The 72,089-nt window shown below is 44.4% G+C and overlaps 1 protein-coding gene across 2 annotated transcripts; it reads right to left on the bottom strand.

Moving 5' to 3' along the window:
• Nucleotides 1–32,196: 32,196 nt before the first annotated feature.
• Nucleotides 32,197–50,627, bottom strand: SERPINB7 (serpin family B member 7). Of its 2 annotated transcripts, XM_068993988.1 has the most exons (7): nucleotides 50,460–50,627; nucleotides 45,213–45,263; nucleotides 44,518–44,634; nucleotides 39,692–39,809; nucleotides 36,682–36,824; nucleotides 33,733–33,879; nucleotides 32,197–32,595 (listed from the first exon to the last, which is right to left on the bottom strand). In XM_068993988.1, the coding sequence occupies exons 1-7, from the start codon at nucleotides 50,625–50,627 to the stop codon at nucleotides 32,197–32,199; spliced, it is 1,143 nt and encodes a 380-aa protein (XP_068850089.1). The 2 variants fall into 2 exon arrangements, with proteins under 2 accessions (XP_068850089.1, XP_068850090.1); XM_068993989.1 differs by lacking the exon at nucleotides 45,213–45,263.
• Nucleotides 50,628–72,089: the final 21,462 nt, after the last annotated feature.

Raw genomic sequence — 72,089 nt, 5'->3', positions numbered from 1 at the left:
ACTTATATGCAGAGTACATCATGAGAAACGCCGGGCTGGATGAAGCACAAGCTGGAATCAAGATTGCCAGGAGAAATATCAATAACCTCAAATATGCAGATGACACCACTCTTATGGCAAAAAGTGAAGAAGAACTAAACAGCCTCTTGATGAAAGTGAAAGAGGAGAGTGAAAAAGTTGGCTTAAAACTCAACATTCAGAAAACTAAGATCATGGCATCTGGTCCCATCACTTCATGGCAAATACATGGGGAAACAATGGAAACAATAACAGACTTTATTTGTTTGGGCTCCAAAATCACTGCAGATAGTGACTGCAGCCATGAAATTAAAAGACACTTACTCCTTGGAAGAAACGTTGGGACCAACCTTGATAGCATATTAAAAAGCAGAGACATTACTTTGCCAACAAAGGTCCATCTAGTTAAAGCTATGGTTTTTGCAGTAATCATGTATGGATATGAGAGTTGAACTGTGAAGAAAGCTGAGCACCGAATAATCGATGCTTTTGAACTGGGGTGTTGGAGAAGACTCTTGAGAGTCCCTTGGACTGCAAGGAGATCCAACCAGTCCATCCTAAAGGAGATCAGTCCTGAGCATTCATTGGAAGGACTGATGCTACAGCTGAAACTCCAATACCTTGGCCACCTGATGTGAAGAACTGACTCATTGGAAAAGACCTTGATGCTGGGAAAGATTGAGGACAGGAGGAGAAAGGGACGACAGAGGATGAGATGGTTGGATGGCATCACCGACTCAATGGACATGAGTTCGATTAAACTGTGGGAGTTGGTGATGGGCAGGGAGCCCTGCGTGCTGCAGTCCATGGGGTCGCAAAGAGTCTCACATGACTGAGTGACTGAACTGAATGACTGACATCGTGTCAACAGATGGCCATGCCCCCTTTCTGCTACTTCATAATAGGCATTTGGAAAGTACGATTAAACACGGGACAACACTGGGCCTACCTGGCAGTCCAGTGGGGGAAACCCCGCACTCCCAGTGCAGAGGTGCAGGGGGTGTGGGTTCGATCCCTGGTCAGGGAGCTGAGATCCCGCATTGCAAAAAAAAATAAGAATAAAAGTGGTTTATTTTTCAAAGCAGGGAGCAGAGTCCAATAGCTTGATGAAAGCTTTAACCTTTCAAATCCAATGTGAAAGTGAAACCCTCTCAGTCCTGTCGAACTCTTTGCGATCCCACAGACTCTACAGCCCATGGAATTCCTCAGGCCAGAACACTGGAGTGGGTAGTCTTTCCTCCTCCAGGGGATCTTCCCAACCCAGGGACCAAACCCAGGCCTCCCTGAATCCCACATTGCAAGCAGATTTTTGCCAGCTGAGCCACAAGGGAAGCCCTTCAATCCAATCAAGTGGAGGTGACCTTATTTTGTTGGAGAACTTGAACTTGAACTGGTCGGCCAGGAACACGGCCCAGCTGTCCACAGCTGTGATGGCTCTCTGTTTGGAAACAATCTCTAAGTGAACTTATTTTGTTGGAGAATGTGAGCTGGTCGGCGAACACGGCTCAGCCGTCCACAGCGGTGATGGCTGTCTGATTTGGAAACAATCTCTAAACAGAAAACTTGCTTCCAAACTGTAATTTAGAAAAATATTTAAATTTTATACCTCAGAGAACAAATAGCAATTTCCATATGGAGTATCTGATTTTCTGCTCTGAAATTTTAATTACTCCATAAAATTAATTATAGGGTTTACTCCTGATCCTTTAGCATCTAAGTGGCTCAGTCCAAGGTAGTGCCAGGTGAAGCTTATTCCAAGCGTTCTAGTTAAGGAGTTATTTGTTGTTTCGGAAGGTGTTCTTTCCTTTCCTTGTATTCAATTTTTCAATGTCAAGATCAAGGAGATTAATTCGTAAGATATTTTGTTTCTAATTTTGTCTTTCATCTTAAGCCAAATTTTTCCTGAAACAGAGACACCACGATTCAGCGCACGTCTGCTGAACAGCGCTCCACACAGAGCAGCCCTCTGGCCTCCTGCCTCGAGTGACGGCTGAGCGAGGGAGCTGAATTTCCCTGTTCTGTGGATTGCCTTGGGTCTCTGCTGTAGGTGGGGAAACTTTTAGAAGGCACCATGTTCCCGACCGATGTTCAAGCCCCAGGTGGTGGCTGACTGACGTACTGACTAACCTTATTAACAATACTCCCATAAACTCATGTACAGACCCAAGATAACCATACATCAAGGAGAGAGGAAGCTATTACAAGGCGAGTCATGCAGAGTCGCAAATTTTTATGAAGAGAAATGAAATGTCTTACCAAGTGTGAAATAAGGAATCTCTTCGGACCTGATGCTCACCCTGTCGTACGACCCTGCTGTCAATTTGGCCTGCACGTGTTCCACACGCTTTTCAGACTTTTCAAATACATCTTCTCTATCTGAAGAAAGGACATCTTTCTTTATTCACACTACCAGAAACCATTGTCAGTTTTAAAAAATCATCTTCAGAAATCAGTGTTTATTAAAAGTAATTCTAAATCATATTTAGGTTTCCAAATTTTCTTTGTTTTTCAGTGGTTGATTTTCACTGCATTCTTTTCCTTTTTAGACAGATCCATTTACTCATCGTCTCTCTTTCTTTCTCTCTCAACGGATGGATATTTTTCTTATTTTTCATTTGACTTGTCCTCATTAGGCAGGTGAAATTCACAAAACTCCATGCACAATTTCATTCTTTGAATGTTAAGAAATCTAATATATTCATGGGTGTTGGTTGGTTTATGTGACTCTTGGCATGTCCTGTGTGTAACACTCTTACCTATCCACACCAGTTTTCAGGAAATAGAAATTGCTACCTAATTTCAACTGCATTGCATTTTCTTCTATCAAATGAATCTTATGCTCTTTAAAACAAAATGTATTAATCAAAGACATCAAACTATTTGTATATTCAGCAATGATTTTATGATTAAATTTAAGCTCTGACACATTACAATGGAAAGAAAATTGTCTTAGTCTCACATAACGTTTGACATTATCTAGTCTTATGCCACAGTTTGACAATGTGAGTCTGTAAAAGAATTAGAACTGTTCTAGCAGACCCAGAAGATGTTCTCTCTACTCTGAGACGAAGACAAACATAAAGCAGCTAAAAGAAGGAAAACGGAAGAGCAGACAGTGACAGAAAGGTGTGAAGTGAAGAGATGACGGCGCGTGACCATAAGACGTGCAGTGATGCCTCTGGAGGGAGAAGGCAGCAGAATCTGAGAAATAAATTGAGTGTATGGAAAGATGACGTCACAGCCCCACACTCGTCAATCAACATTGAAACGCAAGTCTAGGAAGAAGAAAGTCAAAGTGGCTGAATTTTAGAAAAGAAAAGAAAAAAATACTAGTGGTGCAAGGCGCCTAGCCAGGCAACTGAAGCATCAGTAGAGTTCAGAGCTCTGTGTAGGGTTCAGGCGGTATAATCAGTGGGTTCAGTCAGCGACAAATACATGAATTTAGTCAGTTTACTGGTGAAAGAAATGCCAGATTATTTAATATCTCTGCTTTTTATCAATAACGTTCTTTTCATGCCTGGAGTGAAAGTGTTAGTTGCTCAGTCGTGTCTGACTCTTTGTGGCCCCGTGGACTGTAGCCCGTTAGGCTCCTCTGTCGGTGTGGTTTTCCGGCAGGGATACTGGAGTGGGTAGTCATTTCCTTCTCTAACACAGAGAATGAGCCCAGGTCTCCTGCATTGCTGGCAGATTCTTTACCATCTGAGCCAGCAGGGAAGTCCACTGGAGACAAAGACGCTATGTAAAAAGCCAAGGCCAATCAAGCATCATGATTCTACTTGTCTGAAAGAGTAGGGCGAGCATTCCAGAACCAATCAGCAGAGCTGGCTACGCCACCCTCTGAAAACACACCCTGGCAAGGAAATGCCCTGGGGAGGGACGCTCGCTCATTTTGCCTCCAGCAGGGGCACCCACTCCAGCGTTCTTGCCTGGAGAGTCCCAGGGACGGCGGAGCCTGGTAGGCCTCAGTCCATGGGGTCACTGAGAGTTGGACATGACTCAGTGACTTCACTTTCACTTTTCACTTTCATACACTGGAGAAGGAAATGGCAGCCCACTCCAGTGTTCTTGCCTGGAGAATCCCAGGGACGGGGGAGCCTGGTGGGCTGCCATCTCTGGGGTCGCACAGAGTCGGACATGACTGAATGACTTCACTTTCACTTTTCACTTTCATGCATTGGGGAAGGAAATGGCAACCCACTCCAGTGTTCCTCCCTGGAGAGTCCCAGGGACAGGGAAGCCTGGTGGGTTGCAGTCCATGGGGTCGCACAGAGTCGGACACGACTGAAGCGACTTAGCAGCAGGGGCATCGCTCATTTTGCCTACAGTAGGGGCTACCCACTCCAGTGTTCTTGCCTGGAGAATCCCAGGGACGGGGGAGCCTGGTGGGCTGCAGTCCGTGGGGTCGCTAAGAGTAGGACACGACTGAACAACTTCCTTTTCACTTTTCACTTTCATGCATTGGGGAAGGAAATGGCAGCCCACTCCAGTGTTCCTGCCTGGAGAATCCCAGGGACGGGGGGGCCTGGTGGGCTGCCGTCTATGGGGTCACACAGAGTCGGACACGACTGACGCGACTGGGCAGCAGGGGCACAATGGTTTAGCACTCAGCCTCTGTGCGTTCTGTTTGAACTCAGTACTTTATTTTTACAGGAAATAGTTCACAAAACCATGAGTCTCTCTTCTCCCAATTATATTTTCTGTTTCTTTTTTCTTTTTTTTCTGTATAACTGATCAGGGGAATAGATATAAAAAATTAAAAAGAAGAAAATGACCAACATTAAAATGAAAAAGCCAGATAGTTGAAATGTTTCAACGTAGTGTACACTTTGTCCTTCCCCACCTGCTCCTTAGCTTTCCTTCCTTGGCTTGGCCAGCTTGAATTGTCTTCTTGAACGTCTTCGGCCGCTCCTGGCAGAACTACATTTGGAAAATACGGTGACTCCGACATCAGCTTAGACAATGGAGATTGTCAGCAATAAACCCTGGGTTGTGTACTTAGGATGTCACCCATGGAGCACAAGTGGCACAAAGCTACACAACACAAAGCACTGCGGGCACCTGCACATGTTTGCCAGTGCGGTGTCTCCACTGCTCCCTCCTTTTGTGATGCATTAGTAAGTTCAGCTGCAGGTGATGTGGACAAATAACCTGGTAACCTGATCACATGGAATAACATCATTTCTTTAGATAAAAGCATTCAGAGTTTCAGCATCCTATAAATGAGGTTCTGAGTGAATTGAAGGCTACCTAAGAAAGAACCGGTATGGATAACAAACCAGAAACAGATTCACAGGTACAAACAGCAGACTAGTGGTCACCAGTGGGTGATGGGGGCTGAGGACACAACAGGGAAAGAGGGTTAAGAGGTGATACTGCCAGGCATAAGAAAGTGCAGATACACCTCGTTCAGCACAGGGAATACAGTCAGTAGTTTAGGACGCTTCTACATGGAGTGCGACCTATAAAAATACTGAATTACTGTATTGCACTCCTGAAGCCAATATAATGTTGTAAGTCAGCCATGCTTCAGATAAAATAAGTAAATAGGTATAGATGAATGGGGGATTTTACAGTGTGTGCCTTATATCTCAACAAAGCTGCTATTTTTTTTTTTAAGGAAAAAAAGAAATGGTATGGAGTATAATTTGTTAATGTGTAATTAGCAGTGTGCTATAACTTGTTTAGTCAAAGTCAACCAAACCAAGAAGGGATGGATGTTCTACATGAGACAGTTGAAGGCAAAACATTGCTTAAAAGCATGGTGTATCTCTTTCAGTTGTACCTATACTGAGAGTTTTCTGCAAGCTAATTTCAAGAATCAGAAAGCTGACTATAAACCCCATCCCTTCCTTAAGGGTTGGAGACTCTGCCATAGAAAAGAATCACCTTAGTTTCCTTGTGTAAGATAAAGAAGAGAAAAGGATGATCCACCTTGAATATTTCAGGATTTTCCACTTTGATTGTTTGGTTGGTTAGGGTGAACTCTGAACCACTCTCATTAACCTCCAGCATAACCTTGTGTATTACCTTGGAGACCCCGAGGCCTCCTCCTGCAACTATGCCAGACAAGTTAGCCTTCGAGCGGTCAAAGATATCCTCCATCCCCAGAGCCGCCAGGACGGCCACCAGGTCTTCAGGGAACCCCTGGAGCCTGAGCCGTGGCAGGTGCAAGACCACGGCTGTGTCTCTCAAGTTGCCTGAGCTTATCCAGTTATTGAGTTTCTCATGAGTGATCTCCTTGGTAACCTATGGGAAGGAAAGAAAGACGAAAAATATGAACTTTTTCTTTAGAAAATAAAATTACACCAAAATGTGAAATTTCCTAAGGACTAGATGTGAGGCTGTAAGTAGGTGAAGCTACTTCTCATTGTTTGGAAAGCAGAATCTGTAAGAGTAAGTGGGGAAAGCGCAACCATGTTCAATAACTGAATATGAGGCATGCAGCCCTGGGATCTATGCCTTGGCACACCACCCGAGAGTTACTTGGAAAAGCAATAATTTATCACAGGGAACGTTTACTTTTGTTTCTGTCATGATCCCTCTCTAAGCTGCACTTTGTGTATTATAACAATAAAATTTATATATGTGTCTGTCTTTCCTTTTGGCCACATTAGAAGGCGTCTTTGGAACCTGAGATCTTCAGATTCTGACGTCACGTAAGTTGGGATTCTAGGCTGTTGTTTTTGTTGTTGTTAGTTGCTCAGTCATGTCTGACCTTTTGTGACCCCTTGGACTGTAGCCCTCCAGGCTCCTCTATCCATGGGATTTCCCAGGCAAGAATACTAGAATTGGTTGCCATTTCCCCCTCCAGGGGATCTTTCTGAACCAGTGATGGAACCTGCAATCTCCTGCTTTGGTAGGTGGATTCTTTACCACTGAGCCATCTGGAATGCCCAATTCTAGGCTGCCCAGTGTGAATTTCTACCTCAACTCGAACCAGAATTCTCATTAGTCAGACATCCGTAGAGACTGAATTTGTATCAAACTAACATTTCTGGATCATTAGAATCACTAATCTCAAATGTGGAAAAGATCATAGAGGAGGCCCTTTAAGGAGCATCTGAGACACCCACCAGCATCTGCTTGAGAAGACCTGACATCGACCACCCACTTCTTTATAAACAGCCTGGTTTGGTGGCTGCACAGCTCACCTTGTGAGAAAGACCTCTCCCATTTTGACCATAAATCTGCTTCCCTGTAATTGGTGCCTATCAGTTTTAATTCTCACTCTGGTAACTACAAACAATTAGTCCATTTCTTCTTTCATGTGACAACTAAAATTTTAATACAATCAACATACTCCCTGAACTACCATCCCTTTTCTCATTCATCCCTCAATTCCTTTGGTCCAAAAGAGGTGCTGATGCATAACATATAAAAACTACATGTAAAATAACAACTGATGAAGACTGGAAGAGGATGCATGTGATTGTGCTTTCAAAACTTAAAACTAAAACCATTAGAAGTAACATGCCCTAGTGTGTGGGTGCTTTATTTGGGGATTATTTTGCTTTTTAAGTGCACATCGTCACTTCTTAGCCTTTTGGCTAAGATCAAGCATAGTATGGGGGTTTCCAGGGCAGCACAGGGGTCGAGAACCCACCTGCCAATGCAGGAGACGCAAGAGATGCATATTCCATCCCCTGGAGGAGGGCATGGCAGCCCACTCCAGTATTCTAGCCTGGAGAATCCCATGGACAGAGGAGCCTGGCGGGCTAGAGTCCATGGGATCACAGAGAGTAGAACATGGCTGAGCAACAAAGCGTGCAGCGCTGCATTAAGCATAAGCAGTTATTTGGAGCCTCCAGCTTCCTGCATGTGTAATTTCCAAGCCAGACGCTTTTCTGGTGTCTGTGGCTGCAAAGACTGAGTGGTTTACCTGTCCCAGACTGACATCCTTGCTGGGTAGGATGATGACCATACTCAGGCGATCCTCCACATCGGGCAGCTCCAGAACCTGCCCTGGAGGCTCCATGATGGAGCCTAGTTTCAAGTGCCCTTGCAGACGCATCATCTGGACAGATTTGCTCTGAGACTATAAAAGTAACATCAGTGAGACAACAAAGCCAGCTCCTTTCTGTGTTTCCATTTAAAGCATGAGGGATTTACATCTTATCCTCCAAAGTTTCCCACAAGGAGTGACCAAACCAAAATCTATCCACCTTGCCTCAGAAATATCCATGATTGATCACTGTTGTACTGATTGAAAGGGGGGAGGGCAGCCTACATTAAGTAGCTGCTGAAGTGCAAAGTGTTTATGCCTTTCAATATATTATTTTTAGTCAACTGTATATTTTTGATGCCCAGAAGCAGTTAATTTACTTCAAAGAGTTGAGAAATAAGCATCATAAGATCTTATCAGGATAACCATTTTTTAAAGTCAGACAGGTCCTTTGAAGAACATAATTTAGTGTCTTTCCAGCTCAAGTAATGACTAATCTGGACCAATTCACAGCATTGGGTTGCAAATTACAAAATAGCTACAAAATATTAATAGCAAAGCACGTAACAATGTGCTAAGTGAATTCCACATACTGAGGTCAGGTAAGGAAATTTAGTTATGACCATAACCTTATTTTATGTTTTTCTCTTTGAAAGGCTACTCATAACATAAAGATAGCTGCATCATGTAAACCAAATGGACCAGGTTTTCCTATGAAAATAAAGATTTTGACGTTAACTTGTCAGATTCTGACTTGTTTCCTCTAGAAAGCTGGCTTGCTTTGGGGTATGTTTGCCCCTTTAAGTAGCTCTCTATGAACCCTATGAAAATCTCCATTCCATTCTCCTCATACTCTGGTCCCCAAACTTGGCTAATCTTTGGAAGGACCTACATGGGTTACTGAAAAACACAACTACTCAAGCACTTCTTGCAAATCAGAATCTCCAGGAATGTGGCCCTGGTATTTGCATTAAAAGAAAAAACAAAAAACAGCTTGTAATAGCAATATAATTTCACTATATGTCCAATGACCTCAATATCTGATAACAATATTCTTTGGAAAGATAATACTGGATAATTCCAGCTGTGACTAATATGTTTGGCTAGGGAATTATGTTTTCCTTAAAGTCATTCATTATTTCTTTTACATGAGAAAGTATTCATGTAATCAGTATTCTAATATACTTATCCAGAAATATAAACCCTCTCTAATTTTACAGTTGGCTATAACAAGTGTTTAATTGACCAATAATGGCAAGCTTTTTTGGAAATATATTTGATAGAGTATATACGATTGATAGTTTAGGAACTTGTTCATAATATATAGACCCATTCTTTCTTGTTAAATAACAAGCATTATTTTGGTTGCAGCCTGACACTTAGGATATGCTGAGGACACAAAGAAGAGCAGTTGGTTGGACTTTCCTGGTGGTTCAGTGGTTAGGACTCAACACTTCCAATGCAAGGGGCAAGTGTTCAGTCCCTGAACAGGGAACTAAGACCCCACGTGCTGCACAGCATGGCCAAAAAATAAAAACTTAAAAATTTGGTACATATATTAAGAAGGAAAGAAGTTGGGGAGATTGCGGATAGCAGGACGGCCTACCCAGAAACTTTTTATTTATCTACTTATTTTTAAAATATTTGTTTACTTGTTTGGCTATGCCAGGTTTTGCTTGCAGCACACAGAATCCTTACTTGTGCCGTGTGGGATCTAGTTCCCTGACCAGGGATGGAACTTGGGCCCCCTACATTGAGAACATGCAGTCTTAGCCACTGGACCACCAGGAAATCCCAGGAACCAGTTATTCTGATTATGAATATCGTTCTCCAGTTTTGCTTAGCCTCTCAAGTTCACACTCACTTTACAATTGACCTACATTGTAAGCATCTATTGCCGTTACTGTCTACTACCTGATTTCATTTCCAGTTTGTAGTAAATGAATTGTTTAGTAATGGTTTAAGCTTAGCCCAAAGCCCGGACTTGCCTGAAACCTGTCCAAGGTCTATGTTTTATACCAGTTTTTCAATTATGCAACTGTCATGCTAAACAGAGCAAAATAAAATAAAACTTTCATTAATCTATTAATAAATCTGGACTTTATCTGGTAGGTACTTGGGATAGTCACTTGGAAATTAACCTAAGGCCAAAAATTATTTAACATTTTTTAAAGCAAAATTTGTGGGGACCAACTTTAAGAGAAAAAGCAAATTAAGTCGAGAGTCTACCTCATCCCGTCTGAAAGCCATGGCCACAGTCTGGTCTTTCTGAAATGCGTACTTCCAGGCCCCTCTGAAGGAGACGGCGTTAACCAGCACCAGCTGGTCGGAGGCTGTGAGGCTACTGGGGAACAAGAGCTCCTTAACTTCACCTTTGGGAGGAGAAACAGTGAGATTGTACGTGACTGACCATACAGTGGAAATTGGTTTCATTGGTTTTGCTTTGCATTTTGTCCCATCTTTGAATTTATATTTGTATTAGTAATCGCCGCTCAATACCTTCAGGTGAGCCAAGAAGACTTTTGAGCAAGTATCTAAACAGTCACAATTCTGTGGCACTCAAGTGAAGCCATTATTTAAGGCACTAGACTTCAGCCTGACTTGTCACCCCCTAGAATGAGCCCAGGGGCCTGGGGCCACTCCCTGGGAGATGTCATGGACTTAAACGGCTATCTGATCTTACTGTCTTGTCATGTGTCATGGACCCGTTTGAAAAATGTAATGCATTTGTGCTTTAAGGGAAATGTGGTTTTGCAAAAATTAAATTAATTACCTTATGTAGAACGCGAAAGAAAGTAAAGTGAGTGCACAGCTTACCTGCCTGCTTTATGGATGTGAGATGAGCGGTCGTGGCTAATGCATATACTTTATGGATGTGAGATGGGCGATCGTGGCTAATTTATATACTTTATGGATGTGAGATGAGCGGTCGTGGCTAATTTATATACTTTATGGATGTGAGATGAGCGGTCGTGGCTAATGCATATGGCACCAAGTTGCCCAGTGAAGAGATGGTTTATGAATACCAATACATTAACCGTTTACATGTGACTTTGCTGTGACATTCCTCCTGATACCATCCTATGTTGAAAGCAATGACTATCTGAGTCAGTGATTTTACAGATCACTTCTTTTATACAAAGATTTTCTACTATAATCAAGCAAAAGAAATAACTGGGAAAGTTGCAGAAGAAAGCCTTGACCTTTTACGCCTCCTCACTTCTCAAGCGGAGAAGGCAATGGCACCCCACTCCAGTACTCTTGCCTGGAATACCCCATGGACAGAGGAGCCTGGAAGGCTGCAGTCCATGGGGTCGCCGAGGGTCGGACATAACTGAGCGACTTCACTTTCATGCATTGGAGAAGGAAATGGCAACCCACTCCAGTGTTCTTGCCTGGAGAATCCCAGGGACGGGGGAGCCTGGCAGGCTGCCGTCTATGGGGTCACACAGAGTCGGACACGACTGAAGTGACTTAGCAGCAGCAGCACTTCTCAAGAGTAAAATTGATAAGATGTTAGGAACTTTCATTTTATGACATGGAAAATGTCATGAGATATTTAACACCTGGTACTAGAATAACCAGTTACCCACATGGAAGGAGGAAGAACCGTTCCCCTTCTTTCTCATCCTACATTAAAACCAGCTTGAGGTGGATCATAACCCTAAATGTAAGCACTGAAGCAATAAATCCACTAAAAGAAAACAGAGAATATCTTCGTGACCTTAGGTAAGCAAAAATTTCTCAGAAAATACACAGAAAGCACAAACCATTGATTAACTGGACTTCATTTAAAATTAAAACTTCTGCTCATCAAAAATACAGTGAACAAAATAAACACAGAGGCTAACAGAAAATATTAGCAGCACAGGTGTCTAACAAAATATTTGTATCCAGAATATGTAAAGAATTCCTGCAACTCGATAATAAAAAGTAAATAATCCAATCAAAAATGAACAAATAAATTGAACAGAGCTTCATAAACTAAGATATATTAAAGACCAACAGTCACTGAAAAAGATGCTCAGTATTTATAGTCACCAGAGAAATGCAAATAAAGACCACAATGAAAGAGTTGAATGAAAAGTAGTTAAATCTACTGAAAGAGTTAGATGAAAAATACCTGCAACACCAAAAATCAGAGAGGATTTGGAGTAACTGGAATTTTCATTCAGTCCTGGTGAGAATGTAAACGGTTCAGCCACTTGAGAAATCTATTTGGCAGTTGCTTAAGAAGTTAAACATCCATCCCTATGGTCTACGACTTAGAATTTATGCCAAGTATTTACTCAAGAGAAATGAAAAAAAAATTTAATCCAAAAGCTTTTTACAAAAGTGTTCATAGTAACATTATTTATAATAGCCCCAAACTAGATATGACCCAGATATCCAAAAAGAAGAAAAAGGATAAACAAACTGGTATATTCATACTGATATATCCAAATACATGAATGAAAACACACAAAACAGTACATCCTGCAATACTTCACTTATTTGAAGCTTTAGGATAGGTAAAGTTAACCTGTGATGTGGAGTAAAATCACTGGTTGCTCGGGAACAGGTGTGGAAGAAATTTTCAGGGTAAGGAAATGCTCTGTGTCATGATACACATTCGTCAAGACTGCCTGAATGAATGTTTTAAGATCTGAGCAAGTCACTGAATGCAATTACACCTAAAAGAAAAAAAGAGGATGGAGAGAAAGAAGATGGCATAGATCTCCTACCTTTCGTCTCATTTTCAATCTGTGCATTAATCTGTATTCTGGCTTCTTCTAAGTGATTTTTGAAATCCAGATTTTCAGGTCTTAGTTTATATAATTGTTTAATGCAGTCTAAGTATTTCTATAAAATGAGCATAGAAAAAGAAAAGACATAGCATATAAATTGAGATTTTAAAACATTTAGACCATACATGGTAGGAATTATATAAACGGGGAAAATATATTAAATATTGTAATGCAGGTCTGGGTCCAACCTAGTAAAAATAAATACAATTTTTATGCTTTCAGAAGATGTTTAAATGAAATGAACAAATTGCTGCAGCATGCTATTTCATTATAAGAGCAATTTTCTTCTTTTAAGCCTCTGAGATTGTACTTTATACTTAAAACTGCATAATTAGTGAGAGGGTAACAGGCAGGAAGGCCAGGGGTCTCCAAATGGAGGAAACAGCCTGCAAGTGTCAGACATTTTATCTCTCTTAAGTGGCAGGAAGAAACAAACTAGCGATATTTTTTCCTTCTCTATAGGAATTTAAAAGGAGGTTTCTCTTAACGTTCTGTGGTGCCATAATGACACCTGGTTTCACTTGAAGTTAACCATTGCCTTTTTTTATGGAAATGTTTGTCTTAGGCTATGCTAATGTACTATGCATTTACCCCAAACTCTGTCTTCAAGTTGGTTCCGCCTTTTGGGCTCAAACCTACTTGATAAACCAGTATGTTATACTCTAATCTATGTAAATGACACTATTTGTATAGCGTTCTGCCCTTCTTCAAGATTCAAGTTAATCCTTTTATGGCCCCAGATAAACCATTTGGAGCCAAGATTATCCCAAAATACATCCTATGGGTGAGGGGCCTGGTGCCATTCTGAGTTTTGAGACATTCCTTTCTTTCATTAACAGGCTGCTGGTGACTATTAACATCCAGCTAAACACTAGCAGGGGGGGTACTCTTTCTGCCCCCTTCTGATGCCTATGTCAGAAGCTTTCTCTATCTCCTTTATACTTTAATAAAACTTTGTTACACAAAAGCTCTGAGCGATCAAGCTGGCCCTGGATTAAATTCTTCTCCTCCGGGGGCCAAGAATCCCAGCGTCGTAATTCAACAACAACCTTTCATTAGGATAATCAAACTCAGCATAATTAGAGTCCTCAACTTGAAGTTCAAAATATTAATTCCTCTTTTATTATTGATAACAAAAATTTTGTCAGTGTTGTTTTTAATCCTAAATTCTATAAAATTGTGTTCTTTATGCTTCGCCTGGGTCCATATGAAACACAGTTGAACATGCGGCAAACTTGCATCTGAATATTAAGGCTCTCTTCCATTGTTTCTGTATGGAATGAAATGCACATATAAAATACATTGCAAGCTCTCTGTCTAAACATAAGAAAAGATGTAATACACATGTGTGCAAGCTCAGCTGCTTGGACTCTTGTGTCCAACTCTTTGCGACCCCACGGACTGTAAACTGCCAGGCTCATCTGTCCATGGGATTTTCCAGGCAAGAACATTGGAGTGAGTTAACAGTGAAGTTCCTTCTTCATAATATATATAATATATATAATTGCTTTTATTAATAATAAATATATATCTTGTATGATTATATACATATAATATCTTTTCTACTTTCTCACCATTGTGATAGCACAAATAATACCAGAGTGAATTAAATGAAGACAGAAAGGAAAGACTCCTACCCTAACCTATGGAAAAATGCCTTATTTTAACTCACCGGGAGGAATGGATGGGCTTTTTCTGCAAACAGTCCACTTGCCATGTGGACTCGACTGTGGCTGGACTTGCTGATTTCAGAGAGGAGTGCTTGAATGAGTGGATGGACTGCTGTATCTTCACACTAAAGGGAAGTTTAAAAACACTTGAAAATAGGGATCCTGTTCTCACACACGTGAGTGTCAACTGAGGCTACACAAGAGGCTCTTGGGTTTGCATTAGGGCATGCTGTGAAAGTGAAAAAGTGAAGTCGCTCAGTCGTGTCCAAATCTTTGCAACCCCGTGGACTGTAGCCTACCACACTCCTCTGTCCATGGGATTTTCCAGCAAGAGTACTGGAGTGGGGTGCCATTTCCTTCCCCAGAGGATCTTCCCGACCCAGGGATTGGATCTGGGTCTCTCACACTGTAAGCAGATGCTTTAGCATCTGAGCCACCAGGGACGCCCAGAACATGTAGCGGAATAAAAACAGATTCGAAGAGTAATTCTGCCATGAGAGTGTATGGAAATGTTTGCCTTTCACCGAGCAGAGTGGCCTGACGATCTGATAACAGTGCATCACGATCGTCTTACCAGTGTGAGGGCCCTGCTAGGCCTCTGCCCTGGTCAGAGCTTGCCCTGTCTCCTCCAGAAGACGGCCCAGAGCACACAGGTCGGTGCTGATGTATTTAATATAGTTCGTGTCAGGAAAAATGTTTTTCTGTATCTTGCAATAAAGGAGAATTCTGAGCAATAAAGTTTGGTCTTAGTAGCCCCACCATAGGTACTAGTGAGAAAGTCACATCTAAAATGCTACAGAAGGTATACGTTACAAATTTCCCCTAAAAATTAGCAATATGGAAAAACATTGAACACTAAAACTCATAAAGATAAGCTATGGAGAAGGAAATGGCAACCCGCTCCAGTATTCTTGCCTGGAGAATCCCATGGACACAGGAGCCTGGTGGGCTATAGTCCATGGGGTCGCAAGAGTCAGACACGACTTAGCAACTAAACTGCCACCATCATCTTTAGCTAAAGTGAAAGTGTTAGTTGCTCAGTCGTGTCTGACTCTTTACGACCCCATGGACTGTGGCCCGCCAGGCTCCTCTGTCCATGGGATTCTCCAGGCAAGAATACTGGAGTGGATTGCCATTCCCTTCTCCAGGGGATCTTCCTGACCCAGGGACTGAGCCCAGGTTTCCTGCTTGGCAGGCAGATTCTTTACCGTCTGAGCCACCATTTCCCCCAAATGATACATTTATACCTAGTGAGCACTGACCCTGGGCCAGGCACTGTTTGAAGCACTTCTATTGCCTGAGTAGCCTTGGGGGTTCCATCCTGAAAACTCTTTGAGAATAATCTCTCTTCTGCTGCCTTTCTTTAAAGGCTAGGGCTCTACCTCAAATTTTTGACAGTTCTCATTTTCTCACCTCTTATTTCAAAATTTCATCATGATTATTTTAAAACAGCAAACCCAGAAGGTTGACTGTGTCAATATGAAAGTGAAAGGCTCAAAGCATGTCTGGAATAAATACTCTGTTTTATTGCCTTAAGCCTTTAGTCCTCATGGACTGAAGAGAGACTACTCTAAGAGAAGCAAAAAGGAAAGTACGATTATATCTACCCTTGTGTGCGAAGAATTTGCAGCTCTTGTTAAGTCATTCAAGTGCAGCACCTGCAATGGGAAACAAAGAATCTGTGTCAAAGCACAAGCCAGTGCCTCTGCATCAGACCAGGGGTGTGCGCGTGTCTGTGTGCGTGTCTGTGTGTGTGTGATTGTGTGTGTGTGACTGTGTGTGCGTGTACGTGTCTGTGTGTCTGTGTGTACGTGTCTGTGTGTGCATGTCTGTGTGTGCGTGTCTATGTGTGCGTGTCTGTGTGTGTGTGACTGTGTGTGTGTGACTGTGTGTGCGTGTCTGGGTGCATGTCTGTGTGCGTGTCTGTGTGTGTGTGACTGTGTGCGTGTCTGTGTGTGCATGTGTGTGTGTGACTGTGTGTGCGTGTCTGTGACTGTGTGTGCTCTGTTTCCTGCAATGGGAAACAAAGAATCTGTGTCAAAGCACAAGCAAGTGCCTCTGCATCAGACCAAGGGTGTGTGCGTGTCTGTGTGTGTGTCTGTGTGTGCGTGTCTGTGTGTGTGTGACTGTGTGCAAATGCCTCTCCATAAGACCAGGGGTGTGTGCATTTGTGTCTGCACGTGTCTGTGTGTGCGTGTCTGTGTGTGTCTGTGTGTGTGTCTGTGTGTGCGTGTCTGTGTGTGTCTCTGTGCGTGACTATGTGTGTGTGTGTCTGTGTGTGTGTCTGTGTGTGACTGTGTGTGTGTGTCTGTGTGTGCGTGTGTGTCTGTGTGTGTGTGCGTGTCTGTGTGTGCGTGTCTGTGTGTCCGTGTGTACGTGTGTGTGTGTCTGTGTGTGTGTGTCTCTGTGTGTGATTGTGTGTGTGTGTCTGTGTGTGCGTGTCTCTGTGTGTGTGTCTCTGGGCGTGACTGTGTGTGTGTGTCTGTGTGTGCGTGTGTGTGACTGTGTGTGTGTGCGTGTCTGTGTGTGCGTGTCTGTGTGTCCGTGTGTACGTGTGTGTGTGTCTGTGTGTGTGTCTCTGTGCGTGATTGTGTGTGTGTGTCTGTGTGTGCGTGTCTCTGTGTGTGTGTCTCTGGGTGTGACTGTGTGTGTGTGTCTGTGTGTGCGTGTCTCTGTGTGTGTGTCTGTGTGTGTGTCTGTGTGTGTCTGTGCATGTCTGTGTGTGTCTGTGCGTGTGTGTGTGTGTCTGTGTGTGTGCGTGTGTGTCTGTGTGTGTGTGTCTGTGTGTGTCTGTGTATGTGTGTCTGTGTGTGTCTGTGTGTGTCTGTGTGTGTCTGTGTGTGCATGTGTGTGCATGTCTCTGTGTGTGATTGTGTGTGCATGTCTCTGTGTGTCTGTGTGTGTGTCTGTGTGTGCGTGTCTCTGTGAGTACTGTGTGTGCGTGTCTGTGTGTGTGTGCGTGTGTGTGTCACTGTGTGTGCGTGTCTGTGTGTGTGTCTGTGTGTGCATGTGTGTGTCTGTATGTGCGTGTCTCTGCGTGACTGTGTGTGTGTGTCTTGTGTGTCTGTGTGTGCGTGTCTCTGTGCATGACTGTGTGTGTGTCTGTGTGTGTGTGTCTGTGTGTGTCTGTGTGTGCATGTCTGTGTGTGTGACTGTGTGTGTCTCTGTGCGTGACTGTGTGTGTGTCTGTGTGTGTCTGTGTGTGCATGTCTGTGTGTGTGTCTGTGTGTGTGTGCATGTCTGTGTGTGTGTGTCTCTGTGCGTGACTGTGTGTGTGTCTGTGTGTGTGTCTGTGTGTGTGTGCATGTCTGTGTGTGTGTGTCTGTGTGTGCGTGTCTGTGTGTGTGTGCATGTCTGTGTGTGTGTGTCTGTGTGTGCGTGTCTGTGTGCGTGTCTGTGTGTGTGACTGTGTGTGCTTGTGTGTGCGTGTCTGTGTGTGCGTGTCTCTGTGCGTGACTGTGTGTGCGTGTCTTGTGTGTCTGTGTGTGTGTCTGTGTGTGCATGTCTCTGTGCATGACTGTGTGTGTGTCTGTGTGTGTCTCTGTGTGTGTCTGTGTGTGCATGTCTGTGTGTGTGTGTCTGTGTGTGTCTGTGTGTGCATGTCTGTGTGTGTGATTGTGTGTGTCTCTGTGCGTGACTGTGTGTGTGTCTGTGTGTGTGTCTCTGTGCGTGACTGTGTGTGTGACTGTGTGTGTCTCTGTGCGTGACTGTGTGTGTCTGTGTGTGTGTCTGTGTGTGTCTGTGTGTGCATGTCTGTGTGTGTGTCTGTGTGTGTGTGTGTGTCTCTGTGTGCCTGTCTGTGTGTGTGTGCATGTCTGTGTGTGTGTCTCTGTGTGCGTGTCTGTGTGTGCATGTCTGTGTGTGCATGTGTGTGTCTGTATGTGCGTGTCTCTGTGCGTGACTGTGTGTGCGTGACTGTGTGTGCGTGTCTTGTGTGTCTGTGTGTGTGTCTGTGTGTGCGTGTCTCTGTGCATGACTGTGTGTGTGTCTGTGTGTGTCTGTGTGTGCATGTCTGTGTGTGTGACTGTGTGTGTCTCTGTGCGTGACTGTGTGTGTCTCTGTGCGTGACTGTGTGTGTGTCTGTGTGTGTGTCTGTGTGTGTCTGTGTGTGCATGTCTGTGTGTGTGTCTGTGTGTGTGTGCATGTCTGTGTGTGTGTGTCTGTGTGTGCGTGTCTGTGTGTGTGTGCATGTCTGTGTGTGTGTGTCTGTGTGTGCGTGTCTGTGTGCGTGTCTCTGTGTGTGACTGTGTGTGCTTGTGTGTGCATGTCTGTGTGTGCGTGTCTCTGTGCGTGACTGTGTGTGCGTGTCTTGTGTGTCTGTGTGTGTGTCTGTGTGTGCATGTCTCTGTGCATGACTGTGTGTGTGTCTGTGTGTGTGTCTGTGTGTGTCTGTGTGTGCATGTCTGTGTGTGTGTGTCTGTGTGTGTCTGTGTGTGCATGTCTGTGTGTGTGACTGTGTGTGTCTCTGTGCGTGACTGTGTGTGTGTCTGTGTGTGTGTCTCTGTGCGTGACTGTGTGTGTGACTGTGTGTGTCTCTGTGCGTGACTGTGTGTGTGTCTGTGTGTGTGTCTGTGTGTGTCTGTGTGTGCATGTCTGTGTGTGTGTCTGTGTGTGTGTGTGTGTCTCTGTGTGCCTGTCTGTGTGTGTGTGCATGTCTGTGTGTGTGTGTCTCTGTGTGCGTGTCTGTGTGTGCATGTCTGTGTGTGTGTGCATGTCTGTGTGTGTGTGTCTGTGTGTGCGTGTCTGTGTGCGTGTCTGTGTGTGTGACTGTGTGTGCTTGCGTGTGCGTGTCTGTGTGTGCATGTCTGTGTCTATGTGTGTGACTGTGTGTGCTCAGTCGTGTCCAGCTCTCTGCTGCTCAGCCTGTGTCTCTTGCACCTCCTGCACCGGCACTAGCATCACTAGCATCACCACTAGCATCACCTGGGAAGCCCCTCCCCCCATATTCAAATCACCTTCTTGCTATAAATGTTAAGCTCTTACATTTAATGAACTTTCTATGATTCAGACCATCTATCTTCTCATCTGTATATTAGTTTTGCTCCTCATTTTTTTTAAAAAAAATGGAAGTCCCTTAAAAAAAAAAGAAGTCCCTAGATTTTGAAGCAATATGCCTTATGACACAGGAGTTTTGCTTGCAGTCGTGTCCACCTCTTTGCTATGCCATGGACTGTAGCCCACCAAGCTCTTCTGTCCATGGGATTTCCCAGGGAAGAACATCGGAGTGGGTAGCCATTCCCTTCTTCAGGGGATCTTTTCAACCCAGCATTCGCACGTGGCAGATTCTTTACTGTCTGAGCCACCACAGAAGCCTTTTTTTTTAAAAAAGAAAAAAAAAAAGATGTCAAAGAGGACAGATGAGTTTTAAAAAGAAAACTCTTCACATGCTCTTAGGCAGAAGTCTAACCACTGAAGTGTTAGACGTGCAGGCACTGACTAGTGCTCATCTTTGTAGCCAGAAGGCAAACTTTGAGACAGAATGAAACCCAAAGGTGTAGAAGAGTGTTTCAAAATCAGCTCCACTTAATCACTTCTATGGGCCCTTCATTTGCTCACCCTGCCTTCCCAGTTGTGAAACATAGTACTAACCCAAAAAGTATTTGTTAGATGAAGAGCAAATAGTCGTATGGATAAAGAAGTGAATCTTAATTTATTCGTGGACAATTAATAGGATCGGTTACTCACCGAGCAGACAAGATAATGGATGAATTCACATAATAGGAAATTGTTTTTAAATGATTTTTATAAACATTATCTGATTTGACACTCACAGTATCCCCTTGAGATTTCATAGCTTGTATCATTTTCTCCATTAAGAATTAATGTTTGCTATAGTCCTGTTGACTTAAAAGAGGTATAATTATACTTTCCTAAGGAAGGCCTTCATCAGAGAACAACTGAGATAAAACATTGCAATCTCTTCACACATTTAAAGGGTGAGTACATTTAACTTGTTTTGTGTGATTCCCTAGAGCCTGTCAGGCTACAGTCCATGGAGTCACAAAGAGTTGAACAGAGCTGAGCACAATCAAGAGCAAGAGAGCCCTGGAGTAAAAACGGGGTAAGAAGCAGTAGATATCAGCAGATATTATTATTAACTTTCTTAACATACATGGAAGAGGACAAGATTTGTGGGTGTGTGTATCTTGTAAGAACAGAAAAGTGATAAGGGAGCTATGCTTATAGAAAGGCAAATTTTAACTCAAGGCTAGAAAGAACTTTCTAAAATATAGAGTTGTCTGATTCTTTTGTTAAAAAGCTACTTCACATTAAACTCTGCCTCATCAGAGGACTTTGCACAATCTCTTGCCTTCTGGGTCCCTATGTAAACTAAATCATAGAGTGGAGAGTGGGAAATTTATGGTTTCTTCCAATTCTAAGATTGCCTGGTGACCTTCAAATCATAGCGCTTCCCAGGTGGTGCAGTGGTGAAGAGTCTGCTTGCGAATGCAGGAGGCACAAGAGACGTGGGTTCAAACCCTGGGTTGGGAAGATCCCCTAGAGTAGGAATCCTTCCTTGGTGGTTCAGACTGTAAATAATCTGCCTGAACCAAGTTCAGTCCCTGGGTCTGGAAGATCTCCTGGAAAAGGGAATGGCAACTCTCTCCATTATTTTTGCCTGGAGAATTCCATGGACAGGGGAACCTGGGAAGCTACAGTCCAGGGGTTGCACAGAGTCAGACACGGCTGAGTGACCAACATTTCCACCTTCTTTCCTGGAGCAGGAATTGGCCCCCATTCCAGTACTATTACCTGGAGAATCCCATGGATGGAGGAGCCTGGTAGGCTGCAGTCCATGGGGTCGCTGAGGGTCGAACATGACTGAGCAACTTCACTTTCACTTTTCACGTTCATGCATTGGAGAAGGAAATGGCAACCCACTCCAGTGTTCTTGCCTGGAGAATCCCAGGGACGGTGGAGCCTGGAAAGCTACAGTCCGTGAGGCGGCACAGAGTCAGACACGGCTGAGTGACCAACATTTCCACCTTCTTTCCTGGAGCAGGAATTGGCCCCCATTCCAGTATTCTTGCCTGGAAAATTCCATGCACAAAGGAGCCTGATGGGCTACAGTCCATGAGGTCACAAAAAGTCAGACACGACTGACCCCAAGCATGCTCTCCTATATCATGAGGCATTTTGTTCCATAATCTAGGGACTTGGCATGCACAGTGCCTCTGATGTTGCTTCAGCGGTGGTCCTCACCCTAATCAAAAGACAGCATGATGGTTGAACCTAGAATTCTGAGCACTGGATTCCGTCTTTGAGTGTTTTAAAATAATTGTTAACAGGATGAAAATATGAGGAATTTTTCCCCATTTGTATGGAAATCAGCAAGGGAGCTTTTTGAGTTAATTGGTTCCCTTTTAACTCAGAAAAGATAAAGAAGTATTTCTACTCCAGACTCTATCTCTGCCTAACTTGTGCCCTTAACACAATGACCCCACCATCTTCCTGCCTGCAAGACCTCAGGCTTGCACGGGTGTGGACAGAGTCCCCTGCTGGCAAGCTCCCACTGTGAAGGGAGGGAGAGAGGAGGGGTGCGTCTGCACGTACTCCTCCCAGGATGATTTGTAAAGATTCCCAGCTCATCCTCGTTCTCAGCTAGTTCTCCCTCTCCACAAACATGAATTTATTGGGCATACGTTCTGGGCAAGACACTGGAGACCTCTTCACCAATTGCATGGAAATAGAATAAAATTGAACACAAGAGCATTTTCATTTAGTTTTTCTTGAGTTTAAATATATTATTAAATTCTTCATGTATACCCGTGGCGGATTCATGTCAATGTATGGCAAAACCAATACAGTATTGTAAAGTAAAATAAAGTAAAAATAAAAATTAAAAAAAGAGAAAAAAGAAATATATTATTAAATTCAGGATTTGACTCCAGCCTTCCAAATTAATTTCCAATTTAAATCCAGACTGAAGAGAAGCTTTGTTCCACAAGTCAGTCATTTCTCTGTAATAAGCAGAGAGATGATTAAGGTATGTTGAAAGATGTCTACTAAAGAAATAGTTTTTCTAGTCACCCAAAATTATTGGTTGAGTTAAAGCACTGGTGATCTCCTTGGGAAGATAATTGCAGAGTCTGTAAATCCTTGCAAAATGTTCTTTGTGTGTCCCACAGCAGGAAGGCCCTGGGGACCCAAGCATGCAAATTGGGGGGTGGGGTGGAGGAGGGGAGTCCCGACCTCCCCGTGGACCAGGTCGCCCTCGTCCACTTGCCTCTCCTGTTCACCCTCTGCTGCGCCCCCTCACCCCCTGCCCCTAGAACAGAGCTATGGGAAGTCTTCCTGTCTGTCTTTTTGATAGCGCCAATACGGTAGGTCTCCTCACATGAAGGTGAGCAGCCTCTTGTGTTTGCAGAGTCGGGCACCTACGTGTGGGTTAGCCACTCAGTCGTGTCCGACTCTTTGAAACTCCATGGACTGTAGGCCACCAGGCTCCTCTGTCCATGGGATTCTCCAGGCGAGAGTACTGGAGGGGGTAGCCATTCCCTCCTCCAGGGGATCTTCCCGACCCAGGGATCGAACCCGGGTCTCCTGCATTGCAGGCAGATTCTTTACCATCTGAGCCACCCACGAAGCTGCATCTATGAAATCTCCATAACAAGCCAGGGCTTGAAATTGTTCCTTGACTGTCTGCAGACGTAGACGTGGCTGAAAGTGTGTCTGTGACTTACTTTCTCCATCTGGGATGCACTGTTTCCTCTGGCGCCGAAGAGCACCATAGCCAGGGCGGACAGGAGACTCCAGGGAGCGATCAGCACGTTCTCAATCGTGTGGTCGCAGCTCATCTCTTTAAAGACATCAAAGCAGAAGTGGGCATTTGCCACACTGAGGGAGTCCATTCCTTTACCTGGGGTCCAGAATACAAAGGCAGAGGTCGACAACAACAGAAATGGAGGCCAAAACATTGCTATTTCAGTCTATCTCTAATGAGAGTAAGAATTATTTCTAGTTTGTGAACCCTAGATCCTCAAATGGGGTCTTCATGGAAACAAAAAGAACACAGATTTTGGAGTCAAATACATTTCCAACTCTGCCACGTTCTAGCTTTATGTCCCTGGGCAAGCTACTTAAGTTCTCCTAGTTTCTATCATTTCTTCTGCAAAAGTGGTTAAACAACAGTTTCCTTATAGGATTAGTGTGAGAATTAAATCATGTACTGTTTGTAAACCACCCAGGACTGCATATATTACATGAACAAATATGGCGGTGAATATGGTCATCACTGGTGCCTTTGTTACCATGGTTCGTCCCTTCAGTTAAAGTAACGACAAAGAGGACAAGGTTATAATATTGATCCCAATGGATACATAACCTCACTTGAGTCAAAAGTACACAAAAGGGACTGACTGAGTGAGAGAGTAGGGGCACACCATTTGAAACCCACTTCACCACTAGAAAGACATCGCAAAGTGCTTATCTCCCTTCAGTAGGCTGATGGCACCATCAACACATGTGATGGAGCGTATTATACGTATATATGGACTGGCAATGGCACCCCACTCCAGCACTCTTGCCTGGAGAATCCCATGGACAGAGGAGCCTGGTGGGCTGCCCTCTATGGGGTCGCTAAGAGTCAGACACAACTGAGCGACTTCCCTTTCACTTTCCACTTTCATGCATTGGGGAAGGAAATGGCCACCCACTCTAGTGTTCTTGCCTGGAGAATCCCAGGGACAGGGGAGCCTGGTGGGCTGCCATCTCTGGGGTCGCACAGAGTCGGACACGACTGACGCAACTTAGCAGCATGGACTTCCCTGGTCACTCAGTGGTAAAGAAGCCACTGCAATGCAAGAGACCTGGAGATGTTGGTTCGATCCCTGGGTGAGGAAAAACCCTGGAGGAGGGCATAGCAGCCCACTCCAGTATTCTTGTCTGGAGAATTCCATGGAGAGAGGAGCCTAGTGGGCTACAGTCCATGGGGTTCCAAAGAGCTGGACATAACTGAAGCAACTGAGCACACACACACACACACATGTGTGTGTATTTACATATTGTTACTATTTTCTTACATGTATAATAAATATATAATTTGATGGTACCATATGGCATGCAAGATCTTAGTTCCCCGACCAGGGATTGAACCCACACCCAGGAGTGGAAGTGCAGAGTCTTAAGCACCGGACAGCCAAGAATGACCTTATATTTGAAAATATATATATATATATCAGTTGCTTAGTCACTTCTGACTGTTTGCAATGCTATGGACTGGATGTAGCCCACCAAGATCCTCTGTACATAAGGATTACAACTAAATCTTCCCCTATACTTTGTGAGAAATCATCACCAATTACAAAAATCACGGCAAAGAAGAAACAATTTAGTATTTGCTTTTTTACCTTGTCTTCAGGTTGGTTACAGTTCTGCTTGGTGAGCTCAGAGCTATGTCTGCAGCACAGAGACTTACTCAGCACTCACAGCTTGCTCCTCCTGTGTTCTCCGAATTTCGTTCCACAATCATTTCCCTTGCATTGTGAACTGACTTCAAGTATTTATACAAAAGGGTAGAGAGTGAGCCAGCTGATGTACACATTGTAAAATAGACTGCAACCTGGGGTCAACAGAGTGACCCAAGAAATGTATAGGAAAAAATGAAACATTTAATGGCATGGATTTTATGTAATAAATTAATTAGCATTTTAAAGTTAGCTATAACGTGTATGTCTGAATCACATGCGCCCTCTGGCTACAGCAATTTACTGGTGTTTAAAGCCAGGGAGAAGGAATGTTGCCTTGCATCAAGTTTCCATTCTGGCTCCTGCAATGAGACCCAGTGAATGAAATGCTCTTCTGTCTGGCAGGGAGGCGGCCAGGAACAGAGTAATCCTCCCTGAGTAAGAATTTCAAACCTACCCTCATGTTTTTCCAGTAGTCATGTATGGATGCGAGAGTTGGACTGTGAAGAAGGCTGAGTACCGAAGAATTGATGCGTTTGAACTGTGGTGTTGGAGAAGACTCTTGAGAGTCCCTTGGACTGCAAGGAGATCCAATCACCCATTCTGAAGGAGATCAGCCCTGGGATTTCTTTGGAAGGAATGATGCTAAAGCTGAAACTCCAGTACGTTGGCCACCTCATGTGAAGAGTTGACTCATTGGAAAAGACTCTGATGCTGGGAGGGATTGGGGGCAGGAGGAGAAGGGGACGACAGAGGATGAGATGGCTGGATGGCATCCCTGACTCTATGGACGTGAGTCTGAGTGAACTCCGGGAGTTGGTGATGGACAGGGAGGCCTGGCGTGCTGCGATTCTTGGGGTCGCAAAGAGTCAGACACAACTGAGCGGCTGAACTGAACTGAACATGGTAAACATAGGGAGGATTCCCACAAGGAGTGACAGACCAGCTGTAGCTCCAACTCAGAGACCAGTGTGGTGTCTCAGAGTGTTAGCGAGGAGGGGGTCTTAGAGAGCATATCTTCAGAGATTTTCAGTCCCTACTAAGAACTAATTTTCATCCTGTGACCCAGGATATATCTTCAATACTGAACAAAGAATTTCACAAAGCATTGAAAGCAGAACCTCCGTACGGTCCAGGAATTTCATTTCTGGGTATTTACTCGATTTCAAAGAGAGAAGTGCACACCGACGCTCACTGCAGCATTATTTGCAACAACCAAGATATCACAGCAGCCTAAATGTCCATGGATAAATGAGCAGATAGAGAAAATGTGCTGCTTACAGGCAATAGGACATTCTAAGCTGCGAAGAGTGAAGTCTTGGCCATCTGCAGCGGCATGAGTGGCCGTAGGAAGTGTTACACTAAGTGAAAAGGCGGAGAAAGACTAATAAGCTGATCCCAGTCACAGAAGGAATCTAGAAGCAGAGCGAACTAAATGGAATGGAAGCAGCTCACAGTCACAGGAAACCGTTAGCCTGAGAGTGTTCCTCCTAAAGGTGTGCTTTTAAAGATTTATTTATACAGAATCCTTCCAACAGACTATTAGCTAACTCTAACTGGGTACAACTACAGTGAAATCCAGGCTCGTGCACTAGCAACTTTTTATCAAATTGCACACATACAACACACACACACACACACGTAAAGACAGATGCTTTCAGTTTTAAAAACAGTGTCCGAAGTATAAATATATGCACAGGAATAGGAGGCTAATTAATAGAAGGAAAAGATCCAAAGCCACTTTTAAAAAAGAAAAGAGCTAGAAGTTAGATCTTTTGTATTTCCATTAAATGACTCTTGATTTGTGTAGGTTTAATCCCAGTGTTGAAAAGATCCTCTGGAAAAGGAAATGACAACTCACTCCAGTCTTCTTGCCTGGAGAATCCCATGGACAGAGGAACCTGGAGGGCTACAGTCCATAGCTTCAAAAAGAGTGAGACGCGACTGTACATCTAAGTACCCACACATGTGAGAGAAACGGACTTCAAAATGGTGCAAATCTTCTCTAGAGCCTCAAGGAAACATACCTTGAATCAGACTTTCACCAATTTAGAGAACTTTACATCTCTCATATGCAGTCCTGGGAAGAGCTTGGATTCAAGAACGAAAAGCAGGGAGGGGTGGTTCACAATGAGAAAGGACTTCGCAGAGACTGATTAATCTGTATAGATGCTATTCCCCCAGAGACACAAAGCATGGTCGTTTTTCTCTTTTGCGGGGGAAGCAGTTAATAATTCACTAGCTAACTATTCACAGAACCAGGAAATTGTTTGCGGATAAATGTCTGGAGCATTGGTCACTAGTTTATGTGCTGTAAACAGTGTCTTAACCAAAGAACACTTGCTGGTTTTTCTTGCCTGTAAAGTCCCTGACCTAGAAAGGCTCTGATTAATAGCTAGGCGTGAAGGTGTGTGTCCCTGTCCATTGTTCTAGATGTTTACAGGAATGTATCATAGGATGTGGTCACCCTGGAGCCTGAATTCCACGGAACTTGCACCGTCCAGTGGTCCTTGTCTCTTGTATTAGCTTTGTGCTGCAATGAATGGTTCCCACCCAGAATGTCCTCATTTAGGTATATGTGGCAGGGATTTTTTGATGACCTGATATTTATTAGATTCTCATAAACATTCATTTTCATTTCTTTACTAAAATTGTCCTTTTTTTGGCCACCCCATGTGGCATGCTTAAAACTCAACATTCAAGAAACAAAGATCATGGCACCTGGTTCCATCACTACATGGCAAATGGATGGAGAAATAATGGAAACCGTGACAGGCTTTATTTTCTTGGTCTCCAAAATCACTGCAGACAGTGACTGCAGCCATGTAATTAAAAGACGCTTACTCCTTGGAAAAAAAGCTATGACCAACCTACACAGCATATTAAAAAGCAGAGACGTTACTTTACCAACAAAGATCCATTTAGTCAAAGCTATGGTTTTTCCAGTGGTCATGTATGGATGTGAGAGTTGGACCATAAAGAAACCTGATCACCAAAGAATTGATGCTTTTGAACTTCGATGTTAGAGAAGACTCTTGAGAGTCCCTTGGACTGCAAGGAGATCCAACCAGTCCATCCTAAAGGAGATCAGCCCTGGGTGTTCATTGGAAGGACTGATGCTGAAGCTGAAACTCCAATACTTTGGCCACCTGATGCAAAGAACAGACTCATAAGAAAAGACCCTGATGCTGGGAAAGATTGAAGGCAGGAGGAAAAGGGGACAACAGAGGATGAGATGGTTGGATGGCATCACCAACTCAAAGGACATGAGTTTGAGCAGGCTCCAGGAGTTGGTGATGGACAGGAGCCTGGTGTGCTGCAGTCCGTGGGGTTGCAGAGTTGGACATGACTGAGCGACTGAACTGGTGTGGCACACAGGATCTTAATTACCCAACAAGCGATTGAACCTGTGCCCTCTGCAGTGGAAGCATGGATTCTTAACCACTAGACCACCAGGGAAATCACTAAAATCGTTCTCTTTCAATTGAAATATAGCTGACTTACAATGTTTCAGGTGTCCAGCAAAATGGTTCAATTAAATATGGATTCTTTTTCAGATTTCTATTATTATAGGATATTACAAGATTGATCAGACTTATCACACTGCCTACAACTTGTGAACATTGTGACAGCTTTTTCCAGTCAAGAATCAAACTCTTAGCAGCACTGACAAGCCTAGTCTGAAGAGGTGCACTTGGAAAGAAATGCCTTTAAACGTGGATTGCTTTTTAAATATTTGCAAAGCGTTTTGGTCTATCTTTTCTTTCCTGCATGCTTTCCTCTGCATTCTGCATCCTTTTCTCTCCCTCCCAGTGCACTGAGTATATATGAGCATGTACTGCTTTGCCTAAATTACAATCCAAATTAGGCAAAAATTCAAAAGTTTTCTAAAATAGATATGTTATACATATTATCTGGGGCTTCCCTGGTGGCTAAGATGGTAAAGAATCCGCCTGCAATGTGAGAGACCTGGGTTTGATCCCTGAGTTGGAAAGATCCCCTAGAGGAGGGCACAGCAACCCACTCCAGTGTTCTTGCCTGGACAATCCCATGGACAGAGGAGCCTGCAGGCTACCGTCCATGGGGTCACAAAGAGTCGGACATGACTGAATGACTAAGCCCAGCATGCGTATTGTTTATATATATATGTGTATGTAAGCTTTTCTACTACACTTGATAAAAGTTTGCAAAAAAAATTCAAAAAAGGGAGAAATGGAGTAATTGGAAAACATAAACTAAATGAAATGGAAACACTGAATACGAAATAAAAAAAGTGGAACAAGCTAGGTAAAAGATCATCATATAGTCCAGTTGTTTTCAAACACGGCATAAACATTTGGCTAACTAAAAAATTTATGACATTTTGATTCCATTTTGACTTAGTATGAATAGAATGCTAGATTTCTAATAAAAAAATAGATATGCAACAAGCAACAAAGGTTTACTGTACATTACAGGGAACTACAATCAATATCTTGTAATAACCTATATGGAAAATATTTTCAAAAATAACATAGGTGTATATGTATAACTGAATCACCTTGTTGCATGCTGGAAACACTGTAAGTCAACTATACTTCAACAATATATATACGGGAAACTTACAAGCCAAGAATAAATCTCCACATTTGTAAAAGATTAGTCACTCCAGCGTCACTGAAGCAGCTGTGCCCAGTACAATGCAGTTCTCGTCCTGGCTCACAAAGCCACAGGCAAGGAGCAAGCAGAAGACAGAGGGGATCAGAGGAAGGGCTCGTGACATAATTAAGCTCTGAAAGTCAGCAGGTTACTGCTTTGTTAGGTAGGTTCCCTGTGGCTTTCTCTTCTCAGAAGTGCTGTTGGCACCTACAGTGAAGGTCAGTCTTATTGTTAGGCCCGTGCGTTTCTAGCCATGGGTCTCCACATAGTCCAGGTAGTCTACTGGGACAGAAACTAAATGTTGGCGTCAGGAGATACCCAGGTGATTAAAGATGCATAATGCCTTTCTCTGTTGGGTAGGGTCTGTCAGTCAGTGAGGCATGCACTGAGAGAAATTAGAAAGGAGCAGATCACTGTCTTCTCTTAGAGAGCTCGTGCTTGGGGGGGTGTATTCTTAGAAGAGTTTATGTTATTCTTCCATTACAATACAAACTGTCAGAAAGTTCATTATTAAGAGAAATAATACCTAGCCACATGAAACCAGCTGAAAGTCTGCTGCTGCTGCTGCTGCTGAGTCGCTTCAGTCGTGTCCGACTCTGTGCGACCCCATAGGCCGCAGCCCACCAGGCTCCCCCGTCCCTGGGATTCTCCAGGCAAGAACACTGGAGTGGGTTGCCATTTCCTTCTCCAATGCATGAAAGTGAAAAGTGAAAGTGAAGTCGCTCAGTCATGCTTGACTCTTTAAGACCCCATGGACTGCAGCCCACCAGGCTCCTCTGTCCATGGGATTTCCAGGCAAGAGCACTGGAGTGGGGTGCCATTGCCTTCTCCACCTGAAAGTCTTGATGACCCAAACATGAGAACATGTAGTATGTAATTATGAATTTGCCCAAATTTATAAGGGGTGTGGTCTTCCAGAAAAGCCTGAGGTCATCAGAGACACTTGGCGTCCATCGGTAAGCATGCTAGAGAAGGGGTGAGCCACGTGAGGTGCTGGAATGTGAGATGAGAAGACTCAGCATAGCCAAGGCACGGAGAGGTTTGCAGTGAAGTCCAAGGCATGTCTTGACAGAGCACAGATCATCCCTGGCAGTTGCTTAATGTCTATGAAAATTACTGTCCTTATGAAATGAGAATACCAATGATAAATAATAATTTCCACCTTACAGGTTTGTAAGGAGAGTCGAGAGGAGCTCTGAGGTCATTTTGTGAGTGATAAGCGGTGGGGGACTTCCCTGGCGGTCCAGTGTTAAGACTTTACCTTCCAGCGTAGGGGGGTGATTGTTCGATCCCTGATTGGGAAACTAAGATCCCAAATGCCTCAAGGCCAAAAAACCAGAACATAAACAATAGAAGCAATATTGTAACAAATTCAATAAAGACTCTAAAGATGGTTCACATCAAAAAAAGTCTTAAAAAAGTAAAGTGAGTAAGCTATGCTGCTGCTGCTGAAGATGACGACGGCATTTCTCCTCCTTTCTATTAAGAGTTGTGAGAAAAAGCTTCTTTCTGCTCCTTTAGAAATAGAGACTCCAAAGATGCTCTTCCCCTCACCTTAGACATCATTCCTCTGTTTAGGTTCGGTGTGTGTTTAGCAGAACGCAGAATGCTCTCACGGAGCCGCTGATGGAGGCAGAAATGAGTATGTGTGGACAGGATGTGTTTTGTGAGTCGACCTGAGCAGAGATCTCCACGAAGAACATGAATGTGGTCAGGTTTTTGAATAATAAAATGACTATGGGTTAATAGATGCAAATTATGTAAACTTATGAATTTAAATCTTAATATTTAATTTTAAATTAGATGGTCTGCTCATGTAAGTATCTGTAAAAGTAACTTTTATGTGTAGTAAAATAGCTACATTAACCAAATCAGATTTATATTTTTTAAAAAAAGCATTCTTTCTTTTAATTGCTTGCTTGGCCTAGAAAAGAGTGCCGGTAGTCCCACAATTCATCCAGGGAAAACAATCACATGGTATAATTATTTTGTGTTTCTTTATTCTGACAAATAGAGAAATAAACAAACTACACAGCATATGAAATAATATGCTGTAAACAACAGCTGGCAAAAGTTAAAAGACACTAATTTAATATTTGAAAAACTATGTACACATCAAATCTCTATTAAGGAAAGGCTGAAAGATGTCAAGTCAAAATTATTGATGAACTATTTTATTGGTTCCCAATCCCAAATCCATAATTTTTAGCATCTAGATTAGATACTAATTTCAAATCAGATATATTAAAAGTAAATTCTGATGTCTTCTTATCTCAGCAAGGAAAAGTTATCCTTGACACTTATTTCCAGCAGCTGGATCTACTTCCTAGATACTTGCAATGAAACTAGAATATCTGTGATGACTACAGTCTCAAAAAACACCCCTAGGGCTGCTTCTACACTACTGCGCTAACATCACAGGTAGAGCATTCCACAGTTCCCAGACAGTGCACCCAGATCTTTGTGCAAGTGGCTATGGTGAAGACTGGTGGAAATCAATGTGGATAGAAAGACGATGAAATTAGAAAGAGGTGGGCCGGATGGTGGTAGAAATGCTAAGAGCAAGATCAGGACAATCCACCAGGTCAAGTCAAGTCACCCAAACCTCTTGCTGATCAGCGTTAGAAGGAAGGAACCGGAAAGGAGTCATCGCATGCTTCCAGTTAAGCTTAAATCTATCTCCTTGTGGTGGTTCCTTGATGTTGTTTCTGTTCTAATAAAAACCAGTTGTAGTTTCAAGGGCAAGAGACTTTGCCACTGAACAAGATGCTGTCGTCCTTCCTGATTATAAACAGGAACGGGTGGTCAGCTCGGAACACACTGGACTCGGGCAGCTGCTTTTCCACGATGCTGCTTCCTGCGGCGGCAGTGGCCTCTGTGCCCTCCTCGGTGACCTCTATGTAAGACTTGTGCGTCAGCTTTGATATGTACAGACGGCCTCCTGCAGCTATACCAGAGAGATCAGCTCTGGATTCATCAAAGATATCCCTCAGCCCTAAGGCTTCTAAATAGTGCTTGATTTCATAATTCTTCTCTATCTTGAACTGAGGTAGAAACACTTCGACATACTGAGATTTCATTTTTCTTGGATTGGTCCAGTCCATTAGATTCTGAAAAGTCATTTTGTTTTCAATCTGTAGAAATAGTTAGAAGACAATTTAGAACCATATGTTTAAGAACCAGATGAAACAATAGCCTCAGAGGTATATGGTTTTCCATAACAATCCTCTCCTGGGTATTTGCTTGTAAGTATGTGAAAGGGTGCCAGGGGAGTCTGGAAATGGGAAATGATTAAAATAAATGGTTCAAATACTCTTGAACGAATCCTATGTTCAGTTTGCTCTGCTCTGACAAGGTGCGGTTTATTTGTATTGGTATTTCAGGGCATTTCTGTCCTCTGCCCACATATTAGCATATACAAAGTGGAACAGTGAGCAAGTGAAGGAATTTGGGAATCAGAGATCAGGGGGAGAAAGGAACTCAGCAGTCATTTGAATCAGTGTTTCCTGACCATTTCTGCCTCATGAAAGACATGGAAAATAACACTTGCCCAACTTGTAGGAGCAAGCCAGTGGAACCCCGGGCAGCCAACAGCAAGGAGCCCAGGGCTGTAGCCTCGGGGCTTGTGCGACCAGCATCCCCCAGCACAGCGCCCACACTGGAAGAGCTGGGCACAAATTGGCTCCCCTAGTCCACACGTGTGACAAGTGCAGCTCGAGACAATGTAGGGAGACGTGCCCAAGGTGCACAGCCTGGACCCTCTGTGACACAGTGCACGCGCGTGTGTGCCCAGTCGTGTCCAACTTTGCAAACCCATGGGCTGTACCCCGCCAGGCTCCTCTGTCCATGAAATTCTCCAGGCAAGAACACTGGAGTGGGTAGCCATTTCCTTCTCCAGGGGATCTTCCGGACCCAGAGATTGAACCCATGCCTCCTGCTTGACAGGCGGATTCTTTGCCACTGAGCCAGCTGGGAAGCCCCTAGTGGCAGAGTGCAGGCCACACATGTCTTTCCAACACCACTGCCCCAAAGTGACTCAACCTGAACTCACCAACTCCTTAACACTCAGGATTGATCCTAGATTTTTCCAGATTTATAACAGGAAAAGTTTTCATATGAGCATTGTTTACAAATCTTGGATTAATAAATGAACACATGGGTAAGTGACTAGTTCTGACAACTTGAAATCTTGAAGTTGATGGATGAGAACACAATCAAGGGTCCTAGACGTCTTCTTATTCCCCAGCAATGAGAGCAACAGGGTGACTTACTTGGGATAGGTCATTATCCGGCAGCATTACGTACATGCTTATACCACCGTGATATCTGAGCTCAAGAACCTGCATGGGGGGGTCTTTAACGACAGACAAATTGAACTTCCGTTCCTGATGCATCATGGCCACCGCTTTCCCGGGACACTGAAAGTCAAGTCATTGGGAAAAACAGTTAAAGCCCGCCGTATTTCCCTTCTTGACCAAATCCAACAGGACAGCGCGGCAGGCTTTTCTTTCCAGTGGACTCTCCCCACCGTGCTGCCGGTGGTGGTCCTGTTGGTCCACATCTCGAGCAAAACCACAGACTTTGAGAGTAACTACCTGAGCTCGAGACTCACCAGCTGCGTGACCTTGGGAAAGTTACTTCACCTCTCTATGTCCCTACACCTCACCTCTGTAATGGAGGTAAACAGTCTCTATTGCATAGGATTGTTGTAAAGCTTATGTGCCTTACTATAGCTAGCACTTGGAACATTGTTTGCATTTAGTGTTTCATCTGAAAATGTCTATATCATGCCGTGAATAATTATTAAATAGCATTATAATTTCAAGTGATTGCTATAGATTTTTCTCTTATCTGAAGTATTATCCAGGCAAGTGTTATAAAAATTACAATTTAATAATAGAGTGTTGTAAAGCATTTTTTTTAAATTCCTGTGAAATATTTGACAGATTAACTTGAGGGAAACACAGTAGCTCTTATCTTTAGGATACCGCTTCTAGATTTAGAAACATAATAGAGATACAATAAACTGTCTTTTCCTAAAAGATACTGTGATCCTGCAAGTTTTTCAGTATTTCTATAAAATCTCCCTTTATGAAAGAAGATCCTACTGAGGAGTATGGATAAATTTAATGCCTGAATCATGGGTTCTTCTTCCTCCGGAAAGGTTGTCCTTTTAGACCAAGAATTCAAACCCCAGAAAGAGCACCCATGACGCAGTAAGGAAAGAAGGCGCCTTCCTAGTGAGACAGGCAGGCGCCTTCTCACTGAGTCTGGAACCAGGGGGGCTGAGCCGCAAAGTCTCATTTCAAGCTAGGGCAGGGAAGATTCCCACAGCTGAGTTATGCTGGAGAAAGATGGAAACTAGACTTCTTAACAAAGGGGTGATTTCACCAATTTTGGATGGAATCAAAGCTGTCAAGTGATATAGATTCTACAGCGTATTATCTTACAAGCTATATATTAGCGCTCTATTACAAGGGATATAGTCAGGAAGATTATTTTAAACAATGTGATTATACCTTATGTTAATACTTACAGACATTTTATTTGCACATACTCATATTTATTTAAATAAGCCATTATTTAGGAGCAAAATACGAACAAACAGAATGGAAATGAGTTAACAAATGCAGTCTACCAGAGGAGCTGAAGGAAAGAGTGGGGAATAAAAGCTCATTTCCAAATACCATTAGCGCTGTCAGCCCCAGTCATTAAAATTCTGTGTGTGTGCACTCGGTCACGTCCGGCTCTTTGCAACCCCATGGACGATAGTCCGCCAGGCTCCTCTGTCCATGGAATTTTCCAGGCAAGAATACTGGTGCGGATTGCCATGCTCTCCTCCAGGGGACCCTCCCTACCCAGGGATCAAACCTGAGTCTCCTGTGTCTCCTGCATTGGCAGGTGGGTTCTCTACCCCTAGCTCCACCTGGGAAGCCCCGTTGCAATTCCGGGACTGTCTAATGCGCTTCATCTCGCAATTACATAGCTAACATTCCTATCGGACAGAGTTATGGTTTATTACGATTTATCAGGTTTCAGTTTTTTCCCTTAGGATTTTCAAAATACTTCTATGCCCCTCTGTGTTCTCACAGAGGCACCTGCATTATAGACTTGCTCCCAAGTTGGGCTCTCCTTAGGACCCTGCAGTTAAGGACGCACGGCAGGGCTGGCCGCCCTCCATGCGGGTGCTAAAGGCCACCAAACTCCAAGTCCTCCTGGCGTCTGACCTACTCTGTGCCCAAGTTTCTTCTCCTTCCTCCCAAAGCGCTCCTCTCCCCACAGACACGGCCTGCTAGACAACCTCTTACTGCCCGTCTCCTCACTCATCAGTCACCTTTGATTGCCAGGAGCTCTCAGCACTCCTGTGTCTAAAACTTCTGATGTGGAAATGTGCAGAAAGAACATTTCAGTAGCCTTTTCCGCTATGTTTACACGTTAAATCTGGATTTCTGCGCTCCAACATGGAAGACTGAGGACCGAAAGGAGCTTGCTGCTGCTGTGCAGCTGCAGTCGTGTCTGGCTCTCTGTGCGCCGTGGAGCGCAGCACTCCAGGCCCCCCTGCCCTTCTTCATCTCCAGAGTCTGCTCGGGTTTATGTCCATTGAGTTGGTGATGCCATCCAACCCTCTCATCCTCTGTAATCCTCTTCTCCTGCCCGCAATCTTTCCCAGCATCAGGGTCTTTTCCAATGAGTCAGCTCTTCACATCAGATGGCCAAAGTATTGAAAGGAATGTTCTGGGTGAACTAATGGAATCACTTGGTCTTACTTGTGAGAAAGACTGTGGGTTTAAGGTTCATGTTCTAAGACAAGGCAACTCCTGTGAAGCAAAGTAAAGGCCCTAACGTGGCACGTCTGACTACAAGGCAACTCCTATGAAGCAAGCTAAGGGCCCTAACGCGGCATGTCTGACCACAAAGTCTTTGACGTCTCTACTATACTAAGATTGTTGTGTGAGAGTGAAAGTGTCAGTCTCTCAGTCGTGTCTGACTCTGTGTGACTCCATGGACTTCAGCCACCAGGCTCCTCTGTCCACGGGATTCTCCCAGCAAGAATGCTGGAGTGGGCTGCTGTGCCCTCCTCCAGGGGATCTTCCCGACCCAGGGATTGAACCCGGGTCTCCTGCATTGCAGGTGGTTTCTGTACTGTGTGGGTCACTAGGGAAGCCCTGTGAAGGCATATTATTGGCAAAAACTTTCCTAAATTAACCAGAATTCCATACCTTGGGAGATCTGAAATGGCAATTTTGGGTCTGGCTCTTGGTGAAGGCTGACTCCCACTTGCCTTTGAAGTACACGGCGTTCACCAGCACCATCACAGCAGATGAGCTTATGGTACCTTCATGAAAGACATCCCTGATTTTGCCTTTTGAAAAATAGGTTGAGAAAAAAATGTAAATTTTAAAAAGCTAAAGACAAGGTGAATATTTTTCTATCACATAAATAAAATGATCATGATATTGGTAATAATCTGTGATCAATTACTTTGTCCAGCACTTTCCATGTGCAATATTTGGTTTAATTCTCACAAAATCCCTGTAGGGAAGGCACTATTATTATTTCTGTTGCCTGTTGAGAAATCTAGGGCATAGAAAAGTAATTTGTACAAAGTCACATAAAACAGGATGCTGGCCCAAGAAGACAAATCTCAGAGACCTTCCCTACTCATAGACACCAAACTGCCTTCATGTATTCCACTGATGAGGCCATAGCATTCCAAGTATAGTCTAAGGCCATTTCATTGAATGGGCTAATTCCTACGTTCCATGTTCATGAAATTTTTGCTAAATGCCCTGCACTATTCTGGATACTGAACAGGACCCTGTGGGGCCTTCCCTGGGCAGGCCCTCCCCCCATAACCTCTCCTTTAGCCCCTCTCTTAAGTGCCCAGGTGACAGTCTTCGACACACAGTTGCTGGTGGCACTAGTGGTAAAGAACTCGCCTGCCGATGTGAGAGAAGCAGGAGGCCAGGAGTCTAATGGGCCTCCCCAGTGGCTCAGATGGTGAAGAATCTGCCAGCAATGCAGGAGACCTGGGTTCAGTCTCTGTGTGGGGAAGATCCCCCGGAGGAGGACATGGCAACCCACTCCAGCATTCTTGCCTGGAGAATTCCACAGATAGAGGGGCCTGGTGGGCTACCATCCATGGGATCACAAAGAGTCAGACACAACTGCAGGGACTTGGCACGCCCACATTTCCTGAGTTGTCTCGCAGATGTAAAAAACCTCCCCGGCACCAAATGGAGGATGATAACTGCCTAATACCAGAGCCCATAGCCTCAGGCCTCTTGGAGCCTAAGGGCTGAGAATGCGAACCTCTGTGACACCACCCTGGTGCCTCAGCAACAGCCAGAGAATCCTCATGAGCTGATCGCCACTCTGCAACTGCCCACCTCCCCTGGCTTTTAGAAATGCTTTGCTGAAACTCTTCCAGCAGCTCAGGGCTTTTTGGGTCCACCACAGGGACCACTTGCTTGGTCCTGCAGCAAACCTTTCTCTGCTCCAAACTCTGACGGTTCAGTTTGTTTGGCCTCACGAGCCTGTACTAACAAGTGCAGTGCGGGCACCACCTTAATGCGATGGCAGCATCCTGGGGTCCCAGCCCTGCGCTCAGGGAGGGGAGGGAACACAGCGCCTATGGCCAGGCCACCTGCTTGAGCTGAGGGCAAGGTGAGGGCCAGGCAGAATTTCCATAAAGTTGGGACTCTTTATTCAAAACTTGAAAGCTTCGAAGAGCTAACTGTATTTGGGGAAAGCCTAACTTATTCTGATTCAATAGGAAGAGTAAGATTGGAAAGGTTGGTGGCAGGAGCCAGATAATAGAGCCTGGAAAGTCTGATAAGAATTTTTTGTTATCTTGAAGGCGATGGAGAAGCATTGTTCAGGATTCACTGAAACACAAAAAAGGGCGTGGTCATGATGGATCAGGCTTGCCTTTCTGAAGGATGACTCTGGCAGCGTGTGTAGGACTGAAGAGGGGGCGGAGGGAGGAGGTGGAGGACTTAAACCTACTAAGACCAGGGCAGTTTTGTTGGGACATTGGCATCATTTTGAAGTGTTCCTCCAAATAAGTATTGAGTCCATGCCCTCATCACAGTGAGAATTATTATACATAGATTTGGGTGAGAAAGGAAAAAAGGGAAATAAATTACTGCTCCAAATAAAGAAAGGATACTGGTAATCTGATACGCCAAAATACTTTAACACTGGAGGAAAGGGGACGACAGAGGATGAGATGGTTGGATGGCATCACCCACTCAATGGGCATGAATTTGAGCCAACTCCAGGAGATGGTGAAGGACAGGGAGGCCTGGCGCGCTTTAGGGTTGCGAAGAACTGGACACGACTGAGCGACCGAATAACACTAGGAAAGTAATTGAATAGGTTTGATTTATGAAGAGCATGTTTGGAATACATGGCAGCTAACGGTCAAATTAACTCTACTGAAGTAACGATGAATGAATGATCAAGTGCAGAACTGAGCCGGTGTCTTCCTATTTCCTGGAATAATTCTACGCCTTTGAATGTTTGCACTTAAGGGTGCAAGTTACATGTCTCATATTTTTGAAACAGAAACAAACTCAGCAAATATATATATATTGTTCAGAGTATAAATCAAGGCCATTTCTTAGGTAAAGAAATGACAAGCTTTGGAATCATTGACTAAGAAAACAATAAATAAATTTCTTTATTTGTTTTGTACTAAACCAGACCATTAGCTGGAATTTCATTTTCAGTTGGAAAGAGACTTGTCAATAAAGAAATATGCTTTTTTGTGGAAGGAACCACCATTGCCAGATATATAATTTTGATAAATGAAGAGAATTTAAAATTAATTTTTTTTTTGACAGAGCATCATAAAAACTATGTGTGTATATGCTCAGTCATGTCCGACTCTTTGCGACCCATGGACTGTAGCCCACCAGGCTCTGCTGGTCATGGGATTTTCCTGGCAAGAATACTGGAGTGAGTTGCCATCTCCTCCTCCAGGGGATCTTCCCAACCCAGGGATCTAACCTGTGTCTCCTGCATTGGCAGGTGAATTCTTTACCATTGTGCCACCTGGGAATTCCCTGGACAGAAACTAGAGCAATTTTCAATGACAGCAGGCATTACTTCTGGTAAGCAGGAGTAGTTTCTCATATGCACAAAAGACTCCCAACTTTAAAACTGGGAGTTCTCGATATTCACGTATAACTGACAGTCTTGGAGATAAACAGGCACCGCACTCACCATGGGTCTCGTTCTCAATCCATTTGTTAATTTTGTATCTGGTGTCTTCCACATCATTTGTAAAGTCAACTCTTTCCACTTTGGCATTATATAATTTCTTAGCACACTCAATATAGTCCTGTAAATATAAATGATACAGCTCTATAAGTAATAAACACAGTTTTTCTTCTTACAAATCACCACCAACTAAGCACCATAAGAAATATATATTTGAAATTGTCCCCTCATTTCCACTACCTTACTCAAGGACTACGTTCTGCCTCAAAGGAGAAGGAACAGGCTGGGAGGGAGGACGGGAGAACTTGCAGCGGAAATCTCGGAGCAAGCTCAGTGAGACGTGCTGCAGAGCAGGAGAGCCCGGGGCTGACACCACCCCCTCAGCCCCACCACTCTTTCTCGCCAGAAATATTTCAGGAGCCTCCTACCTCTTGCCCCTTGTTTGTGTCATCCTCTTCCTACTGAAAAACTGTTCAAGAAATCTAGCAGATATCACTTTAATCAAGTGATCAAAGATAACATTGTCAGCAATAGGATTAATCAAAATCCTGCCAGGGGGCAATAAGGATAATATGATGAAAATAAAACAACACCCGTGATGTTTTGTATCGATCAGATGGAGGAGTGATCTAAAGAAATGGTGATCACCATTTTGCAACATATGTGTGTTAGCTGCTCGGTCGTGTCCAACTCTTTGCAAACCCATGGACTGTAGCCCTTCAGGCTCCTCTATCCATGGGATTCTCCAGGCAAGAATACTGGAGTGGGTTGCCATTTCCTTTTCCAGGGGCTCTTCCCAACCCAAGGATCAAACCCCGGTCTTCCACATTGCAGGCAGATTCTTTACTGTCTGAGCACCAGGGAAGAATTTTACGACATATAAGAGTATCAAATTAACGTTTTGTACACCTTAGACTTACACAGTGTTATATGTTAATTATGTCTCAATAGAGCTGGAAAAAATATGACTCTAATTATGAAGAAACATCAAACAAATTCACACTGAAGGGCCTTCTAAAATATAACTAGTCTAAAACTGGACATTATGAATAATCATTGAAAGTGTCAAGATCCTTGAAGTCAAAAAAAAGGCTAGGGAACTGTTCCAAATTGAAAGATACTAAAGATAGATACCAACAAAACACAATGCATGATTCTGAAGTAAACTATTTTGCTATAGGATAGTAGTGATGGTTGGTCAGATGCAAAAGGACCTAAAGCTTAGCTGAGAATGACGGAACAGTGTGAGCTCCCGGATTATGATGGTTGCACTGTGGTTATGTGGGAGAGTCTCATTGTTTGTAGGGTTACACCAAAGACTTCAAATATGATTAGGGATTTCCAGTGATTCAGGAAAAAATTTTCTTCTCTATAATACCTGCAACTTTTCTGTAAGTTTCAGATTAATTCAATATAGCTTTTCTTTTGAAAAGTAGAAGGAAGACCTAATAAGTCTTCTTCACTAATGGACTGTGAAGCTTAGGGAAAAGAAGAAGACAAATTTGACCCAAATACTTGGTGGATAATTCACTGAGAGGGAACACAGAACAAGAGAAGTCAGAGGACAGGAGGGATGGTGCATGAGAGTCTGGAGGCGCCGCCTGAGGACTGGCAGGAGGCAGGTGCAGCCACAGAGCATACGGGGGCAGGAGAGCAAGGCTAGAGAACTGCACGCTTTCTGAACACAGACTCTCTCCTGGGTAAGAAAGTTAGCTGAAAACGGAACATGGCTGAGGACAGAAAGTTTGCAGAACACTAGTATTTTAGGGATGCCTGGAGGAACAAAGATGAAGCAAAGAGGCTGAGATTAGAAAACCAGGAGAAATCAGGACCATAAACACGAGAGGGGAGCCTCGCTCACACTGGGCACTATGGAGAGGCAGATAAGATGAAACTGCAAAGCGTTCATAGCTTGGGCGTCCACATGGAAGGCAGCAGTCAGCTCCATAAACAGGATTTCAGGGGAGCATTTAACATAGAAGCCAGATTGCGATGGATTGAGGAGTAAAAGGTGGGGTACACATTACGCTTTCATTAAGCTGGATTTTTCAAGCTTACATTTTCAGTGTGAGAAACAATAAGGTGGGAAGGAGAATCATTAAGCAGCTTTTAAAGAAAAACTTGAGAAAAAAGGTACCTTGTATATACATTTATTTGCTATGAGAAAGAAGAAGTAAGCTAGTAAAAGGCCGATAAAGAATATCGATGGGAAGATAACACCAAGGAAGCGGGCAGGAGGCAAGAAAGCAGCGGAGGAATCGGCCGTTCAGGAAAACGGTTCCCGCTGAGCTCGATGGAAAGAGGGGGAAAGATCAGTACATGGGTTGGAATACGAGTCCTGCCTCTATTTTCTTTGTCAAGTAGAGGCCAAGGCCTCCAGCTGAAAGTGATGGAGGTAGTAAGGGCTTGTGTTAGGAGAGCTTTCACAAACGGCTGTCAGGACTGAAACACCAAAGCTGGCTGCTGGACCCCGGGAAGAGCGCCTGACGGGCGGCCCGGAGACCGCCGCGTCCCGGTGGTGGTGACCGCGCCTCCCACAAGCATCCCTCCGCAGCCAGGCACAAGCGCGGGCGGAGTCGCGGCACTGAGCCCGACTCAGGGCTTTGCTGGGGGGCGAGAATGGGGAAGCAATGGCTGAGAGTAGTTCAGCGTAGGAATAAAGCTAGGCAAGGAGAGAGCTGATACGCTGAGGGAAAGTCGAGAGGTCAAGAGAATCTGAATGGCTCGGCGCAGCTGCAGGACAGGCGGGGCCGTGATGAAAGGTGGAAGCGCGGACGCTGTGGCTCCACCGGAAAACGGGCTGCAGACTCCAGGCCGCCGCCGAGTTTCAGGGTGTGGCTCAGGTATCTGTGATGGTGTAGAGAGGAGGTCAGGAAACCGTGGAGGCAGAATCATCCAGAGGGACACTGGGTTTATTCAAAACAGGGGCAGAATCAGGTGTGGAATAACAGGCGCAGCGGTCCGACCCAAGGCACGTTTAGCAAGGACCGGGGAGGAGGGGGACAGGGGCTCGGAGATGGTGGTTGGTCTTCCGCAATACCATCCTTTTCACAGAGACTATTTACGCATTATTATCTTCATCAATTCCAGTGGAATATGTATCCTCTTATTCGAACCTATACTCAAATGTGAGTTTAAAAAGTGTTATAAGAGGAAATGTAAGAAGCTCGGAGATGGTCTATCTTTGTACTGATCTATCTGATTGAAATTTGATGATAGGTACATTTAAATCAAAAGCAGTTTTTAGAATAACTCATTATACTTATAAATGTTTGGGAGAAAAAAAAAAAAGGCTGTCTTGCTTTGCGTGTTCTTGCTTAGATCTCACCTTCACTGTGCTTCTGGGCACACAGCAATGAGAGTCGGAGGACAGAGCACGGAAAGCAAGAGGCTATAACAGCACCGTGACAGGCGCATCAGCATCCCGGCTACGGCTGAGGGCGCCTCAGGAGCCTAACAGCGTCTGTGGGAACTGAGGCTCACACTGCGGCTGAACATCGGGGCGGCCCCTGTAAAGCTTGTGCAGGGTGCCTTTGGGAGGACTGAAAGCAGACTGACCTCATGCTTCATAATTGACAGGCAGCGATTCGGGAGTGGCGCTGGAAAGGGCGAAGAATCTGAGTGGGAGACGGACGAGGCATTAACGACTGGGTGGAGCGCAGAGAGCGGGAAAGGATGCCAGCGGAGAGCAGCCCAGAGGCGTCGCGGGGTGGAGGTGTACAGCTGAGTGAGACGCGGGCAATCAAGAGGGAGAACAGACTCCCCCAGAGAACCGCGGCGCCTGCGGCTGCTGGAACAGGGCTGCCAGCTTCCGGTTGTCACAGCAACGACGGGTCGGGCACGCCGGCAAGCCAGAGTGCGTTCTTGACTTGCTGGTCTTTGAACGAGGATTCAAACACCATGCAGTAGGGCCAAAACTCAGCCTGCTGAGCTCAAGTTTTCGCCTCCTGCGTCGAGTCTTAGCTGCAGCTCTACCACTGCCAGCCTTACACGGCTAAGTCTCTCACCAAGAACTCTAAGTGTGTGCCACGCGCTCAGTCATGCCCAGCCCTTTGCAACACCTTGTCTGTACCCACCAGACTCCTCTGTCCCTGGGATTCGGTGAGAACATTGCAGCGGGTGGCCATTTCCTACTCCGGGGATCTTCCTGACCCAGAGATTGAACCCACGCCTCCTGCGTCTCCTGCACTGTTCCTTCCAAGCTGAGCCACTGGGAAGCCCCCTTTTATAAGTGATCTCATTGAACAGATAAGTAGCTGCTGGGAGGGGAGATGGAAGGGCAAAGCTGAGAAAAAAGGGAGGTGAACTCAGCACTGGGATGAAGAACTGTCCTAGGAGACAGGAAACCCTAAGGAAAAGCGGACGATGCTGCCCACGAAAGTGAAAGTGAAGTCGCTCAGTCGTGGCCGGCCCTCTGCGACCCGTGGACTGTAGCCCCCCAAGCTCCTCGGTCCATGGGATTCTCCAGGCAAGAGTGCTGGACTGGGCTGCCGTTTCCTGCTGCCCATGGACAACCCTAAGTGCACTGTCTGCTCCCCCCACCCCAGCTCCAGCTCCACATCACTGCCAGTGGACAAGCTCCTCTGTCTTAGAGCATGTCAGTCTGGTGACCCTGAATATGTGATCACTCAGGTGAAGAAAAGCTGTACTTTGGAAATAAAGTGATAGTATTGAGAAGGCATCTGGGAACCTAATTAATAGTGACAGGAAAAAATATATCACCTTGGTATGGCCCCATGGAAAGGTGCAAGCCTTTATTCAGATGATAAATTGAGCAAGACTCAGGTTCATAACAGAAATAACCGTCTAACATAGGAGCCTGCACTTACCTTTCGAATATCAAATACTTTTTCTGCAAAAAGTCCATTGGCAATGCTGAGTTCATAATCCTTGTGGGATGTGTTTATATCAGACAGAACTCTTTTCAGTTGAGATTGGAGTCCTGGCTGCTGTTAAAAAGATTTATAAAAAATTATTCTTGGGCTGTAAAGATATGTCTACTCTTTTTAGACATGAAATAAAACATGTATAATATCATAAAAGAATTTAAAAGCGATGATGCTTATTAAAAGCAGGAAAGTGTCACATACATCTACAATTTCTCATCCTTTCTCAAAATAGTGTCTATGGTCAAAGTTAATTAAAGGAGTTAGTGAAATAAATAAATAGCCTTAAAATAAAACTATTAACAGAAGATAATGAATTTGTCTAATGCATGTACTAAATAATTCATTTTACCAATGTAAAATGTAAGTTGACTGTGAATATCAAAGGATAAAACACAAACATTTAGCTCCACACTATCTCACCAAATTTTAGCTAACACATAAGGAAAATATTGGCTTACTTGATAATTTACAAATGAATTATCAAAAATTGTATCTGGAATTCCCACAATACAGAAATCTGAATGAGACATGATCCTTTGCTTTAAACGGGAGAGAACATAGAAATATATTAGTGAGATGGGGATTTTCCTAAATTGAGTCTTACAGTCTCTTTCTCTAGAACATATTGTCTTTACCTGAGTATCAGAAGAGTTTCCATGTCTTGAGAAGGTATTAAAGTGAAGCACCTGTAAAAACGCAACAAGGAAAGCAGTCAGCAAGTAATGGCAAACAAGAAGAGAACTAATTTTTTAAAAAGTGGAGATGTCACTGTTGCTGGTTGTGTTTGTGTATTTGTTTGTTAGCACACAGGGCGGCAGTGACCTGCGCAACTGCCCTATTGATGTGTTTAGAACAAGACCAGTCACTGGGGAAAGCATCACAAACTGAGGAATTCGTGAATCAATGGCTGCTGCTGCTGCTGAGTCGCTTCAGTCGTGTCCAACTCTGTGCGACCCCATCGACAGCAGCCCACCAGGCTCCCCCATCCCTGGGATTCTCCAGGCAAGAACACTGGAGTGGGTTGCCATTTGCTTCTCCAATGCATGAAATCAATGGCTACAAAGTGAAATATGTTTAACAATTTTGGTTTGCTCATTTCTGGGGATCAATTTAATAATTACTCACTGATTAAACCTGAACCAGAATCAAAAATAGTCTCATAAAAAATGAAAACTTTGCTTAATGAAACAGGAGGCAAGATTGGGGCTGACTACATATGCACCAAGGCATAAAAGCGAGAGATTTCCCTGGTGGCTCAGTGGCTACGACTCTGTACCTCCAGTGCCAGGGGTCCCAGGCTTGATTCCCGGTCGGGGAACTAGGTCCCTGGTGCCACCAACTAATAAATAATTTTTTAAGGCATAAAAGGGAAAACTAGTTATTGAGTATCTAGCAAATATTAAATAGGAAGCAAAACTGGGATTTGAGAGATATAATTTTTGATCCTGCAATTATTTGAGAGGCTTCCCTGGTGACTCAGTGGTAAAGAATCTTCCTGCCAAGGCAGGAGACATAAGAGACCCAGGAGTTGGAAGAGCCCCTGGAGAAGGAAATGGCAACCCACTCCAATATTCTTGCTTGGGAAATCCCATGGACAGAAGAGCCTGGCCGGCTATCGTCCATGGAGTGACAAAGGGCTGGACATGACTGAGCAACTAAACAAACAAAAAATTACTTGAATTAAGCAGTTTGGGGCTTCCTTTTCCAGCATGGCTCTCAATAACCCCATTATTCTAATCATTGTCCCTATGCCCATCTTGATTTCTTACTACATTTTATCTGCCTTTTTCCAGGCCCTCTGTCTCTGGGATCTGAAATGCAAAACAGCTCCGTTAATAGGAAGTAATAAAATGTGCCATGCGTGTGACAATCACTCATGCAGCCTCTGGGGCAGACAGTGCATCCTGCCTCCTCGGCACGGGTGGGCAGTGCGCGGAGCAACATTTATCTTGTATTCCCCTGACCAGTCGTCTGGAAGATCTAAATAACTGCCAGGCAATGGTGGATTTGTTCCATTGTCTCAGTTTGTGACTCTCAGAATCTCATTGGTTGAATTTTCTGTACAAAGATGTAGCTTTGCCTTAAAGGACCTTTCGTGCTTTGTGTGTGAGGAGTTGGAGTAGGTAGAAGGCTGGAAGGACTGCTCTGATGCAGGGTAAAGGGACACGTATGGGAATTTAACTAAACCAACGTTGCTATCAGAGCCTCTGTGAGGGATTTCTACTTCAAAGCCTCAGACCCCTAATTATAGCGCCATCTTATTGGCTTGGGGAGAACAGAACAGCTCAGAAAGGGATATGAAAACTTATAAAGGCTACTAGTATCATTGTTAGTCTTAAAATGCCACAAAGAATTGGAACCTAGCCTCAATTTCTACATCCTCTTAATCCAGGATGATAATATGAGATGGAATGAGAGAGAAGGCAAAGTCTACAACGCAAATTTGGTATACACATTAGTTCTATTGTAGATTTAAAATTCACAAATGAGGTCTTTGCAGACATCAAGGACTATGCCTGGAAGCCTGGGTGTCATTTTTCCCCTAGTTCTAGGCAGTTGTGGGGCAGGAAGAGCACCAACACCCTTTCTCGTCCTTCAGGGCCTTCAGGGATATTGTGGTCACCTCTTCCCAGCTGACCCAGTTGACTAGAATATTCCAGGGTTCGTAATTCTGCCTCACGGTTTTGTGGTCAGGTTCACTGTGACTATGATTAGTTGACAGAACACTGAAATTACCGATTTAAGGGACTTCCCTGAACATCCAGTGGTTAAGACGCCCCCTTCCAAAGCGGGAGCTGCAGATTCCATCCCTGGTTGGGAAACTACAATCCCACATGCCTCATGTGTGGCCAAAACACATGAAATAGAAGCAATATTGTAACACATTCAATAAAGACTTTACAAAACGTCCACATCAAACAAAAAAAATTTCAAAAAAAAGAAATTGCTAATTTGTTACTAAGAAAGGAAGGTTCAACAAGGACCCTCCTTCCCATGGAGTTTATTTTGTAATCACAAGGGGAGGAAACAAAAGAATGAGTTTTATTACTTGGATTATGTTATTATGGGGCTTCCCTGATAGCTCAGCTGGTAAAGAATCTGCCTGCAATGCAGGAGAGCTGGGTTCGATCCCTGGGTTGGGAAGATCCCCTGGAGAAGGGAAAGGCCACCCACTCCAGGGTTCTTGCCTGGAGAATCCTCAAGTACAGAGGTACTTGGTGGGCTACAGTCCATGGGTCACCAAGAGTAATTTTTTTTAATTCTTACTGATTGGTAACATTCATGTTAAAAGTTCGCCTCTCAGTACCCCCAGAACTGAAAAAGGAAAAGTCGCAAAGAAAAGGCTGCATCGTCAGTGACCTCCGTGCGAGAGGGAAAGAAGCACTAGCCAGCTTTTGTTCACTGAACTTAAACTTGGGCAGCCCCGTTGCATATTTCCTTTCTAAAATAAGCCCTGGAAGTTGGAGGGTCCATTGCTATCATCTTTGAGACAGATTTAACCAAGAGAAGGCTGAGAAAATGCTGAAAGTCACATTGATTGTTACGTGATGCTGTCTTTAGTAAAACGTACGTGGCTTTGCGGAAAAACCCTTTGGATGGTGTCTGCTCCTCTGAGTTCTAAACGCTTTGCTGACTACCTCATAAAAACAACCTAGGAATTAACTCAATTAACTGAAGCTTAGCAAGGAGAAAGGAATCTTCTCTTCTTTTCGACCAAAATTTCTGTCAGACTAACTTTTTAAATTTCCCGCTGCTAAGTCACTTCAGTCGTGTCCGACTCTGTGTGACCCCGTAGACGGCAGCCCACCAGGCTCCCCCGTCCCTGGGATTCTCCAGGCAGGAACACTGGAGTGGGTTGCCATTTCCGTCTCCAATGCATGCAAGTGAAAAGTGAAAGTGAAGTCGCTCAGTCATGCCCGACCCTCAGCGACCCCATGGACTGCAGCCTTCCAGGCTCCTCCGTCCATGGGATTTTCAAGGCAAGGGTACTGGAGTAGGGTGCCATTGCCTTCTCCGCAGCTGTCTTAAAAAAAAAATTCCCCAAGGTCACCATTGGATAGATCAGCTATTTGAGAATATGTGGATGTACCAGAAAGACTCACTTGCTTCTACAACATTGTGGTTTTTAAATAATGAATGGAAATCTTATTTTATTAGTTACTAGATTGATTTTTCCAAAGTCAATGCCTGTATTTATCAGAATACTGACTTCGGGATAAGTGAAGCTCTATGGCAAGGTACTTTGAGCTCCCTTTCAGTTTGCTGACTTCAGACAAACAGCTCTTCCTCTTGGGGATATTTGGTGGTGTCTAGGGACACAGTTTATTTTCACGATGTGGGAGAGGTGTACGGATAATATCCAACAGGAAGGGGCCGGGGTGCTGCAAAACCTCCTACAAGGCACAGGACAGCCCCTCAGAGAATTCTCTGACCCAGAAGGTCAGTAGAGCAAAGGCTGAGAAACTCTGCTTTAGAACAAGACCCTTCTGCATTTACCAGCACAGAGAGGGCGTGACAACCCCGCATAAAACCGGGAAAATGGTGCTAACTCCAGGGTTACTGTGAGCATCAAAAAAGATACACAGAGAGCTTATCCTGGAGCCTGGGCCTGACGGAGCTCCCAATTGGCTGTTGTTACCATTGCGTTAGCGTGAGGAGCTCAGCGCACAGGTTAGGAACCACTCCAGCTCAGGGACAGCAGCATTCTTAGACTCTGCGGTTATTCCCTAGCACCAGTTACTGGTGGAGCAGTCCAGAGAGTGAAACAAGTCTTTCCAGCTTCCCTGACTGCACAAATAACCCTCAACACGTACTTAAGTGTGAAAGGCTACAGCAGGAATCCCTTCCCTCTTGCGCTGGTTTATGAACTAAAATAAGGGAGGAGTCGGTGGGCAGAAGGTTGGGCATCAAAGGTTCAACATGCAGCTCGGCCCTGGTATCTCACCTGCTGCTGACCCACTGAATTTCAATGGCAAATTCCTGAGCGAAGGGGGAGAAACCATAACCTTTTTGCCTCCCTGCAGTCTCTCTCAGAGTAGTGGGCAGGAGTGAGTTAATAAGCTGTTTCTAAACGTGGTAGGGAAGGTGATGCTGGTGACATCATCCAGACTGTACTATTATGTCATTTGTGGGCAGGTCACCAGTGCCTAAGCTAGGACTTCACGGGCCTTTCTTTTAGCTCTTCCTTCTCATCCATATTACTCAGGTGTGCGTGCATCCTCAGTCCTGTCTGACTCCTTGCGACCCCATGGACTGTAGCCTACCAGGATCCTCTTTCCATGGGATTTTCCAGGCAAGAACACTGGAGTGGGTTGCCATTCCCTTCTCCAGAGGATCTTCCCGAACCAGGGATTGAACCCGGGTCTCTTGCGTCCCCTGCGTCGGCAGCAGGTTCTCTCCCGCCGAGCCACCATCACTCAGGCTGAGGCTCTCTCCTTCCGTGTACGCCTGGAATGTCCAGCAAAGCTCAAGTGCTAAGCCCCATGCCCGCAGTTTCCGATTCAGTAAGTCTGAGCTGGAGCCGAAGATTTCGCATTCCTACTGAGATCTCCAGGTGAAGCTGGCATGGGAAACCCACTTTGAAACACACACTATCATGTTTGGGAACACATGTAAGAATTAAAGATTTTAAAATTAAAAAAAAAAGTAAAAAAAAAAAAAAGAAACACACACTAAGGCGCGGTATCAAAGCTGCAGTTCTGGAAAGGTCCCAGCTTAAAGAGCAGGGGTTGCAAGCTGCGTTCTTTCCTCCCCCTGGACGGGCTCCACTGAGAGCTCTTCCTTTACATGAGACCATTGCAGGGCAATATTCTCTTGGGAAAAGCTGTTTGCCCTGATGATCAATTACAAAAGCCACGGTTGGTGATGCAGTCGAGACTGACCTTATCAATCTGAGAAGCACAGTCACCCCTCGCACCCAGGCGAACCAGGGCCAGCGCAGTGAAGAGGCTCAGAGAGGAAAAGAACACATTTTCACTCCCTTGACTGCTGTCGATCTCTCTGAACAGGCTGGAGCAAAAGTCCGCGTCTGCTGCAGCGAGGGAGGCCATGGTGAAATGGAGTGCAGCCTAGAGAGGGAGAAGAGAAAGAGCTCCGAGTGCGTTTCCTGTGGGTATTACGGGGCTTCTTTTTTTAATTCGAGTGTAATCACCTTACAATGTTGTGTTAGTTTCCGCTGTACAATAACGTGCATGCTAAGTCGTCTCAGTCGTGTCCGACTCTTTGCAACCCCGTGGACTGCAGCCCGCCAGGCTCTGTCCATGGGATTCTCCAGGCGAGAACACTGGAGTGGGTTGCCATGCCCTCCTCCAGGGGATCTTCCTGACCCAGGGATCAAGTCTGCGTCTCTTATGTCTCCTGCACTGGCAGGCGGGTTCTTTACCACTAGCGCCACCTGGGAAGCCCTGAATCAGCTGTCAGTGTACATATATCCCCTCCCTCCCGAGTCTCCTTCCCACCCACCCTGTTCCACCCCTCCGGGTTATCACCGAACACCAAGCTGAGCTCCGTGCTGCACAGGAGCTTCCCACTAGCTGTCTGTTTTACACATGGTGGTCTACATATGATATTTATATTCATTCATTTTTTAAATCCGAGGCTTCATTTCTTCAGCCTTGGATGTAACTATCAAATAACTCACAACAAAAAGAAAAAGTTCTTTGGGCCCAGCATTCTTGCTATCAAAGCTCTAAGACTCTCTTCTGGCAGCGATATTACGATGCCGTTTTGAGACGACATTGGTCTTCTTTAGCACGACGTTTCTATGCTTCCGCTCTCACGTTCACACCCAGGGCACAGTCTCACTGCTCCTGGAGGGGGACTTTCCAGCTTCAGTCGTCTTTGATAATTCTGTTTTGAGTCCCAAGCAAACACATTTATGGGACCTACTATTCCCCAAATCTCCCAGATTTCTAAGCTGAAATATAGCAGAAACGCTGTTGCTGTTTAGTCACTAAGTCAGATGTGACTCTCTGCGACCCCTGGACCGTAGCCTGCCAGGCGCCTCTCTCCATGGGATTTCCCAGGCAAGAGCACTGGAGCGGTCTGCCATTTCCTCCTCTGGGAGATATTCCCAACCCAGGGTGGGAACCCACGTCTCCTGCGGTGGCGGGCGTATTCTCTGCCGCTGAGCCACCGTGGAATCCCCAGAAGTGCTGTTACAGTAAAACAGATTTCACGTTGGACAGTCTGTTCAAGGGGCCATGTTTCAGGAAGAAAGACTGTGTGTTACATTCTCTCTCTTCAAATAATTTTCAAGACTTCATGTTGACTGCCAAAAACTCATAGTATTTAAATGAAATTAATCACTCTTAGGAAAGTAGCTTCAAAAGCAAAACCATAATAATTCTTTCCAAATATTTACAGAGGAAATTACATTTAATAAAGCACTGTGGGCACATTGACATATTGATACAAACCCTCCTTGGGGACCTACCTGAGTGGTCCAGTGGGGGTCTGAAAGCTGTTTGGTAATTTCAGAATCCAAAATGAGAAAACACACTCTTCAGTACATTTCTCCTCAACCAAGTCCCGACGGTTCTTGTTGTTTTATAAATGCAGCTTTTACTATTTTACCCCCAGGTGGGAAAGGGACGTTTCATGTTTTTTAAAATTATTCTTTAAATCAATTTCTAAAAAAGCAATAATCACAAATTTTTATTTTCTAATTTTTTAGTCATCCTCTTGACTTTTCACAAAACTGTTGTCGTATTGAAGAGAAGAGAAGCTACACAGGAAAGTGTTCATTCAAACAATTAAGTACATACTTTTAGGGCTTAGGTTTCTCTTCTATGGCAGAGAAACCATACCAGATAAATAATCATGACAGCGAAACATCAGCCACGAGCTTCTTAGATCTAGTCGTTCTCAAGCAATAGTTTTAAAATGGTAAACTGTTCTAGGTAATATACAGTTGGGTGTTCTCGTACAGACATGTTCATACTCTATGCAAAATGCCAAGAAGTATGTCCACTGCGCGTCATTGCTTCTGTTTCTCTCTATGCAGGTGCTTTGTAGTTTCCAGAAATGAAAGTGAGTTTCATTCCCCTCGTCTGATACAAAGACTGAATCCCACTGCAAATAAGTACCACTATATATGACTGAATTGCTTGTTTTTCACCCTAAATTTCCATCAGATGACATAGAATTAATATTAGAAAATTAACATGCTACCAAAACTGATTTTTTTCTCCCATAATTTCTTTTTCCAGCAACTTTTAAAAAAATTAAACACACAAAAATATAATTAAATGTAAACAAGTCATCAACAAACACTCAGTGATTTGGGTCCCAGTTAAATAACTAAACTGAAGAGGAAAACTAATCACATCCACATCCAGCTGCAGAAGACGGCATCAGCACAGCGCTCCAAGGATGCCGCTATCCCGTGCAGCAGCGAAGGAAAATTCTTTTTAAATCATGCAGAAATTTAAATTAATCTTTCATTTCACTAAAACTGCAAAAATGCTTCCAAAACTAATATACAGATATGGAATTAGTTTATAATTTTCAAGTTAACATGGATCAAATGCTTATGAAGGTCTTTAAATCCTAAACAGCAAATTTAAGGATGTCAAAGTCCAGGGAAGACTGAAGCCTATTCACTTACTTACGGTGCATTTCAACTTGAGAAATTTTTTTATTCCTTGCTTTCTTTTGTTAACATACTTTTTGTGTCAAACCACACAGAATAGGTATGTTCTCAGTAAAGCTTTTTAAAAGTCTAATTAAAAAGTAAGAAAAATAAATTTTAAAGCTTGAGAAAAGCCAGGGACAAACACTTTTAGTAAAACATGAAATTATATTGAAAATATTTCATGGATCTAAGCTTATTATACCAAATTGATAAATTGTGTGCCTTATTGTTTGATCAAAATATTATTTCTTCTTAGGATAATTCTGTCTGCACAAGAAAAATTAACCATGTTTCATGGTACATTACTGAGGGGAAAAAATGCCTCCTGTTTTTACTGAACTCAAGTACACATAGAGGAAAAATTGAAACTACAGTTGAACAGACTTAATTTTTACTCTTATCATGTAAGTCAAATGTAATGCATTCAAATCTTTCCATTTTTTTCAGAAACATAGTTTAAAATTTTGACAAATTCCTAATCAAATAAGTTGAGATAGACAAAACAGAATTCAATTCTAACGTCAAGAACGTTTATACTCCAACATATAATGCCTTAAATAAGAACATCATAAATATAGAATTTTAGACTTGTCCATAATTCCCTGATCCTGTTTCTCTTCTCCAAGATGGAACATGATGTGTTGAGTGGTCTCGGATGCCCTCTGAGTGGCAGGCGCCCCTATCCTCGGTGCCCCAGGGTAAGCAGCTGCAGACGAGCCGAGACAGAGGAGCTGGGAGGAGGGCGGACCCAGGGCCACGCTGAGGGACAGGCTCTCGACAGAGATGCACTCACTGCCCTCTCTCCCCTCCCGCACTGCTCTCTGTCTCTGTGTCTCTCTATCTGTGTGTGTGTCTGTGTGTGTGTGTCTCTCTCTCTGTCTCTGTCTCTCTCTGTCTCTATTTCTCTGTGTGTGTGTCTCTCTGTCTCTCTGTGTGTCTCTGTGTGTGTGTCTCTCTCTGTCTCTGTCTCTGTGTGTGTGTGTCTCTCTGTGTGTGTCTCTCTCTGTCTCTCTGTGTCTCTCTCTCTGTCTCTCTGTGACTCTCTCTGTCTCTGTGTGTGTCTCTCTCTGTCTCTCTGTCTCTCTCTCTCTCTGTCTCTCTGTGTGTCTCTCTCTGTCTCTCTGTGTGTCTGTGTGTGTCTGTGTGTCTCTCTCTGTCTCTCTGTGTCTCTCTCTCTGTCTCTGTGTGTGTGTCTCTCTCTCTGTCTCTCTGTCTTTCTGTGTGTCTCTCTCTCTGTCTCTCTGTATGTCTCTCTCTGTCTCTGTCTCTCTCTTGTAAGCTGTCTGGCCAGACTTTAAGTTCTGAGCTTTGGAAATATTTACCTTACTCTCTTCATAGAGGAAGTGAGCCGCTGGTTGGATGAGTCTGAAAGAGTCTTGCGTTACTCTGAAATATAAAGCCTCTGACTCAGACACTCCCTACTTCCTTTTGTAATGACCATGATAATTTGAAATAATGTCATTAAAATGGAGTTATGTTCAGGCCCTTTATAGTGCAAATTCAAAGTGTGCAGAGTATTAGCTACAGACTCGATTCAAAACAGTCAAAGCAGATAGTTTCTGATGAATCCAAGCCCAGCATGAAATTTTACTTAATTTGATATGAGCACCGCGCGGTCTTTTCATATGGTATATGGTGGTTCGAATGGTATTTTGGGTATGGAATGGCATACTTGTCGTATTCACTCACTGATCCGTGCTGTGTTTGCTCAGCTCCTCGCCTCTGAGGAGCCGTGTCCCGGTGTGTGTGTACAGCTGTCGTGGAGGAGCACCAGGCAGCCCAGAGAAGAGGAGAAAGCACGTTACTGGAGGGCAGAGAGAGTGCGACAGACGTCGCTCTGGCTGGGACCCAAGGGTTCGCTGTGCTCAAGGGAAGTAGGTGAGTGGGCTCTTTCAGAACGAAGAGGGCTTTACTCTACATAGTACTTTTTGTTGGTTTTGTTTCTGTTTTTTGCTATGAACCATTTTTCATTTTTAAAGTCTTTATTGAATTTGTTACAATATTGCTTCTGGTATATGTTTTGGTTTCTTGGCCACCAGACCTGTGACATCTTACCTCCCCGACCAGGGAATGAAGCCACAGCCCCTGTATTAGAAGGCGAAGTCTTTATCCCTGGAGTTCCAGGGAAGTCCCCACAGTGTCTCGGACCTCGCGTGACACATTATTTACACATTCTTACCCTCCCAGCCTCATCTTCAGTGTACGTTTTCATTCTAAAGAGGAATATCCTGACCATTTGAAGTCTCCTCAGATGAATATCCTCTCAGAGGGACAGATGTGCTTGAACATATTGAACAAGACGGAGAGTAGCTACCTCCATCGTAAGAGGGATATGTTACTGATGAGAACATTAAAACAAAAAGAAAAAGTAAAATGATTAACTCCAGAGAAAACAAGATTATGCAGGGAAATGCGTATCGTGCTACACTTTGCAGCTGGGCCGTGGACAGTAGTCTCTTATTGTAACGATTTCAGTGGACTTCCTTGGTGGCTCAGCGGTAACGAATCTGCCTGCCAATGCAGGAGACCCAAGTTCAGTCCCTGCTTAAGGAAGATCCCCTGGAGAAGGAAATGGCAACCTGCTCCAATATTCTTACCTGGGAAATCCCATGGACAGAGGAGCCTGGTGGGCCATGGTCCATGGGGTCTCAAAGAGTCAGACGTGACTTAGTGACCAAAAAACAACAGCGATTTCAATGTTGCTGCTGCTGCTGCTGCTGAGTCGCTTCAGTCGTGTCCGACTCTGCGCAACCCCATAGACGGCAGCCCACCAGGCTCCCCCGTCCCTGGGATTCTCCAGGCAAGAACACTGGAGTGGGTTGCCATGTCCTTCTCCAATGCATGAAAGTGAAAAGTGAAGTCGCTCAGTCATGTCCGACTCTTCGAGAACCCATGGACTGCAGCCCACCAGGCTTCTCTGCCCATGCGATTGTCCAGGCAAGAGTACTGGAGTAGGGTGCCATTGCCTTCTCCGTTTCAATATAAAGTTTTGAGTTAAACAAGATTGAGGGTGTACTGATACTGTAGGATTATTAGGAGGAGGTGGTAGGGGACGGGATAGGGAACTGGACGTCTACAGAGTCCATCGTCCTTCCATGAAAGGAAGGCAACAGATCGTCTCTGAAAGTAAAACAAAAAAGAGCCACCTTAGCTTGTTACTCGGATGTCTGAAAAGATACAAGAAGCAACACCAAAAGCAACTGAGATTGGAGATAAGCATCCACCCCTGAAACCAATCCAACAAACAGTCACGCTCCGATACAGTGGCCTTGTCTTTAAAAAGCAGGGGGGAGAATTGCTCCTGTTGAGTGAGAGCAGAGGGCGAGGGGGAGAGTGGAGGAGCCTGCTGCTTCGCATGACAAGCTGTGTGGTCTGCTTCCGACTCCCTCACCACCTAGACCATAGCAAACTCGAAACAAATGAAGGATAAAATACTGGCTCTGGGTTAAATCTCAGCTTGGCAGCTCACTGAGCTGTGTGGCTTCCAGCAAGTGACTTAGCTTCTCTGAGCCCCCATTTTCATCCATAGAATAAGGTAAGGTGAGGTGAAGTCGGTCAGTCGTGTCCGACTCTTTGCAACCCCGTGGACTGTAACCTTCTAGGCTTCTCTGTCCATGGGATTCTCCAGGCAAGAATACTGGAGTGGATTGCCATTTCCTTCTCCAGGGGATCTTCCCGACCCAGGGATCGAATCCGGGTCTCCCGCAGACGCTTTAACCTCTGAGCCACCAGGGAAGCCCAAGAATAAGAGTTAGTATCAATTATATTCATATTCTTATTTAAAATGTGTAGTAATATATTACATACTTAGGTTCTACATACATGTATATGTATGTGTATGTGTACATGCCTGCCTACCTGTGCTGTTGGTCATGTCCGACTCTTCACCCCATGGTAACCCTAACCTAACCGTGTCTCTAATCAAATCCATGTCCCCTGCGTCTCCTATGTACACATATATTCACTATCGTCAGATTCAATGCAGGGTAAGTCCTCACTAATTTTAATTTCAGGGACTTCCTTATAGCTCAGATGGTAAAGAATCTGCCTGCAATGCAGGAGACCCGGGTTCCACCCCTGGGTCAGGAAGATCCTCTAGAGAAGGAAATGGCAGCCCACTCCAGTATTCTCGCCTGGAGAAATCCATGGACAGGGGAGCCTGGTGGGCTACAGTCCACGGGGTCTCAAGGGGTCGGACGTGACTGAGTGACTAACACACACACAGTGTTAATTCTCCCCTACCTGCCCTCCACCCTCTCTTTGCCTTTGTTACATTTCATTGTATATGTTAATACCATATAACGTAAGAAGTCAGATCACTTCAGCTGTTTTCAAGCAGGATTTTACCCTCCAAAATCAGGAAGTTTATCTCTCTAGTGTGTTATCTCCCTTCCTAAGGCACATACTACAGTGGCTTCTTCACAGGGATTTTTGTCACAGGAAGAGTGTGGAGAGCCTTTAGGGATAATGAGCAGCCGTGAGTAAAAATTCCAGAACTAACACAGTAGATGGAGAGCCCAGCTGGAGGTGGATCTGTGGAGGCAAGGACCCAGGTTACCCACTGGTCCTCGTTTACCTGGGATTTTCCTGGTTTTAGCACTGAAAGTCCTGCCTCCAAGGGTTACCCTTGGTCCTGGTGTGGCGTCCACTAGAATGCATCCTCTCCTTTCAGACAGTGTTCCCAGAGCTTCTCCCGAGACCAAGGTGTATCTAGTCACCCAAAACTCTGCTCCACACGAGGTCGCGGTCACTCAATCCAAACTACAGACACCCAGAACATATTCTGGACACCCGAAATTCATCTTCCTCTGCTCACTGATGCCCAAAATCACCATGCAGGAGACCTGAAGTCCCACCCCACAGTTAGAAGTGATGCTCAGGGAACCAAATAGTTCAGGAAGAGAAGAGTGTACACAGCACGCGCTCCTTGAAATGGTCCAACCAAGTGGTCATGTATGGATGTGAGAGCTGGACCAAAGAGAAGGCTGAGCAGCAAAGAACTGATGCATTTGAACTGTGGTGCTGGAGAAGACTCACAAGAGTCCCTGGGACTACAAGAAGACCAAAGCAGCCCATCCTAAAGGAAATCAGTCCTGAATATTCATTGGAAGGACTGATGCTGAAGCTGAAACTCCAATACTTTGTCCACCTGATGCGAAGGATTGACTCACTGGAAAAGACTCTGATACTGGGAAAATCCGAAGGCAGGAGGAGAAGGGGCGACAGAGGATGAGATGGTTGGATGGTATCATTGACTCAGTGGACATGAGTTTGAGCAAGCTCCGGGAGATGGTGAAGGACAGGGAAGCCTGGCGTGCTGTTTATAGTCCATGGGGTCACAAAGAGTCAGACATGACTTAGCGGCTGAACAACAGCAAAAGCAAAACCGGGTTCTCAAGGATGCTGACTTACACTGGCAGGCAGACCGTCCTGAAGAAACGGTTGCCTCTAGCGGGAAGAGAAGAGGGAGTTTTGCTGTTGTTTTGTTTTTTGTGAAAGGAATAAGCGAGGGAGACTTCAGAGATTCTGATCAGGTTCTGTTTGCATATACTGAATGCACTTTTATGGATCCAAGTTACCTTTCAATTTGTTTTTTAAACAAATCAGAATATAAAGAAAGAAAAAGCCTCAGAGATAGGGTCACAGCTCATTGTCTATAATTGATAGTTGACTATTCCTAGGAGCAAGCTTTGCTGGAAGATAGGCCGGGACCCTGAGCCGAGGCTGAACAGTGTGGCCCCAAGGTCAAGAATATGCTACTGAGAGATCAGGACTGACGCAATGCACTCAGCAGAGACCAGGGACCCCAGCACTCCCCAAACCAAGCACGGTTTACCGAAGGGAATACAGGCTGATTCCCCTGAAGGGCAATTTTCCAAAGATGCGACCGGAGAGGTTTCAGGCTGCTGCGTGTGGCCACCGGCTGTTTTCTCCACCTTTCTCCAAACTCAGTCAGGAGCTCACCTCTTGCTCACAACAGCAGAGACAGGAGAGGCGTATTTGAATACGCAAAACCATAACCCAATTCACACCGCCATCCTGGTACACAAAAGCAGTGATGAGAGTCTGGTCTCCTTTCTCACTCACAAATCGTTCCGAGTCTAGACTGTCCACTTTCCCCATGCACTTAGGAAGGTGCACAGAATCAAACAGAGTTTAACGCAGTATTTTTTGTCATTCTTTAAACTCAGACGTTCCTCTGGACCCTAAGCTGTTTCGGCGGGCTTCTCTTTGCACTTTTCTCGACTCCTTTCCCATCTGCTCTTATTCCCCATTTTCTCTTCTTGGAATTTTCCAGAAGTGTATCTGTTGGGTTAGTCATCTCACATGGCTTCTACAGATGCTTGCCTGGATGAAGCAGCTTTAGCTGAAACTTGGGGCGTTAGTTCATTCTTGGCACCCTCCCAGTCTCTTCTCCACCCTCTGGTCTGGTAATGGAAAGTTATGTCTGTAACACCCAGATCCTCCCTGCTGGAGTACAGGCTAGAGCTCCTTCAAGGGGGTTTTCCCTTTGAAAAGTGGCCAGGTGTGGGGAGAGGCGGGTTAGGACTGGCAGGTTGCTGACACCCTGGCCATCAGAGTGTGGGCGAGCACCCCAGGTCAGCGTCACTTTGCGCAGCACTGTGTTACCGCCCCTGCGTCTGCTGGGCCCAGTGCGTGCGCATGCTGTCTCCTTATTGCATCCAAGCCTGTGTGACCCCGGGGACTGCAGCCCTCAGGCTTCTCTGTCCATGGGATTCTCCAGGCAAGGATCCTGGAGTGGGTTGCACGCCCTCCTCCAGGGCATCTTCTCAACCCGGAGACTGAACCCACGTCTTCTGTCTCCTGCTTTTGCAGGTGGGTTCTTTACCACAAGTGCCAATCACAAACCTGGTTCTTCTGGCTGAATATTTCCCAGTGCAAAGCCAGTGGTTACCCAGATGACTGAGTCCTCTGTTGTGAAAGCTATTAGAGTCACAAGGCACCATCGCTGTGCGGCTGCCTGTCCATTTTATGAGTTTTGCCTCTTTCCTGCCAGTTTATACAGAGCCGGTGCTCATTTCCATGATGATTCGTAACTAGCATAATAGCAGAGGAAACTAAAGTTACAAATAATCCCTGAAACCTAATTTTGATTTAGCATTTGCAGTCAGTTTTCTGATGCTTGTTGTGAGTATGGAAAATACAAGCTTAGAAATGGATTGTGTCTTCTGTATTCTGATGGCTGTGATCATTGACTAGAACGAGCTGAAATATTTTTAATTCCACATCATTTCTGCTACAAAGAAATATAAAGTAGGGATAAAGTCCTTTCAGGAAATAAAATGGCTGGTAGGTAACAGGCAAAAGATCTGAGTGATATTCAGACAGGATGACCCTTCTAGAATATACTAAGAGTCAGCCACATCTGAGATTCTTCTCCCCATTGTTCCTTCTTCGCTTTGATGCAGACAAGCCTCCCACACCTGTGTTGGCAATAGTTTATTCAGAATTAACCAATCCCCAAATGACATCAGTCCAGGAAGGAAGCTCAGCAGCAGCAACTGGCAGGTCATATAACTCTTCTGCCTTGCGATACAATGGTGACCCAAATATGCAGAGGCCTTGCCAGCTCATGAGCACAGATGGAGGTCATGTGAATCGTAACAATCTGGCTTTGACTGTCATCTGTCCCCACTGACTTACCTAGGACTTAAGCCTGCTGAACTCTCTGAGCGTTGCCAGGGAAACAAGATTGCCCATCAGCTGCAGCCATCACAAGGGCCTTCCACGTTTTCCCTCTGTTCTGGTTCCCCCGTCGGCGTCACCCCTGAGGGCCCCTCACGTTTGCCACTGCTGCTGCTGCTCGTTGGGAGAGCACTGCTTCCTCGTTAAGAATGCCATTTCCTGAGACTTCTAAGCTGGTCCAGTGGCTCCCACTGCACGCTGCTAAGGCAGGGGGCCTGGGTTCCATCCTCGGTCAAAGAACTAGAGCCTACACACCACAGCTGAGGCCTGGCATAGTCAAAGAAATCAATAAGTGTTTTAAAAGAATGCCCTTTCCTGATCCCTTCATAGGTGCCAAGCAGGGAGCCAGCACCTGCATTTGGTCCCATGAAGAAGTGGGAAGAAGGTCCCTTTCCCAACGCTTATACTGACAGCCAGCCAACAGAGGCTCTCACTACACTCACTGTACCTTCAGAGCTTGTCAGCTAAACAGTTCCTTTGCCTGACACTCTCCTTGGGAGCAGATGAAACACAGGAAGAGGTTCCTCCATCCACCCACTGCACTCAGAGACACCCAGGCATAAACAGCCTCCGGTAGATTCCTTGTCTCAATTAAACTAATGATTCTAAATAGGCACTCTGAGGGGACTACCAAACCATCCTTTGACCCAGATAGGCCTGCATTTTCTCTACTATCATCATCTTTACCATTTTCTATGAAGGCTTTATCTAAAGACTATTCGCCTGCTCTTCTCCCTAAATGAACTGCTAGCTGTTTCTTCTTTCTAAAAGCTGATACAAAGTGAATAGAAGTGTCCACCTTGCACAACAGAAAGATGAGAAATAAAAGGAAGTGGGCTGCCTAACCCAAAGTCATTCTTTACTCCAAAATTTCAACGCCTTGCATAACTAGGGGGCAAGTTTATAAACAGAGGGACCTCTCAGTGTCTGGTGGGGCACACACCGTTTTCACACGTGCTTTGTCTTCATGCTCAATCGACAAGGAAGTGGGTTTTTTCCCCGCATAGCTTTGATGTCACAGCTGCCAATCTCAGAAAGTTCTGATTCTCCAGCTACCGAATGTGGACAGAGGAGCCTGGTGGGCTATGGTCCACGGGGCTGCAAAGGGTCAGCTGTGACTGAGTGCACACAGACGGACAGACAGACATTGTTATAAGAATCTAAGAAGTCTCTTCTTGCACCACGATCATGTCAGATTTTACTCTAGGACCTGCCGTCAGGTGAGTCCACACCACACAGATGGCATGCAGGGTTTCTGTTTTCATAACTTGAGAGATGCAACACAATTGTAATTGTCTTGTAATGCAGTTCTATAAAGTGACCCATTTAGAAACACAGGTCAAGCTTGTTCTTTTCTGGGTTCCTTGACCTGGAATACATTCCCAAGTCATGGAATTCTCAAAGTGTGGCATGATGAGATGTTAGGATTTGCCACCAAAAATAGTCTTTAATTTGGAAAAATAACAGTGAGCGCATAAGGAACATGATCTTTTACAAAGGGAAGTAGCTACAGCATTCTTGGTCCAATAGCCACTAATTTCTGCCACAAACCAAAGATATCCCTGAAAGCTGAAGTTCACCTAGATTACGGGTCATCCGCCTGTAACCTCCTTCTCTGACTTTCTATTATTTAAAGTACTCTTCACAAATGCTTTATATTCCCAGAGCTCCTGAACATAAACTGCTTAAATCTTGGACCAGCAATCACCCTTTCGGTCATGCATGTGATGAATCTGAATGGTACCAAATTCAGCTTCTGGCTGTGACTTCGCCAGGATTATTTTGAACCATAATGGAAAATAATATGAAAAGAATATATAATATATATACATATGTATACATGTATGTATAACTTTTCTGTACAGTAGAAATGAACACAATATTGTAAATCAACTGTACTTCAATAAAATAAATTTAAAAAAATAAAATAAACAAACCTATTTTAGACCTGATCATAAATTTAAGTGCTTTGTTTACTAATCTTTAAATTATTAAAAATTAGACCAACTCAAGCATAAAATTATTTTACGTTGAATTTTTTAATATTTAAGTAATAACAGAAACCCTATAGAACACTTTATTCTAATCACCAATTTACTTTTTGGATAATGTCTTAATTGTTTCCACTTGTTAGAACATTATTTATGCTTGTTAAAAAAATTAGTAGCAAGGAAATTTGAAACACAAGTTTGCATGGAGGAGACAGAAAATCTTCAACAACTCCCTGTAGCAATTCAGAAAACTTGTGTCAGTATTTTGATAATGAAAAGTAAAGTTTCTTGTGATTTTAGTTAGGGTTTTCAGTCTCTTTCTTGAGTATGATTTTCATCCATTCTTTGATTCTTTCCCACAAGCACCTATAAAGCAAGTCTGTAATCACAATTCACCGAAAGCCCAGAGTGATGGGCTATGTTTAATGTAGACTACAGAAGCTGATCCCCCACCCTTTCTTGTTTTGTGATGTAATCTAAAAATAGGGATATGGCCTAACCTCATATACATCTCATCAACCTTTTAATTCACAATTCTGCTTTCATTACAGGCATGAGGGTAATTCAGTGTTTAATTTTAAATGTTCTACTGTTGTATGTATGAAACTCATGCTCAAATACAATCATATTTTAATGATTGATAAAGAAAAATGAATCTAGGATGCATCACTGAATACAGTGAATTAAGTCATTGTATTAAATGACTCTTCTAAATATTTGTACTCAAATAGGCAAAGATTAAGAAAGCCCTTATTTGAAAAACCGATTTTTAAAAGTAATAGTGTTCATAGCACTTGGCTTTAAAGAGAACAAATGCTCAAACCACAGAACAAGTAAATGCCAAATGCATTCAAACCCCAGGCTTCTCACTCGCTGTCTAACAGATGCCGGGGCTCCACCCACACTTCCTTCTGAGATGGATGGGGGCCAAGTGGAGCCCGGACCACACCCTCTCAGGCTCCTTCACCGGCTCTGCCTGTTCACTCTGTGCTCTAAACTTTGATCCCGTGTCTCTTTCCACTTTTACTTCCAGAGACCTTACCCTTTCTCATCAAGTCCAAGACCACCTACCACTGAGGACTCCCATATCTGCATTTCCAGATCTCTTTTGACTTTACAGTCCAGTGCCTACTTGATATCTCAGAGGCATTCCCAACTTCACCCTGAAAGCACTCAGAAGCACCTAATATTCCTAAAAGCAATAGCAACAACAAACTCAGGCTTCTCACCATTATGTGAAAGCTGACAAATATCATTGATATTACCTCAAATATCATCAACAAGGAGTATCTAAAACCTACCAGGCTTTCTTTATTTTTTGAGAATTATCATCATTGTATTGTGGTCTCTAGCTTTTGTTTTAGACCTGAAAGCTGAAGAACTTTGGATCACTCAAAAAAAAAAAAAAAAGAAGTGGAAAAAGATGATCTTGTAAACACCCGTGCATTCATTCACACTCACACGCCTTCACAGCAAGCCCCCTACATGTGAGCAGTTTCTGTTTCGAGAGTGCCTTTATAAGTCCAGTCTGTTCCAAGTCCAACAAAGTTAGGTTAGGTACTCAACCGACACAACTGGGTACGAGTACTGTACTATAATAGGTTTATAATACTTTCACACAGATATTACACAAAAACAAACACAAAAATAAAGAAGAGATTTTTAATCTTACGATACAGTACCTTGGACAGCATACAGCACAGAACAACAGCTGGCAGACAGGGGCTGGCACACACACTGGCATCTCTGAAAGTCTGCAGGTTTGTATGCAGGGGACTTACTGCATTCAGTACTGTTGTGAAGCCCAGGGTAGAAAGCTCAGATGCGAGCCTTAAATATACGCAGTGTGTGGAGTTACCTTTTTATAAGCATGAGGACTTGTTCAGCAGTTGAAGGCATTTTTCACACAAGGTCAAGAATAAAGCTGGTTTCCTATGTCCAATGTCACCTGGTGTGATCTCTGCTGCCACTCACTGCCACTGTGGCCTCAGAGACCACAGCACAGCCCCCCTGTGCAGGACAGAGAGCATGGGGGGAGCTCACAGTGTCCTCAGGGAGGTACAGCTGGCTACAGCATTACCAGGCAAGGAGAGGTCTGACTACAGGACCCAGATGCTAGAGACGAAGCCGTTACAAAGGCGGATGAATGCTCACGACGAGCCTTGGGCTCCAGGGCTTCCCCGTCCATCCCGAGAGTCTGAGAACACCTGGAAGCCGAGAAGAAGCCAGCGCGCACGAGAACAACACTGGCCTCCTCCCACCGCCTCTCTGGCCTTCACGCTGAGCTCCACTCCTCCAGCCTCCTCTCACCTGAGATTCCTCGCTCCTCCCACCTTGCTTCTGCCAAGGTTCAGAGAAAACATCCCAGACTTCCCATTGGCTCAGCTGCCACGGGAGAGGTCGGGGACCGACCGTAGCAGCGGTGACAGCAACGCAGACCTTCCCTCCCAGACTGGACCAGGAGGAAACGCTTGGAAGGAACAGCAAGGAGGGACACCAAATAGGCTTCCCTGTCCAGCTCAGGAAGGCATGAATGAAACCCAACACACCGCAGAAACAAGACATTCTAACAACAGTCTTTTCACTTTCCCTCCTAAACTGTGTGCCTGGAAGTGGGGCAGGTCATAGGTTAGGGAGGGGGGAACAGAGTCAGCAGAACTGAACACGAGGAGCAGATGAGCACGAGTGCAGGCCATGGTCACGAGGCCCAAGCCTCAGGCGCAGAACTCAGGCCACACTGCCCTCCGCCCAGGGCCGCGGTCGGATGCCCGAGCTTTATCCACTTCCAGGGAAGTCATACCTAGGGCTCAGCGCTGTCCTGAAAAATTAAGCGACTCGAGCCCCAGATCTAACGATAAGCTTGCAACATGTGGTTTTCACAAATGACACACGGCGATGCGCGACTCTGGAGAAGTGCTGGCAATTCACATACACGGTGGAGACCACGTGTGATGAACCACGCAGCAGGACGCATCTTCAGGGAGGTGCACTTCAGGCAGCAAAATACAGAGGGCGTGGTGTCAAGGAGACTCCAGCTCCTCCCCTCGCACCCATGTGACTTTCCACAAGCTGCTTAGAATCTTTATGTCTTGATTTGTTCACTTGGAAAAAATGGGGATAATTTCAATAAATTTATGGCTGAGAGGATTATAGGTAACATATATGTAAAGTACTTAAAATATAGTAGGTATTTAATAAATGTAGTTATTATTATAATAATAGACCGGGACAATCCTGGAAATTCAGGGTGTGTGAGAACTCCACCGATTGTGTTTTTCTATCTCCATATAATTATTCAAGGTCCATCTCAAGTCCCACCAGTTCTAACACCTTCCATATATCATGAACCCATATTGATTTCTTTCTTGATAATATGATTTTATGATATATTTTATGATTACATGGAATATTACATAGTTACTACCAAGTCACTCCTACAAGATCTTTTCCACACTGTTTTAAAATTCCCTTTGTATTCAACACACTATAAGACACCTGGTAAGCATGTGATAAATAAGAACTTAATTCATTGTGGTTCAAATAGTATTTTTTGTTGGCCAGACTGTAAACATAATTCGTAAATACCTAGGCATTACCTGAATTATTTTTTGGAGGAAAAATGTTTCGTTTTCATCTTGTACTATCATCTGTGCAGAAAATGAAAATCCTAGCTACCTCACAAAGCTACTGTCACTTTATCTAACCCTAGCCTTCTGACAGATGGCACGGTAGTAAAGAATCTGCCTACCAATGCTAGAGTTGAAGGTTTGATCCCTGGGCCTGAAGGTGCCTTGGAGAGAGAAATGGCAACCCACTCCAGTATTCTTGCCTGGGAAATCTCATGGATAGAGGAGCCTGGCAGGCTACAGTCCATGGGGTGGCAAAGAGTCAGACATGACTTAGCAATGAAACAATAACATCTCTTATAGAAATGACATTCCCTTAATCTCCCTACCACACATACACACTACGGACACTGAAAAAATCAGGATCATCGCCAAGGCTAGACTTACGAAATAGTGAAACATGTACCCTTTCCCTCATGCTCTCTCATTCAAGTGCCCAGCACGCCCACTAAACCCGACTTCTGTTGTCATCCTCTGACCACTAACAAAAGGTGTTCTTTCATAAAGCAAGTAGGGACTTTTGTCTTTATTTGTATTTATTTATTTCAGCATCACTTTCCCGGAGAAACTTTCCTTAGTCATCCCTCTAACTGTAAAGAAAAGAGTTTGTCCCTCCGTTAAGGATTTCAGCATCAGGAGTAACGGGACAAGTTTTTTAAGATATGGCTCATTATATCCCAATGTAATGACTAGTAAAACCATTTCAGAGCTGTGTGAAAAGATGAGGTTTGAAGACACAAATTTAATTCTCACCCCCTCATTTCTCCCCAATATAACCTTAATAGAAATGACACTTTAAGAATTTAATGAGAAAATCTCCATCACAATGATAAGGAAGTGAGTTATGTAAGTACTGGAGATCTTAAGACAGCCAGAGCTTTCATGCAAACAGCCGTCACAGAGAGCAGTGAGCTTGAGGGAGAAAGTGATGGAGGCCCTGCCACCCTCCCAACCTGAACAGGAAAGCAGAGGGCAAAGGCGGCGGGCGGACGGGCAGCACGTCCGGCTGGAAGCAGCCTCACGCAGGTTCTCTTTGGTTGCCACAGACTGGTGGAATTCAAGGACAGAGAGACAGTGCGACCTAGGAATTCAGCCCTCAAGGGGAGAATTGCTGAGACAACAAGACACGTCTTTGCAGCGAGTAGTTGCCTGACAAAGACATGGTCTTGGAAGCGAGGGGTTACTAGAAGCTGCACATAGAGATACATCATTGGCAAATTTTTGGAAGAATGAATTCCCAGGGTGGCCCTGTTATTAACTGGTGAATAACACAGTGTTTTCCTAGCCAAAACAGGTTAAATGCCTGGCCACAGAGGATCCTGCATCGGCCTCAAGTCTTCAAAAAACAACCACCACCAGGGGAGGAAAGCAAACAAGCAGGCCAAGACAGGGGAATGACGGCACAGAAGCGAGCTCTGCTCACCAGGACCGGCACCCGAGAGGGAGCCTCATTTTCCGCTCAGACGTGTGCATTGCTGAATTGGCAAATTTTGAATGTTGATGCCATTTATAAAAGGGATTCAAAAATCAAAGTATGCACAAGACCGTCTCATAGAATATTAAAGAATGAAATTGAGAGAAATGAAAGACAATTTAAACAGCAGGGTTTACCATGCATATGGGCTGGAGAACTCTAAATACGACAAATATACCCATTCACCCCAAATTTTTCATTGATTTATTTTTTGCTATGCCAGTCAAAGCCCAGCATTTTTATGTGTATGTCTTTGTAAATCAACAGGTCAATCCTAAAATTTATATAAAAATGAAGAGGGCCAAGAAGAAAATCTTGAAGTATTAAAACAAAAGTTGGCCCTCTCTATTTCTATACAAGTTTTAGAATCAGCCTATTGATTTACAAAGACATGCACACAAAAATGCTGGGTTCTGATTGGCATAGCAAATGTAAACTGTAAAGCTACAGTAATTGAGAGAAGCGCTGCTACTGCTACTGCTAAGTCAGTGTCCGACTCTGTGCGACCCCATAGACGGCAGCCCACCAGGCTCCCCCGTCCCTGGGATTCTCCAGGCAAGAGCACGGGAGTGGGGTGCCATTTCGTGCGAGGACACACAAATAGACTGGTAGAAGAGAACAGTGCTGGGCCCAGCAGCCCAGTCAAGACCAGCTCTTTCCCGACCCCGAGGGCTGTAGCCTCCCAGGCTCCTGTGTCCATGGGATTTCCCAGGCAAGAATGCTGGAGTGGTTGCCATTCGCTTCTCCAGGGGGTCTTCCCGACCCTCGGATCGAGCCTAGGTCTCCTGTGCTGCGGGCGGTCTCCTGCATTGTGGGCAGAGTTTTTGCCAACTGAGCCACCAGGGAAGCCGCCAGGACACACCAGGGAAGCCAGAAGTAGACCAGCCAGCTCCGTCCTGCTTGAAAACAATGGCATCATTAGGTGAAGGTCCAGGCAGGAGAATGTCTGTTCGGTAAGTGTTCTGGATCAACGGGGTGTCCATAATTTTAGTGACGTCTGACCCCTATTTAACAGGAGTCACGGAATAAATTCAAACGGATAATAGGTCTTAAGGGTAAAACACTAAAACAACCAGAAGATTAAAAGGAGAATATTTTAATTCACTTGGTTTAGACAAAAATTTCTTGATCACAGAAAGCCTTAGCTATAAAAGAAACGATTGATAAATAGGATTCATTAAAACTGAGAACTTCTGATCTTCAAAGAGACACACTGGAGAGAATGAATAGACAAGCCATATAAACGTAGGAGCTACTTGCAATAAATATTTCTGACAAAGAGCTGCTATGCATAACGTCTAGAGTTCTGTGAATCAGCAACTGAAGAAGGACATGGCAACCCACTCCCTTATTCTTGCCTGGGAAGTCCCACGGCAGAGGAGCCTGCGGGCTTCAGTCCACGGGGCCACAAAAGAGGCGGACACGACTGAGCGACTCAACAGCAGCGACTAGCCCGGGATATGAGGAAGGACAGATCAGCAAAGGTCGCGCCACAGAAGCATGGGTTCCCACGAAAGAGGAAATCCCGTTGTTCAAAGTGTGTAGAAAGCATCTCCACACCATTAGACCCCGGAGAAGCGCACGTTAAAGCCGCAGTAAGGTACCTCTACCCACCCACTAGAGCAAGTGCTGTGAATAGGACGAGTAATTCCGAGTCTTCAGGAGGTGGCGCGCTGGAGGCCCGCTGGCTGCCGCTGGAAGTATAAACGGGAAAAGCTGTTTTGGAGAGCCCTTTGGCCACATCTTCTGAAGCCGGTCTTAAGTCTGAACCATAAGCCTGCTGTTTCCGCCTGCTTTCAATGTGTGTATATCTGCACCAAAGCAACCACATACTCTTTCTCTCATCACGGCCCCTTCCGTATTTAGTGCCGGACTCTCCGGAAATCCAGAGACCTCAAACTATTTAAACTCAGCTGTGTGCGAGCGAAGCTTGGCCTTCAAATCTCCTGCCACCACTGTGAGTCTAGAAGATACACGGAAAAAATCAACAATGTCTTTTTCCCACGTGGTGCATGACGGCGGGTACATGGAAACCCAAGAGAGGAAGCAACCCTCAAAAATTATCTCAAAATACCATTTGGTAAAGTAAACCAACTGAAAACCATATAATCATTAGGAATTGTTTGTACAAATCCTATTGCATTCTGTAAATGAATACTGACTATACTGAATACTGGATATATATCCAAATTATATAGAATGCAAAAATCAAGTTTAACATGATATAGGAGATATGATAGTTTTTAAAATGAAACCTAAGCATATGTGTATTATATTCTGGAAGGATTTTGGCATAATTTTAACAAAAGTTAGAGTTAAGGGAAGAATTACTGAGTTTTTTCATTATGATTACCTATAATTTCTAATGTTTATACCGCTGGATAAGTTTTTGTAACTACAGAGTCTCTTTATATTTTTATTGGATTTAGAAATGTAGATTCTATTCCATTAGGAGTCTTGGGTTCGATCCCTGGGTCAGAAAGCTCCCCCGGAGAAGGAAATGGTAACCGCTCTAGTATTCTAGCCTAGAGAGTCCCATGGACAGAGGAGCCTGGTGGGCTACAGTCCACGGGGTCAGAAAGAGCTGGACACAGCTGAGCAGCTGAGCGCACAAGTATGAGCATCCTCTCCCATTAATGATTGTTGGCATTCACTTCTGGCATTTTTTTTCAGAAGGTAGCCTCTCACTTGAGAAATATTCAAACTGAGGTTCAGAGAGGTCTGGTTAGGAAATACAATCACACTTCAGTAAAAGAAAAAAATTATCCAAAAACCCATCAACAGATAATAGCTGTGCGTTCTGCTTTCCTTTATGCCCACTGCAGCAGAGAGACTGGGGGTCGTGTAAGAATGAGAAATGAGGCCAGCAGCATGGCAGTCTGGCCAAAGGGAAAATAGAGAGACATGTCAGAGCAGAGACAGGCACTAACGTCTGTGGGCAAAAGCTCGAGGGGCACAGGGTTGGCACAGCCTCAGCAAACCTCAACAGCACTCGGTGAGTACAAAGGAGTAAAGGGCAACTTGACAGTGGAGAAACCTGCCAGTTAGCCAAGCGGCAACATCACCAGCAATGAGACAAGCCAACGTGACGAGCCCCCTGATACGCTGCTATCAGGACACTTCAGTTTCCTGATTCTTTTGCCCAAAATGCACAATCTCACTCCAATTAAGAGAATACATTGGACAAGTGTAAAGTAAGAGACCTTCTATAAAATAGTGCATCACTTCAGAATACCAAAGTTAAGAACCTTTTACAGACTGAGGGAGACTAAGAAGAAATAACGTCTAGACACAACGCAAAACCCTGGGCATAAGAGGGCGCCAGCGAAGAATGGGTGAGGCTCAAGTAAGACTCACAGCCCAGTAAGTAAGGCTGTCCCAGCACTAACCTCTTACTCTCGACGTCTATACGACGGCTTTTTGTAAGATGTTAAAATTATGGGAAATAGAGTGAGCAATAAAAGGGAATTCTTTTTTCTGTTTGCAACTTTTTCATTCAGAACAAAAGAGATTTCTTTAAAAATAAGTGCTTACAACAAGATGAAAAGAAAAAAATCTTAAATTTTTTGAGTCCCTGCTGTAAGCCAGATACTGTTCATGAATGAGGCAGCCAAGCCCCACGCTGTCACTTCTTTGGTAGGAAATGTACACGCTGAGCAAACAAAGAGGAAAAGTGGAGCTGTTAACTACAGACTGAAAGCATTTAATAAGGCAGCAAATACTAAGTATGTGTAACGCTGATTGAAATAGCTCATGAACTGCTTTGAGCAAATAAAGAGGAAAAGTGGAACTATTAACTACAGACTGAAAGCATTTAATAAGGCAGCATATACTAAGTATGTGTAACACTGGTTGAAATAGCTCATGAACTGCTTTACCAGCAGGATTCAAGGTTCACAAAACCAAGATCTGTCGCATGCTCCCCTCTCCTGCGGCAAACCCTTCCATCTGGTGGTGAGATGGGGGCCTGCAGCAATCTATCTACAGCCTCGCGGTTCCTGCCTGTTCTCCCGGAATGTTTAGGGATTCCAAGGAAAGTTATGACCAACCTAGACAGCATATTAGAACGCTGAGACATT

The sequence above is a fragment of the Capricornis sumatraensis genome, chromosome 21 (assembly GCF_032405125.1).
Source record: "Capricornis sumatraensis isolate serow.1 chromosome 21, serow.2, whole genome shotgun sequence".
In the NCBI taxonomy this organism is placed as follows: Eukaryota; Metazoa; Chordata; class Mammalia; order Artiodactyla; family Bovidae; genus Capricornis; species Capricornis sumatraensis.
The sequence above is the reverse complement of the archived record's forward strand: the minus strand, read 5'-3'. Positions and strand labels throughout refer to the sequence as shown.

Coding starts and splice junctions, on each gene's coding strand:
- SERPINB7 (XM_068993988.1), bottom strand. CDS start 50,627: ATGGCCTCCCTCGCTGCAGCAGACGCGGACTTTTGCTCCAGCCTGTTC. Junction 45,264..50,459: donor GTGCTTCTCAGATTGATAAG/GTCAGTCTCGAC, acceptor GCGTTTTTACAG/GTGCTTCACTTTAATACCTT. Junction 44,635..45,212: donor GAAACTCTTCTGATACTCAG/GTAAAGACAATA, acceptor TTTTAACAGCAG/CCAGGACTCCAATCTCAACT.